General features: G+C 44.5%; 1 protein-coding gene and 1 long non-coding RNA gene across 2 annotated transcripts; one reads left to right on the top strand and one right to left on the bottom strand.

The window, feature by feature from the left end:
- The first annotated feature begins 22,088 nt into the window (after positions 1-22,088).
- Positions 22,089-49,508, top strand: LOC141257945 (uncharacterized). Its single transcript, XR_012318137.1, has 3 exons — positions 22,089-22,299; positions 46,545-46,586; positions 47,101-49,508. It is a non-coding gene; the product is annotated as an uncharacterized lncRNA (long non-coding RNA).
- A 4,208-nt stretch (positions 49,509-53,716) lies between these two features.
- LOC141257944 (interleukin-17F-like) lies at positions 53,717-58,398 on the bottom strand. The gene is made up of 3 exons (XM_073672949.1): positions 58,117-58,398; positions 55,417-55,619; positions 53,717-54,215 (listed from the first exon to the last, which is right to left on the bottom strand). The coding sequence occupies exons 1-3, from the start codon at positions 58,141-58,143 to the stop codon at positions 53,978-53,980; spliced, it is 468 nt and encodes a 155-aa protein (XP_073529050.1). The 5' UTR covers positions 58,144-58,398; the 3' UTR covers positions 53,717-53,977.
- Positions 58,399-72,089: the final 13,691 nt, after the last annotated feature.

Genomic DNA, 72,089 nt, shown 5'->3' with positions numbered 1-72,089 from the left:
CGCTGCTCTTTCAACCTGACGTAATTGCCTGTAGGAAAGAGTCCTCAATTTGCCCTTATCAGCACGCACACGTGTGTACTGTGAATCAGCTACATACTTCTTGATTGCCAAGACACTTCATCCTGATCATCGCACAATGTTGATTGTAGTCATGCCTTGACCTAAACACTCCACAATTTGTTGCTTCTCAGCAGCCGACACATCCTTTTTCTTTCCCATTTTGGCAGAAAATGTAGGCTGCTGAATAATGTGAGAGAGCCTTCTTAAGTAGTCTTGCCTTTCATTGGACACACCTGCCAAACTAATTAGCACTGGTGTCTGCAATTGCTTACAGTGATATAAAGAGCCCTGACACACATCACCATCAATGAGTTTAACTGACAAACAAACAAATTCTTCCCTTATCACTCCTAAACACTTTTTGCATAATAATTTGGAACACAGTGTACATGTGCTTTTCCACAAAACACCAGTGGTTCACGTAGTGAATCTTACAGTTCTAACTTGCCAACCGTGGTCTGTATGGAGTTGTTCAATAAAGGGCCCAAAATTAAGATAACATAGATGGGAGAGGTCTCTATGAATAGGAATTCCTAAGTATTTGATACCCTGTGAGGGCCAGGCAAAGGGAAAGTTGGACTGGATGGAATCCTGTATGGATTTGGGGAGGGAGACATCGAGGGCCTCAGACTTCGCTGCATTGATTTTAAAATTTGACCATGTAACAAAGTGATCTATTTCAGCCATAACAGCAGGGATGGATATATGTGATTGAGTGATATATACTAGGACATCATCAGCAAATAGAGAGCACTTGTACTCGGTGCCTCCCACCTCAATCCACCTAATATTGGGGTTATGGCGAATTGATGAGAGCAGGTGCTCCGTCACTAGGATGTATAAGAGAGGGGACAGAGGACATCCCTGCCTTGTCCCATTGGTGATTGTGAAAGGTGATGAAAATGTTCTGACGCGCCCCCTGGGCCTTGGGACACCCGGAGCCGGACCCTTTTTGGTGGATGCTGGTGGTTGTAGTCTTCGTGGCGGCGACCCGGTTCCGTGGCTCAGGGCGGTCAAACCAGTGGCGGAACTATTTATGTGGTTTTGATGTTTAAATGTCCGACTACGCCACCCGTGGATTGCGGTCAGAGTGAACCCCCGCTGCAGGGCAGACCGCTGAGGCTGGTGTTGTGGGTGCAGCAAAGCGTAGCATAACTCCCCACGGGAGGAGTATAGCCTCAGGGCAGTGTATGCGGAGGATGGGGGTGATGGTGCAGGGCAGCAACAGTAATGACACGGAGTCAGTGATGCAGTCCAGGGCCTTTACTCACAGTTCTTATTATCCAGACCACGTCTGCAGGTAACAGCTGCCCACGTCGTACTGTGCTCACCAGGTGAGGGGCTCAGACAACTCCCAGATAACTTTGGAGCGCTTCACAGGACCCCCTTTGTGTGTCCTTTGTCTGGCCTTTCTTACCAACCCTTCTGTCCGGCTGCCTCGGGCCTCCTCTTGGTAAACTTGGCGCCAGTTTCCCTGACCCTATGTGGTGCCTTCCTAGCGGGTGTAGCGAGGGGCTGCGCCACATAAAATGTCACAGCTTCCGTTTTCTAGCTGAGGGTCGTTTCCTGCCTCCACTAGCTTCGGGGACCGGTCTCCCCCTTTGGCCTGACCCCTCCACGCAGGTGGATTCGGGCGTGCGGTGGCGACTCGCCCGTCCGCACCCCTGGGATCCCTTCATTCCTCGTTCCTGGAGCCTTCTCCGCTCCTCTTCCTTCCTTCTCCCTCTTCCAGGCCTGGGCCTCTGTTACTAGGCCCGCCTCCGGAGCAGAGCTCATGCAGAGCCCCTGCTCCCTGCCACTTCTGCTCAGACTTCTCTGCACTGAACTAAGATGGTGCCCACCTTTTATACTCCCTTCTCAATGCACCCAGGAACTGCTTCCTCCCTGCTCCTGCACTACAGGGTTCCCCTTCCTCAGTGTTCCCTCTCCCCACTCCAGCCACGGACAGGGAATGTCGTGCCCATCTCAGAGGCATATTGGTCGCCCTGCCCCACGGCAATGTGGTGTAATGCATGCAGGTGTCGGGTCCTGATCCACACTCCATCCTTACCTGAGAGTGAGATATCACACCTCTGGGTGAGGTGCAATACCTCTGTAGCAACCGAACCCTGAGGGTGCTACAGTTCCATTTATCTTCAGCCTAGGTGACGTATTGTGATACAGTGCCGTGATTTTGGCTATAAAAGGGTCCCCTAGACCCCTACCCCAAGCTTTTTAAGAGAATCATATATGGCGTGCCAGGAGACTCTATGGAATGCTTTCTCAGCATCCAACGAGAGTATCTAATTACAAATTTTTAACTGCATCTAGCCTAGGAAATACTTTGTGCCTAGTAGCAGTGTCTGCTAGTCAGCGGATTATCCCGGCTGTTAAGCAAGCTACACCACCTGTAGTTCGGACACTTAATTTTTTCAAAGGAAATGCTTCGGGACCACGGGATACTCAGTGAAGAGCATCAGGAGGCACCCCAAGGCATAGGGGCTGGGACTGGCAGTAGGATGCCTTGCGGTGGACAGCCGAGCTCGATCCTTATAAAAGCTCTTTAACTGCAGCAGCTTTAGTGGACGCTACTGGAGCTGGAATTACGCGGCTGCTGGCATGAGACTTGCCCTCCAATAGATCCTTGTAAATGGATTTAAAGTGTATTCATTCAAATTAGAGAGACAATTTAAATTAAAAAGCTTAGAGCTGCCTCCACCACAGGGGGGCTCGCTCGACCCACCAGCGGACAGGCACCAGTATTGGGAGAGGGGGGCTGGCCGTCAGGGTTTACCGCGTCTCTGGCACAAACCCGGCGACACGGAGGTGGCACGGGCAGGAGCGGAGTGAACGTGTCGGCTTCTCACTTTTTGGACTTTAGAAGGGCATGACATGCCTATATCTGTGTCTCCCCCTCCTTTTACTCCTCCACCTCTTTTCTTTTCGCATGACTATATGTACTTGTCACTTTTCCATGTGTTAGTTGTGTCTTCTGAGCAGTTTGTCAGCTTTTGGACACCTTTGAAGGTGTTTTCTATGTGTTTCTATGTGTTTTTGTTTGCCTGCCATTGGTTTTAACGGTGTTCGAAGGTGTTCGACGAACAGTTCGACGAACAGTTCGGCGAACACACGGGTGTTCGACGAACCGAACCGAACTCGAACACTACGGGGGTGGCTCAACACTATTTAAGACCCTCCTAGGCTGCAGGTCCCAGATGTGACTGCAACCTGTTTACCTAAAGTGGTTATTCCCCAGCCTACCACCATTGGTGAGGGTGGTCCTGTTGACCTCAACCTTCAAATCCTGCTATTTGCAAAGCCATTGAAGAATGGACCATAGGGAACCGATCTTCATTTTACTTGTCCTGGTTATCCATCCATTTTTATGTGGCAGCTGCAAAAATTAATCAGTTTTACTCAAGAATTTTGGAGATATCAATAAATATATTACCTATAATCCCAAGGAGACAGAGAGCGGGTGTGAAAGTCCTCCATCTGCACCAAATTCTCCACATAGCTGCTGTCAATGAGACTGGTGTCGACTGTCACCCTGGCCGGCAGACGCCGGTTCTTTCTTCCAGGACATTTCTTTTTGGCTTCCAGAGGGAGCTCTTCATCCCTAGATCCCAACTGAGAACTGATGTCGGATAGGTAGCCTTCCGGTAAAACAGCAGAAGAGATGAGGGCCATCAGGTTGAAAACCTAAGAAATAAATGATAACATGAAGGACATAATTTGTTCAGTTACAAAGTTACATTGTACAGTTGAAAAGAAAGACATGTCCATAAATTTCAACCAAGGGATGGGAAAGGATAAAGAAAATGGGGAAAGTTCGACCATGGGATGGGAAAGGATAAAGAAAATGGGGAAAGTTCGACCATGGGATGGGAAAGGATAAAGAAAATGGGGAAAGTTCGACCATGGGATGGGAAAGGATAAAGAAAATGGGGAAAGTTCGACCATGGGATGGGAAAGGATAAAGAAAATGGGGAAAGTTCAACCGAGTGATGGGAAATGATAAAAAGAATGGGGATAGTTCATTTTAGGAGAAAGTATATAAAGTCCTTACTAGACTGGAGTTACAATAGTACTGATGGTATGGCTTTAAATTTTTTTGACTTGTGCTTGACCTTTGGGGTCCAATATCGTGTCGAAGCCTAGACCCACCATCAGATCATCTTATACTTTGGTGGGCCAGTCGTGTTTCACAATGACAGATTATTGTGCCCTTTAGTGATGAATATTCTGGTTAGCACTATAAATATCTAACTGAGGCTAACTTTACTAACTTACCATTTCCGTTCTCTGGCCACAACCTTCTACCTTTCTCTGTCAAAAACTGTCGACCCACTCAGGGAACCACCATTACTGCACATGCAGAAATCTATGTGCCATCAATACCCAGTAGCTTATGAACACTCTACAGCCATCTTTAGCTGCGATCTCCTCCCTATCCTATGCAGACTTCACATTGTAAAAATAGAACAAGACATTGGAAAGTGCCCTGGATGATGCAACACCTGCTGCATGCAGAACGGCCCGGGACAGATGACAACAACCCGGGCACATGCTGCAAACACATTTTCTTCAGCGTTGCTCCAGGTGTGCCAAGCGTCAGTGGAGACAATCATTTTCAGCAGGAGACTTCACTATAAGTTAATGCTCAAAACTTATATCTCTGCTCTCCATCTAGCCAAACAAGTTTACTTCACCATCCTCATCACATCACTAGCCGACAATGCAAAACGACTCTTCAAAGCTCTTCGAACTCTCCACTCCCTCTGGAGTCCTAAAGCACAGGCCCCCATCACCAACCGCAGCGCTGACGATCTGGTCTCTTTTTTCCTAGAAAAAAATCACCTATAAACATCAGGACATGTCCACTCATTCCCCCCAGAGCTTGGATCCCCTTCCCTCCCGGACCTCAAGTTCCCATTACACCTTTGAACCTGTTACGGAAGAAGTGACCAGGCTCATCGCTTCTTCTCACACTACAACCTGCACCAAAGACCCTATTCCTCCACATCTCCTTCAGTTTCTCTCTCTGGTTGTCACAGCCCACCTTCCTAAAATATTTAATATTTAACCTCACTTTTTTAGGGTATCTTTCCTTCTTTTTTTAAATACGCCGTTTTAACCCCTTTACTAAAAAAAAAGTCCCTTGACCAGAACTGGCATGCTAACTATAGACCCGTCTTTAATCTTTCCTTCATCTCTAAACTCCTGGAACCCTTGGTCCACTCCCATTTAATCGGCTACATCACAGATAGCGCTCTTCTTGATCCTTTACAATCCGGTTCACGCTCTCAACAATCTTCCGAAACTCTCCTTACTAAAGTCTCTAATGATCTACTAAATCTAATGGTCACTGTTCCTTGATAATTCTCCTGGATCTCTCTGCTGCATTTGCACTGTGGATTACCCGCTCCTCCTCACTATCAACCTTAAGGACACGGCCTCTTCTGGTTCTCCACAACTCATCTGACCACTCCTTCATTGTATCATTTGCCAGCTTTTATTTCTCTTACCTTTCCCTTACTATCAGGTTTCCTCAAGGCTCAGTCCTAGGCCCCCTCCGATTACCATGTAGGTTCTTTAGGGTTTAGTCTTAGGCTCGCTCCTCTTCTCTCTATTCACCGCCCCTTTTGGACAAACCATCAGTACATTTGATTTTCAGTACCATCAGTACCAGGGATTGTCTGTTTATTGTCTCTAACATCATGTCCTTTCTCTATCTGAAACTGAATGTCTCCAAAACTGAACTTCTCGTGTTTCCTCCCCCCGATATTGCAATTGCCTTGGATGGTTTAACCATAACTCCCAAGCGGCAAGCTCGCTGTCTTGGTGTTAAATGTGACACAGATCTTTCCTTCACTTCCTAGATCCGATCACCTACTCATGTCACCTGCATCCTTATAAACATCTCCAGAATCTCACCTTTGAAACTGCAAAAAGGCTTATTCGCATTCATTTTCGTCTGGACTATTACAACTCTCTACTGATCGGCCTCCCTCTTACTAAACTTTCTCCTCTCCAATCTGTCCTGAATGCAGCAGCCAGGGTCGTATTCCTTTCCAACCGCTACACTGATGACTCCACCCTGTGCCAGTCATTGCAGTGGTTACCCATCCTCTACCGAGTACAATACAAACAAAAATGTCTCTCACCCACAAAGCTCTTCACAGTTCTGAACCACCCTACATCTTCTCCCTCATCTATAGTAATTGATTTAAGACTAACACCCTCCATAATCTGAACCTCGCACCTCCAACTCCAAGACCTCTCTTGTGCTGCACCAGTTTTCTGGAATGCACTACCCCGAACGATCCGACTAATACTTAGCCCCAACATTTTTAAGCATGCATTAAAAATACATCTCTTTAGGCAAGCCTATTACCTCACGTCACAAATCTAAATCTTCCCTGTTTCCTCTTTCTAAATTTTGATCAGAATTTGGTTCCTCCTTTTCATCTTTGTCCACATCCTCCATGCACCCAATAGCACTTGGTAACTGTACTAAGATAGACACTGGCTGGCGACCGGATCATGTAGCTTTATATGAAAATCCTTATTTATTATAATGATGGATGGACCGTACATAACAAGAACTTTCCATCTACTATGTGCCCCCTATTTCCTTAAATATTGTAAGCATCAGGACCCTCACTCCTCCTGTAACTGGTAAACTAAGTGTTAATTTGTAATGTCGTTATTGTCTGTACATGTCACTACTTAATTGAAAAATGCTGCGGAATATGTTGGCACTTAATAAATAAAAATTATTATTATTATTAACATTAAAATAAGGATCAAATGAGGTACTCACAAGTATGAGAGATGTCCTTGTAAGGACCATCCTGCTTCTTCTTCTGGTCGCTCTATATTCCGGTGGATCTCCTGTCTGATCCTTCCATCCCCGTCCCTCTCGCTATTTATACCACTTTTTGCTCCAGGTGGAGTCTCCATCCCAGGAATCAGAGTTTTCCTAAAAGTTTCTGTAAGTTCCCGCAGAGTCTGTGATCGGTGAGGAATGGAGGCCGTCACTGTGGACTGTCCGACTCTGCCCTATAATGTCCGATTATAAAAGAGAGAAACCAGCGTAAGATCCCAGCACTTCCCTAAATCACGGCCATCGTTTATCTGAACTCTCCGCTTATCTGGGGCCTCAGAGATAACAGTACCTGGAGGTGTTTCTTTTTTATAGTTTCACTTTGGAATTGAAAGAAAAACCTGCACTAATTATTGCTAAAAACTTTATAATGAAAAACTGCAATAAAATAAAGATTAAATATATCCTATAGATAGACATATGATTTCTATGGGGCCCTTGGAGTGAGGGATCTCAGCGCTTGGCAGCAACATTCTGATAGTACTGAATGGCAGAAACCTAAGCTCTTATGGTCAGGGTTCTCTCTCTCTCTTTCCTGTTGAGTGCAAGCTCTTATGGTCAGAGGGCTCCTCTCTTTGTCTCCCTTAGAGTGTAAGCTCTTATGGTCAGCAGGGTCCTCTCTCTCCTGTAGAGTGTAAGCTCTTATGGTCAGAGAGCTCCTCTCTTTGTCTCCCTTAGAGTGTAAACTCTTATGGTCGGAAGGGTTCTCTCTCTCCTGTAGAGTGTAAGCTCCTATGGTCAGCAGGGTCTTCTCTTTCCTGTAGAGTGTAAGCTCTTATGGTCAGTGGGGTCCTCTCTCTCTCCTGTAGAGTGTAAGCGTTTATGGTCAGCGAGGTTCTTTCTCTCTCCTGTAGAGTATAAGCTCTTATGGCCACCAGTGTTCTCTTTCTCTCTCCTGTAGAGAATAAGCCCTTATGGTCAGTGGGGTCCTCTGTTTCTCCTGTAGAGTGTAAGCTCTTATGGTCATCAGGTTCCTCTCTCTCTCCTGTGGATTGTAAGCACCTATTGTCCACAGTGTTCTCACTCTCTCTCTCCTGTAGAATGTAAGCTCTTATGGTCAGCAGTGTTTTCTCTGTCTCTTGTAGAGTGTAAGCTTTTATAGTCAGCGGGGTTCTCTCTCTCTCTCCTGTAGAGTGTAAGTGTGGTGCCCCTGCAGGTTCAGTCGCCACAGAGGTACTGCATCTCACCCTTCCCCTTTTGATTGACCGCCCTGGGTCACGGACCGGGTCACTGCCACTGTGACATCTCCCCTAGCAATGACCGGCCCGGCACCGAGTACCCCACGGCCCAGGGGGCGCGTCATCTTTGGCGCTGTGAACAGGATATGAACCCACCCGTTATCACCGGGTATTGTGCGCCTAGAGACTGTGCTCTATACTGAATGTGGCGCCCGCCCCAGAAAAACGGGCGCCATTATGTGCGAGACCAAAGAATGGTGCCAAAAGCAGGGCCCGCCCCGAGCATCTTTGACCATGTATGTGGATGTGTCCATCAAGCTGTGGGGGCCGCCCTAATGTGTGTCCGACAGCAGGTTGCCATGGAACCGCCCCTGAAAGCGGAGAGGAGAGAAGAAGCCTGGGAGACAGGGAGGAGTCTCCAGCAGTCTAGACAGACCTCACTCGGCAGGCAGCATGGACGGGAGTCAGGACCGATCTCCCGCCCGTAGCCTGCAGCAGCCAGTGACACCCCTCACCTTGGAGGGGGTGGTCTCCAAGTTATCCCTGAAGGATGTGGAGTTCCTCCACATCGAAATGCAAGAACTGGGTCGGCGGATGGAGAAGGCCCAGCAGGCTGCCATCGCCAGCTGGAAGGAGGAGATGCTGGAGAAGATGGTGACCAGGCAGCAGCCAGTGTTGCATGCTACCGGCAGTGCCCCAGCCCCGGCGGAGCCTGATCAGAACCAGGAGGCAGCATGCAGCACAGGAGCAGCCATGGGAGCAGGTAAGAGGAGTCTCCCAGTCCCGGGCGCTGAAAGCGCTGACCTGCTCCTGGGCCCCCTTCCGGAAGCTCCATCCCCGGAGCCATCGACCCCGGGCATTGCTGATGCAGACCTGCTCCTGGGTCCCCTGCAAGAGCCACCTACCCCTACACCCGAATGGGTGTACGGGCGCCTGCCCTGGGACTGGTCGCGGAGGTGGAAGACCAGAGCCTCCCACTGCTACCTGCTCCTGAGCCCTCAGCTCTCTACGGGAGTGAAGAGGACCAGTTCCTGTGGGATAACCAGGGGGAGGACCTCATGGGTTTTCCCTGGGAGACCCGAAGGGAAGCTGCCCGACGGGAGGAGCATTGTCGGAGGGAGCTCCGACAGCTGGAAAAAGAGCGGCGCAACCGGCGGATGCGCTGGGAGAAGATGGAGGCGAAAAATATGGAGGAGAAGGCCCGGGCCCGCAAGACAAAGTCAACCACGCCTGAGCCACGTGCAGAGGGGACCGTTGTAAAGTTTGATTTAGAGGCTGGGTGGGGCTTCATCAGAGAACCACAGGCCGCAGAGGATCTCTTCGTCAATAGGAGGGACGTGGAGTCCCACCTCCAGCAAGGACATCCCGACAGAGATCTGTACCCTGGTGACCATGTCATCTATACCTGGTATAAGGGAAAGCGTGGGTGGTATGCCCTCCATGTGCACAGGGTAGTGGAGGAGGAAGAGGACATGCCCCTGCAGGTTGAGGCTGATGACCTGGCTGGGCCAGCCTACAGCAAACAGGTGTCTCCCATGAGGGAGCACCACTACTGAACTCCAGTTGTGAAAGCTGAACTGTAAATAAGTTACCCGGAAGGGTATTGAATCAGTTAGTGTGTTTGAAGAACTTATGTGTACTTATTGTGTGTTCATTTATTTACCCGGTAAGGGTACAAGAACTGACAGGCTGAGGACTGTAAGCAGCCAAAAACTTTTAAACTGTACATAGTTTCCACTTATTAAAGTGCCTCTTATTGGTTTTATATTAAAAAAGACCACTGAACAAAAACCCGTTTGGTGTGGCCGAAGACGTGGTCCAACACATGGATCACCTATGCTCTGCAGCCATGCCAAGGGCCTACGTTGAGGGTTTTCGGACGGGTCCCTCATGCTCATCAGATTGCACCTTGTTCAGTGAAATGGACACCCTGCTATATATTTCACTGTAGTCTATTGAAAATATATGGAAAATGTTTTATTGGAAGAAGGTTTTATAATGTTTGGAGGCTAATAAGAAACCTGTAACATTCAAGAAAATGTGCCTCCCATAAAGGGAAGAAAAAGTTGTGTGGTATTCTTCTATGTGAATGCATTCTAAAAATTTGCATGTCTTTAAAATACTTTGTTTTTACTTTGTTCCAGCCCGCGGACGTGCTGTGTTTTACCAGGGGGGTATGTGGCGCCCCTGTGGGTTCAGTCGCCACAGAGGTACTGCATCTCACCCAGAGGTGTGGTATCCCACTCTCAGGTAAGAATGGAGTACTGCCCAGGACCCAAACACCTGCATCCAACACTACACTACTCCCGACCGGAAGTAGGGGCAAGATTCACTGCTGCGCTGCTGAGCCCTGTCCCTGGCAGGAGTGGGGGGAACGAAGAGAGGGGGAACCATGTAGTGGGTGTGGATGGAGGAAGAACAGGGGAGCACTTGAGAAGGAGGATAGAAAAAGGGGAAGCCATCTTGGGAGTGGTCAGAACAGTCTGAGAACAGAACAGTGAGGAGAGAGTGTGTGGAGCAGGAGCTCTGCAGGAGCTCTGCTCAGGAGGTGAGACAGATTGAAGAGAAGAGAGGAGCAGGAAAAAAGGCTCCAGAAGGAAAGAGGGAATCCTAGGGGTACGGGAAGTGCTGGAGGCCACCCGTACGCCCGAATCTACCAGGAGTGGAAGAATCAGACCGCAAAGCGGACCGGCCCCTAACTAGTGAGAATTGCAATATTCAACTAGAAACCGGAGGCTTCTACATTTCCAGGGTGTAGTTGCCACAGCTGCAATTAGTCGCCAAAAAGGTAGCCAAACAGGATCCAGGGAACTCCAGGTTGCCCGCCAAGATCTGAGGTTACCGGCTTGGGACACTGTTTGCGAGGCACAGGGCAGGAGGATGAGAGCCAGCGCAGGAAGACGACCAGGAGGGACACACAGAGAAGGGTCCCGCTAAGTGCTCTTGAATTACCTGAGGGTTTGCTGAACCCCTACTTGAGTAAACACCGGACGACGTGGGTGGTTATGAACTGCAGTTGTAACCAGGTGCAACGTGATAATTGTGAGTAAACCCTGAAGACTGCACCCCACTGTCTCTGTGAAGTATTGCTGCACCATCATCCCCTGCACAACACTGCATAACCACAGTTACTTCATCAGTAACCATCACCGCACCGCCCTGGAGCTTAGCTTTACCTGTGGAGAGCTGAACCAACTCTGCTGCATTACCAACAGCTTCAGAGGACCTGCTCCGCAGCATCGGCTCCATATAGCCGCATACCACAGGTGGCGTCACGAACACTAAACATAAAGACTACATATCCCCGGTAAATAATCCCCTCATCTGCTCGGCCAGGGCCACGGAGCTGAGCCACTGCCACCGTGACCTCCCTGGAAGACTGTCGACCCGGCTACCGAGTACCCTAGGCCCACACGGCCGCTGCGTAGGCTCTTATGGTCAACGGGGTTCTCTCCCTCTCCTGTAGAGTGTAAGCTCTTATGGTCAGCGGGGTTCTCTCCCTCTCCTGCAGAGTGTAAGCTCTTATGGTCAGCAGTGTTTTCTCTGTCTCCTGTAGAGTGTAAGCTCTTATAGTCAGCGGTGTTCTTTTTCTCTCCTGTAGAATGTAAGCTCTTATAGTCAGCGGGGTTCTAGCTCTCTCATGTGTATTTACCAAGTAATTACAATCTTTCCCGGTATTTGAAATTTGTGTGAATTTATTCGCCTGAATTCGAATTTTTGGTGAAAATTCAGCAAAGTCAGCAAATTCAATTTTCAAAATATCTACTCATCTCTACTAAGAACCTCATGATTATTTTCTAGTTTTTTTTTATTACTAACAGTAAATGACTGTAAAAATTTTATATCCAAACCTTATATTTTCCTTTTTTTAATCATGTTTGTCCCAGCCATGATATTGGGGGCCGTTACCCAATATAAGGGTGATGGGAAGAGTGAAAGATTCCTATATTTATCTATCTTCAGAAGATTTTTAATTATAGTTGCTTATAGCAATGCTCACTAATCATATCTAAGCTTCCTAAATCCCAGTGGATGTTAGTATAGTTCACTTCAGTCATCCCTGAGTTATAAAGTATAGAGTAGAGTTAGGCTTTCATAAAACACGCATATGACGCTTCAGCTTTAATATTTTGGGTGAATCTGATTTCGAGGAGATTTTTGTACAATTTTGCGCTGTAAGTTCTAAAAAAAAAATCAAAATTTACACATCCGTAGAAAGTCTTACGAATGACGCATACGGAAGACAAACAATTTTAAGACTGGACTTGCGGTGTCACTGACCTGATTTCTACGAATGCATCACTTATAAACACTATATGGAAATTTTGTGGCTCTTATTCAGAGGATCACGTCATATCTGGTAAATGAGAGTAGCAAATCTTCCACTGATGTCATATGTGTACAGTGTTCTAACTTCATAAGAATGAACATTTTAACCTTTTCCATTTATATTTATATAGTGATATGGAGCATGCTGGTATAACCTGGGCACATCCTGTATATAATTATATATGTACAGCTAGTATAATCTGGGTATTATCTGTATATAATAATATATGTACAGCTGTATTACCTGGGCATCTCCTGTGTATAATTATATATATACAACTGGTATAACCTGGGCATCCTCTGTATATAATTATATATGAACAGCTGGTATAACCTGGGCATCTTCTGTGTATAATTATATATGTACAGCTGGTATAACCTGCATATATCCTGTATATAATTATATATGTACAACTGGTATAACCTGGGCATCTCCTGTATATAATTATATATGTACAGCTGGTATAACCTGGGCATCTTCTGTGTATAATTATATATGTACAGCTGGTATAACCTGCATATATCCTGTATATAATTATATATGTACAACTGGTATAACCTGGGCATCTCCTGTATATAATTATATATGTACAGCTAGTATAATCTGGGTATTATCTGTATATAATAATATATGTACAGCTGTATTACCTGGGCATCTTCTGTGTATAATTATATATGTACAGCTGGTATAACCTGGGCACATCCTGTATATAATTATATATATATACAGCTAGTATAATCTGGGTATTATCTGTATATAATAATATATGTACAGCTGTATTACCTGGGCATCTTCTGTGTATAATTATATATGTACAGCTGGTATAACCTGGGTATCTCCTGTATATAATTATATATGTACTACTAGTATAACCTGGGCATTGCCTGTATATAATTATATATGTACAGCTGGTATAACCTGGACATCTCCTGTATATAATTATATATGTACAGCTGGTATAACCTGGGCATCTCCTGTATATAATAATATATGTACAGCTGGTATAACCTGGGCATCTCCTGTATATAATTATATATTATATATATATACAGCTGGTATAACCTGGGCATCTCCTGTGTATAATTATATATGTACAGCTGGTATAACCTGGATATCTGCTTTAATATTGTAATATATGTACAGCTGGTATAACCTGGGTATCTTTTGTATATAATTATATATGTACAGCTGGTATAACCTGAGCATCTTCTGTATATAATTATATATGTACAGCTGGTATAACCTGGGCATCTCCTGTATATAATTATATATGTACAGCTGGTATAACCTGGGCACATCCTGTATATAATTATATATGTACAGCTAGTATAATCTGGGTATTATCTGTATATAATAATATATGTACAGCTGTATTACCTGGGCATCTTCTGTGTATAATTATATATGTACAGCTGGTATAACCTGGGCATCTCCTGTGTATAATTATATATATACAACTGGTATAACCTGGGCATCCTCTGTATATAATTATATATGAATAGCTGGTATAACCTGGGCATCTTCTGTGTATAATTATATATGTACAGCTGGTATAACCTGCATATATCCTGTATATAATTATATATGTACAACTGTAGGCCATATATTGAGAACTAGGAGTCTGTGTCCTTCAGCTGAAGTGTCCATGAGCTGAAGTGTCTGAAATTTGAATTAATCCTGAATAATATGATGCATGCAGACTGTACCTTACCGGCCACCACCGCACTCTAATCAGCATCTCTGTTTATCCATTCCTCTTACAGGTACGTGACCCAACTTTTCCATCCTGATTTCCATGCAGCCTTCCCTATATCTCTCTGCTCCTACTATATACTAATGGTACGTGACCCAACTTTTCCATCCTGATTTCCATGCAGCCTTCCCTATATCTCTCTGCTCCTACTATATACTAATGGTACGTGACCCAACTTTTCCATCCTGATTTCCATGCAGCCTTCCCTATATCTCTCTGCTCCTACTATATACTAATGGTACGTGACCCAACTTTTCCATCCTGATTTCCATGCAGCCTTCCCTATATCTCTCTGCTCCTACTATATACTAATGGTACGTGACCCAACTTTTCCATCCTGATTTCCATGCAGCCTTCCCTATATCTCTCTGCTCCTACTATATACTAATGGTACGTGACCCAACTTTTCCATCCTGATTTCCATGCAGCCTTCCCTATATCTCTCTGCTCCTACTATATACTAATGGTACGTGACCCAACTTTTCCATCCTGATTTCCATGCAGCCTTCCCTATATCTCTCTGCTCCTACTATATACTAATGGTACGTGACCCAACTTTTCCATCCTGATTTCCATGCAGCCTTCCCTATATCTCTCTGCTCCTACTATATACTAATGGTACGTGACCCAACTTTTCCATCCTGATTTCCATGCAGCCTTCCCTATATCTCTCTGCTCCTACTATATACTAATGGTACGTGACCCAACTTTTCCATCCTGATTTCCATGCAGCCTTCCCTATATCTCTCTGCTCCTACTATATACTAATGGTACGTGACCCAACTTTTCCATCCTGATTTCCATGCAGCCTTCCCTATATCTCTCTGCTCCTACTATATACTAATGGTACGTGACCCAACTTTTCCATCCTGATTTCCATGCAGCCTTCCCTATATCTCTCTGCTCCTACTATATACTAATGGTACGTGACCCAACTTTTCCATCCTGATTTCCATGCAGCCTTCCCTATATCTCTCTGCTCCTACTATATACTAATGGTACGTGACCCAACTTTTCCATCCTGATTTCCATGCAGCCTTCCCTATATCTCTCTGCTCCTACTATATACTAATGGTACGTGACCCAACTTTTCCATCCTGATTTCCATGCAGCCTTCCCTATATCTCTCTGCTCCTACTATATACTAATGGTACGTGACCCAACTTTTCCATCCTGATTTCCATGCAGCCTTCCCTATATCTCTCTGCTCCTACTATATACTAATGGTACGTGACCCAACTTTTCCATCCTGATTTCCATGCAGCCTTCCCTATATCTCTCTGCTCCTACTATATACTAATGGTACGTGACCCAACTTTTCCATCCTGATTTCCATGCAGCCTTCCCTATATCTCTCTGCTCCTACTATATACTAATGGTACGTGACCCAACTTTTCCATCCTGATTTCCATGCAGCCTTCCCTATATCTCTCTGCTCCTACTATATACTAATGGTACGTGACCCAACTTTTCCATCCTGATTTCCATGCAGCCTTCCCTATATCTCTCTGCTCCTACTATATACTAATGGTACGTGACCCAACTTTTCCATCCTGATTTCCATGCAGCCTTCCCTATATCTCTCTGCTCCTACTATATACTAATGGTACGTGACCCAACTTTTCCATCCTGATTTCCATGCAGCCTTCCCTATATCTCTCTGCTCCTACTATATACTAATGGTACGTGACCCAACTTTTCCATCCTGATTTCCATGCAGCCTTCCCTATATCTCTCTGCTCCTACTATATACTAATGGTACGTGACCCAACTTTTCCATCCTGATTTCCATGCAGCCTTCCCTATATCTCTCTGCTCCTACTATATACTAATGGTACGTGACCCAACTTTTCCATCCTGATTTCCATGCAGCCTTCCCTATATCTCTCTGCTCCTACTATATACTAATGGTACGTGACCCAACTTTTCCATCCTGATTTCCATGCAGCCTTCCCTATATCTCTCTGCTCCTACTATATACTAATGGTACGTGACCCAACTTTTCCATCCTGATTTCCATGCAGCCTTCCCTATATCTCTCTGCTCCTACTATATACTAATGGTACGTGACCCAACTTTTCCATCCTGATTTCCATGCAGCCTTCCCTATATCTCTCTGCTCCTACTATATACTAATGGTACGTGACCCAACTTTTCCATCCTGATTTCCATGCAGCCTTCCCTATATCTCTCTGCTCCTACTATATACTAATGGTACGTGACCCAAGTTACACTACCCACCCCCCACTTTCATTTATGACCTTGTTTACTGAACCTTTGAGTATCCTACATCTGGTTCAGCCTTAATCAGCTGATCAAGATGAGCACAGACCACTCCCCTCTGGTTCACAGCTGAATGCATTCTGTAGGCCATATATTGAGAACTAGGAGTCTGTGTCCTTCAGCTGAAGTGTCCATGAGCTGAAGTGTCTGAAATTTGAATTAATCCTGAATTGAACCTGAAGTGAACTGAAGGTACCTGGATACTAAGTCACAGTAAACAATGTTTGTTTTTGTTTTCACTCTCACCCCCTTAATCCTTCACTTCTTTCAACCACCCCTAATCCCTACACCTGGAAAGGAACTCTTCATCTCTCCCTCCATTCTCCCCACCCATCTCACCTCTTCCTCAGAGCTATTCCACAACATACAATCCTTTGTCTCCAAACACAGACAGCCACCTCATGCCCTCTCCTGCTCCCACCTAATAACGCTTTCTCTGCTCCTCCTTACTGCCGGCGACATCTCTCCAAATCCTGGCCCTCCTCACCACATCCCTACATTCACTTCCACCTCCTACCCCCGATCTATCCCAAACTCTCGTAACCCTTCTAACCTTACACCCATCCGCCCAGCCCCCGCTTCCCCAGTTCCCCTAACAGGAGCTCTATGGAACGCTCGCTCTGTCTGCAATAAACTTTCCTACATTCACGATCTCTTCATCACTAACAAGCTTTCCTTCCTCGGAATCACTGAAACCTGGCTCACCCCCTCCGACACAACCTCTCCTGCTGCACTTTCGTATGGCGGATTCCACCTCTCCCATACCCCCCGCCCCAACGGCAAGCACGGTGGAGGAATAGGTTTCCTCCTCTCAGAAAACCACTCCTTCACCCAGATCCCACTGCCGCCCGCAATTACTCTCCCGTCTTTTGAAGTGCACTGTGTGCGCATCTACTCCCCCTCCAACCTCCAACTGGCTGTCATCTACCGCCCCCCAGGATCATCCACCACTTTCTTTGACCACTTCACCACCTGGCTACTTCATTTCCTCTCTGTTGACATCCCCACTATCCTCATGGGCGACTTTAACATCCCCATTGATACTTCCCTCTCAGCTGCCTCTAAGCTTCTATCCCTCACTTCCTCCTTTGGTCTTACCCAGTGGTCTTCCACACCCACCCACAAAGACGGCCACACGCTGGACCTCATCTTCACCCGCCTCTGTTCCCTATCTAACCTCTCTAACTCACCTCTCCCTCTCTCTGACTACAACCTACTCACATTCTCTTCTCTCTCCTCCCCGGGGCAACAATCCCCACTCCACAAACTTGAATACCCTCGTAGAAATCTCAAACACCTTGACCTACACTCTCTCTCTGAATCCCTCCTCCCTCTTACAGACATTAGTTCCTTACATGATGCAGATGCTGCTGCCACTTTATACAACACCACAACAGCTGCAGCTCTCGATTCGGTCGCCCCCCTCATGCATACCAAGACTCGCACAATCAACAGACAACCCTGGCACACCAGCCTAACTAAAGAACTGCGACGGGCCTCCAGGGCTGCTGAACGTAGATGGAAAAGGTCCCACTCCCATGAGCACTTCATCGCATTCAAACAGTCTCTCACTACCTTCAAGTCCACACTCACTGCAGCAAAACAAACATACTTCACATCTCTCATATCCTCCCTGTCCCACAACCCCAAACAACTATTCAACACCTTCAATTCTCTCCTCCGTCCCCCAGTGCCTCCTCCCTCTCCTCTTATTTCAGCCGAAGACTTTGCCTCATTCTTCAAGCAGAAGATTGACACCATCAGACAAAGCTTTTGCCTAAAGCCCCCACAGCCCCTCCCCACACCTACCCAACCCTCCTCCTCCAAAACTACATTCTCCACCATTTCTGAAGATCAACTTTCCTCCTTACTCTCCAAATCACACCTCACCACCTGTAAACTTGACCCAATCCCATCCCACCTCATCCCAAACCTTACCACTATCTTCATCCCAGCCCTAGCCCACCTCTTCAACTTGTCACTAACAACTGGTGTCTTCCCCTCATGTTTCAAACATGCCTCAATCACACCCATCCTCAAAAAGCCCTCCCTTGACCCATCCTCTGTGTCTAGCTATCACCCCATATCACTTCTCCCCTATGCCTCAAAACTACTGGAACAACATGTCCATTCTGAACTGTCCTCCCACCTCTCCTCCTGCTCCCTCTTTGACCGCCTACAATCTGGTTTCCGACCGCACCATTCTACTGAAACTGCACTGACTAAAGTCACAAACGACCTACTAACTGCCAAATCTAAGCGACACTACTCTGTCCTCCTCCTCCTAGACCTGTCATCTGCCTTTGACACAGTGGACCATTCCCTCTTACTACAGACTCTCTCATCTCTCGGCATCACAGACTTGGCCCTATCCTGCATCTCCTCATACCTAACAGACCGGACATTCAGTGTCTCCCACTCACACACCACCTCTTCATCTCGCCCCCTATCTGTCGGTGTCCCCTAAGGTTCAGTTCTAGGACCCCTGCTCTTCTCCATCTACACCTTAGGCCTGGGACAGCTCATAGAGTCTCATGGCTTTCATTATCACCTCTATGCTGATGACACACAGATCTACCTCTCTGGACCCGATATCACCTCTGTATTAACCAAAATCCCACAATGTCTGTCTGCTATTTCATCCTTCTTCTCTGCTAGATTTCTAAAACTTAACATGGACAAAACAGAATTCATCATCTTTCCACCATCTCATTCAACCCTCCCAACTGACCTATCCATCATAGTCAATGGCTGCCCACTCTCCCCAGTCCCTCAAGCTCGCTGCCTCGGGGTAACCCTGGACTCGGAACTCTCCTTCAAACCACATATCCAAGCCCTTTCCACTTCCTGCCGACTCCAACTTAAAAATTTCTCCCGGATCCGCACATTCCTAAACCATGAATCTGCAAAAACACTAGTGCACGCCCTCATCATCTCCCGCCTTGACTACTGCAACCTCCTGCTCTGTGGCCTCCCCTCTAACACTCTCGCACCCCTCCAATCTATCATAAACTCTGCTGCTCGACTAATCAACCTGTCCCCCCGCTATTCCTCAGCCTCTCCTCTCTGTCAATCTCTTCACTGGCTCCCCATTGCCCAGAGACTCCAGTTCAAAACCCTAACCATGACATACAAAGCCATTCACAACCTGTCTCCTCCATATATCTCCGACCTAGTCTCCCGTTACATACCTGCACGCAACCTCCGATCCTCACAAGATCTCCTGCTCTACTCCCCTCTTATCTCCTCCTCCCACAACCGTATACAAGATTTCTCCCGTGCTTCCGCCCTACTCTGGAACTCTCTACCCCAACGTATCAGACTCTCGCCTACCGTGGAAACCTTCAAAAGGAACCTGAAGACCCACCTCTTCCGACAAGCCTACAACCTGCAGTAACCACCGCTCCACCATACCGCTGCACGACCAGCTCTACCCTCACCTACTGTATCCTCACCCATCCCTCGTAGATTGTGAGCCCTCGCGGGCAGGGTCCTCGCTCCGCCTGTACCAGTCGCTGTCACATTGTGTTCAAGATTATTGAAATTGTTCTTGTATTATACCCCCTTTTTCACATGTAAAGCGCCATGGAATAAATGGCGCTATAATAATAAATAATAATAATAATAATAACCTGGGCATCTCCTGTATATAATTATATATGTACAGCTGGTATAACCTGAGCATCTCCTGTATATAATTATATATGTACAGCTGTATTACCTGGGCATCTTCTGTATATAATTATATATGCACAGCTGGTATAACCTGGGCATCCTCTGTATACAATTATATATGTGCAGCTGGTATAACCTGGGTATCTTCTGTATATAATTAAATATGTATAGCTGGTATAACCTGGGTATATTCTGTATATAATTCTATATGTACAGTTGGTTTAACATGGGCATCTTCTGTATATAATTCTATGTGTACAGCTGGTATAACCTTGCCATCTCCTGTATATAATTATATATGTACAGCTGGTATAACCTGGGCATCTCCTGTATATAATTATATATTATATATATATATATATATACAGCTAGTATATTCTGGGTATTATCTGTATATAATAATATATGTACAGCTGTATTACCTGGGCATCTTCTGTATATAATAATATATGTACTACTGGTATAACCTGGGCATTGCCTGGTTATAATTATATATGTACAGCTGGTATAACCTGGACATCTCCTGTATATAATTATATATGTACAGCTGGTATAACCTGGGCATCTCCTGTATATAATTATATATGTACAGCTGGTATAACCTGGGCATCTCAGGTATACAATTATATATGTACAGCTGGTATAACCTGGATATCTGCTTTAATATTGTAATATATATACAGCTGGTATAACCTGGGTATCTTTTGTATATAATTATATATGTTCAGCTGGTATAACCTGGGCATCTTCTGTATATAATTATATATGTACAGCTGGTATAACCTGGGCATCTTCTGTATATAATTATATATGTACAGCTGGTATAACCTGGGCATCTCCTGTATATAATTATATATGTACAACTGGTATAACCTGGGCATCTCCTGTATATAATTATATACGTACAGCTGGTATAACCTGGGCATCTCCTGTATATAATTATATATGTACAGCTAGTATAATCTGGGCATTATCTGTATATAATTATATATGTACAGTTTGTATAACCTGGGTATCTTCTGTATATAATTAAATATGTACAGCTGGTATAACCTGGGTATATTCTGTATATAATTCTATATGTACAGTTGGTATAACATGGGCATCTTCTGTATATAATTCTATGTGTACAGCTGGTATAACCTTGCCATCTCCTGTATATAATTATATATGTACAGCTGGTATAACCTGGGCATCTCCTGTATATAATTATATATGTACAGTTTGTATAACCTGGGTATCTTCTGTCTATAATTATATATGTACAGCTGGTATAACGTGGGCATCTTCTGTATATAATTATATATGTACAGCTGGTATAACCTGGGTATCTTCTGTGTATAATTATATATATATACAGCTGGTATAACATGGATATGTTCTATATCTAATTATACTGTATATGTACAGCTGTTATAACCTGGGCATTATCTGTGTATAATTATATATGTTCAGCTGGTATAAACTAGGCATACTCTGTATATAATTATATATGTACAGCTGGTATAACCTGGATATGTTCTGTATCTAATTATATTGTACAACTGGGCATCTAATTATACTGTATAACCTGGGCATTATCTGTATATAGTTATATATGTACACCTGGTATAACCTGGGCATTATCTGTATATAATTATATATGTACACCTGGTATAACCTGGCCTTCCTCTGTATATAATTACTGTATATATGTACAGCTTTTATAAACTGGTCATTATCTTTATATAATTATATATGTACAGCTGGTATAACCTGGGAAATCCTCTATATACAGTCTGCATATATATAGTCTCAGTAGCCGTGAGTCTGGACTGCATGATCCTCACCCTGATCCTCCTTTCCCCCACCATGCCGAGTGCCCGGAGACAACTGATCCCACACTCGAACACTCAGAAGAGCTGTTCACATTTCCATTTATAGACTATGGCCTCTCTTTCGGTCCGCTTCAAGCGGGACATGAGGAGATCGCATGTAGCGATGCCCAAATATTTGAGCAGCCACGGTCACAAGAAGGCGACGGAGAGAAACTGCAATTACTGTCGCAAGAGGTGGATGATGATGAAACACAATTGCCAGCAAGTCAGGAAGAGGACCAGAATTTGAACATGGAAGACGAGGTGGTGGACGATGAAGCCACGGACCCAACCTGGTAAGGTGACATGCAGAGCAAGGATAGCAACGCAGAGAAGGAGGGATCTGTAGCACCATAACAGGCAGAAAGAGGCAGTGGGGTGGCCAGAGACACAAGGTGGGCAACTGTTTCCCAGAACACCAACACGAGGAAAGTTGCCAGCCCAAGGTTTAGGTGTTCACAAGTTTCGGCGCTTTTTTAAAGACTGTCCAGATAACCCAAAAAAGGCCATTTTAAACATCTGCCATGCGAGCATCAGCAGGGGAAGCACAACTACCAGCCTGACCACCACCAGCATGCTCAGGCACATGACAGCAAAGCACCCATCTAGTTGGGCCAAAAGGCAGGGTCCAGAAACTGTGTCTGCGGGTGACACCACTGTCTCTTCCCCTGTTGTATGTGTACCCCAATCACTTGTCCATGACGCAGGCAAAGATGCCTCCCACCCTGCATCTGTCATTGCACACTGGCAACCGCCATCAGCAACCACGTACATGTCCTTGCCCCAGCGCAGCGTTTAGTTGTCCCCACCCCAGTCCTTGGAACTCAATTGGAAATACGCAGCCACCCGCCCACAGGCCACAATACTAAACAGCCACATTTCTCGACTGCTTGGGTGGCGCCCCTGCGGGTTCAGTCACCACAGAGGTACTGCATCTCACCCAGAGGTGTGGTATCTCACTCTCAGATATGGATGGAGTACTGCCCGGGACCCTAGCACCTGCATTCATTACACCACACTTCAGAGGGCAGGGCGAGATTGCTCCTACAGGAGAGCACAGTCCCTGGTCCCTGGCTGGAGTGGAGGGGGGGAACCAAGTGAGGGGGAACCATGTAGTGGGTGTGGGTGGAGGACATAGATCAGGGGAGCACTTCAGTAGCTGTATAAAAAGGGAGCCATCTTAGAAAGATAGTTCAGTCAGAAAAGGAGAAGTGAAAAGAGCAGGGGCTCTGCAGTAGCTCTGCTCCAGAGGCCGGCCTAGCCAGTGAGGCCCAAGTCTGAAGAGAGAGAGGAGCGGGAGGAAGGCTCCAGAAGGAAAGAGGGGATCCTAGGGGTACGGGCAGTGCTGGAGGCCACCCGTACGCCAGAATCTGCCAGGCGGTGGAGGGATCAAGCCACAGAGGCGCAGGGCAGGAGGGTGAGAGCCAGCGCAGGAAGACGACTGAGAAAGGCACACAGAAAGGGGTCCTGTTAAGTGCTCCTGAATTATCTGGGGGATGGCTGAGCCCCTGCTTGGTGAACACCTTTGAGGACTTGACCAAGATGGTGAGTGGCAATTACGCCATAATCAGCATCACCATCCCGCTTCTCTGTCTAGTGAAACGCTCGCTGCTCACAATTAAAGAGTAGGCTCTGCAGGTGGAGCAAGTTGAGAAGGAGCAAGAAACTATACAAGGTGATGCTACACAGTCCAGCCTCATCTCATCGTCTCAATGCGTATTGGTTGATACTGAGGAGGAGGAGAAAGAACAGAAGCTGGTTGCCTGCACTACAGAGGGAACCACCTAAACCACCTCCATCCTGTCTGTTCAGCATGGATGGCCTGAATAGAAGGAGGAGAGGGAGGAGGAGGGGAGTGAGGACGAGAAGGAGGAAGAGGAGGAGATGATGGACATTCGTCCTCTTGGAGGGGACAGGGAAATCTTGGCTGTTGGCAGTCTGGCACACATGAATGAGTTTATGTCCCACTGCCTTTCCCGTGACCCTTGCATTGTATGCATTTTGGGCAACAGTAATTACTGGTTGATCACCCTTATAGACCCATGCTACAAGGAGAACTTTATATCTCTACTTTCTATGTCGGAGAGGTCTAATAAAATGTTGCAGTACCAGAAGGCCCTAGTTGAAAAATGATTTAAAAAATTCCCATCTGACAATGCTGGCAGCAGAGTTCACAGTTCCTTGGACAACCAAGAAGAACCGGCGAGGTACCCACATACTAGATTTTTTTTCTGGTCTATTCCCATGCACCCCTTCACATCCAGTATACCCTTCAGGATTTTTTCTTTTTTATGTTGTGCTTCTCCTTCTCCTCATCCTCCACCACCACATCAACAGGGTGATCATCATGCAATGCCCCCATTAATGTTTTTAAGGGTATTTATGATGCCGGCATGAAAAATTCTTAGAGGCCCACCTTCTTTAAAATATATATGTATACCCCCCAGGGGGAAATGTTTTTCAGCCCATGTACTTACTAGGAGACCCACATTTTAATAATGGGAAAAAAAATCCTAAGGACCTCCACTATGTCTCTTCTAAGGGGTATTGGAGTGCCTCATAAATTTTGGCAGCCCTTGCACTTAGTGCATACGCATTAACAGTAAAGGAGACCCACTCCTTAATAATTTTTACAGAAAAATTTCTGAGGTCCTTCACTATGTCTCTTCAAAAGGGTATTGGAGTGCCTCCAAATTTTTGGCAGCCCTTGCACTTAGTGCATACGCATTAACAGTCTTGGAGACCCACTCCTTAAAGAGAACCTGTCAGCAGGATTTTCCTAAGTAAACTACAGGCAGTGTCATGTTGGGGTTGGTGCACTGATTAATATGATGCCTGAGGTGAAGAAATCCGTCTTGTGGTTCTTGTGTAATCAGTGTTTGTAGTTTTGAGTTAATGATATGCCCGTGCTCCATGGCAGGACTGTAGGCAGGTATGAGGTTAGATCAGATCAATAACATTTAAAAATAGATGTAATTTGCTTTATAAGACACCCTCAACCCTCCCAGGACCCTCCTCTATAAGCGAACATGGAGCTGCTCCCAATCTGCCGAAATCAAGTCATCCACGTAGGTAAGATTAACTAAATCCGCAGTGATCATCCGGTCGTTACAGCTGCTTCAGTATAAAAAGGGTTGTCTCAGATTGGGCAATTTAAAAAGATATTATGTTGGGCAGTCTTAAAGGGAGTCGGTCAGTAAGATAAATCCTCCCATCATCCCACAATATGGGCACGTAGGTCTTAAAATGTAAATCCTCTGACACATTTACTAGTGTTGAGCGAGCATGCTTGTCACTGCTTGTTACTAGCTCGAGCTTCAGGGTGCTCGAGATGCTCGTTACTCGGCAAGTATTTCTGAATGCTCACGCGCAAGCTCGAGTCCCCTCTCTGCATGTTTGGCGCTTGGTAGACAGCCAATAAACATGGGGGGTTCTTTGGTTAACTCTTTCCATCTGAGCAAGAACAAGACATCCCTGATTGTCCTCTTTTATTTTTGTTGGTTCCAACTGTGCTTGTACTAGGTCTGTTATCAATTGTCTTAACCATAGAACTTCTTGACTCGCATGTGCTGCTGCAACATATTCTGCTTCTGTTGACGACAGCGTTACTATTGATTGTTTTTTACTAGTCCAACTAATTGGTCCACCTGAGAGAAAGAAAAGATAGCCACTATTAGATTTTCTGTCAGTTGGATCTCCTGCCCAATCTGCATCAACGTATTCAGTAGAGATGAGCGTTGTTCTACTCGAACTGTTCGCCAATCTCAAATTCGAGCTGTTTTGGGAGGTGTTCGAGCCGTTCGGCGAACACGAACAATTTGAGAAAAATTCGGCTGTTCGAGGTTATGTTCGATAACTGTTCGTGCACCAAAATCATAACTGGATTTTTTCTCAGTAATGATGAAAATTAATGTTAATACGCAGTTTGAGTGTACAGCGGGGTGGGGGGAGGGGCAGGGGATGGATCTCTGCAGGAACAATGAAGATCTCCATTTTTTTTTCTCTTTCCCGCATTTACAGTGGGGAGGTGCAATCTGTCAGCCTATCAGCAGCGCACACACGGAGCGAAGTGCTTTTTTTCACACAAGCAAGGGCATGTGTCATTGGCAGTGTATGTCACATGTCCTTGCCCTATAAGACCAACCATTTTCCCCGTCGCCACCATTTTCTCACTGCTGCAGCTGCGTGTTAGACGGCACCGCTGTTGCTGTGTGCGCTATACCTTGTTAATTTCAAGCCAATTTTCGCACAAATCTACAGATAGCTTGGGAGTAGGGAATAGTTGTGATTGCAGTCCTTTTAAGGACTAGGTTACAGCATTTCCTACGACTTTTATCAGGCAGGTCTGTGCTCTTAAATAGATAGATTGTGGGAGTAAAGACTAATTGTAATTGGAGTCCTTTTCAGGACTAGGTTACATCAGTTCCTATCAGTTTTTGCCAGGCAGGTCTGTGCCAGTGCTGTGCAAGTTTTTTTCACAGCATTTGGCTGAATCTAGCAAAGCTAATCCTTTTTGGCCTATTGCAGAGTGTGTTAGTCAGTGGAGTAGCCTATCTGTGTTGCAAGATATACCACCTGTGTATAGAATACCAATTTTTTTACTGCACCTAGTGAAGTAAAATCTTTTGGGCATAGCATCATTCTATTAGTCCATCTATACTGACCTCCATCAGGTTGCAAATTGAATATAATTTTTTTCTGCATCTAGCTCTGAAAAAATATTGGGCTTCTAGCTGTGTGTGGGACTTGTTGTATTAGTCCATCTATACAGACCTCCATCAGGTTGCAAACTGAATATATTTTTTTCTGCATCTACCTCTGAAAAAATATTGGGCTTCTAGCTGTGTGTGGGACTTGTTCTATTAATCCATCTATACTGACCTCCATCAGGTTGCAAACTGAATATATTTTTTTCTGCATCTACCTCTGAAAAAATATTGGGCTTCTAGCTGTGTGTGGGACTTGTTGTATTAATCCATCTATACAGACCTCCATCAGGTTGCAAACTGAATATAATTTTTTTCTGCATCTAGCTCTGAAAAAATATTTGGCCTTCTAGCAGTGTGTGGGACTTTCTCTATTAGTCCATCTATACTGACCTCCATCAGGTTGCAAATTAAAAATAATTTTTATCTGCATCTACAGTACCTCTGAAAAAATATTTGGGCTTCTAGCTGTGTGTGGGACTTGTTCTATTAATCCATCTATACTGACCTCCATCAGGTTGCAAATTGAATATAATTTTTATCCGCATCTAGCTCTGAAAAAATATTTGACCTTCTAGCAGTGTGTGGGACTTTCTCTATTAGTCCATCTATACTGACCTCCATCAGGTTGCAAATTGAATATAATTTTTTTCTGCATCTAGCTCTGAAAAAATATTTTGCCTTCTAGCAGTGTGTGGGACTTTCTCTATTAGTCCATCTATACTGACCTCCATCAGGTTGCAAATTAAAAATAATTTTTATCTGCATCTACCTCTGAAAAAATATTTGGGCTTCTAGCTGTGTGTGGGACTTGTTCTATTACTCCATCTATACTGACCTCCATCAGGTTGCAAATTAAAAATAATTTTTTTCTGCATCTACAGTACCTCTGAAAAAATATTTGGGCTTCTAGCTGTGTGTGGGACTTGTTCTATTAGTCCATCTATATTGACCTCCATCAGGTTGCAAATTGAATATAATTTTTATCTGCATCTAGCTCTGAAAAAATATTTGGCCTTCTAGCAGTGTGTGGAACTTGTTCTATTAGTCCACCTATACTGACCTCCATCAGGTTGCAAATTCAAAATAATTTTTTGTCTGCATCTAGCTCTGAAAAAATATTTGGCCTTCTAGCAGTGTGTGGGACTTTCTCTATTAGTACATCTATACTGACCTCCATCAGGTTGCAAACTGAATATATTTTTTTTCTGCATCTACCTCTGAAAAAATATTGGGCTTGTAGCTGTGTGTGGGACTTGTTCTATTAATCCATCTATACAGACCTCCATCAGGTTGCAAACTGAATAAAAAATTTTTCTGCATCTACCTCTGAAAAAATATTTGGGCTTCTAGCTGTGTGTGGGACTTGTTCTATTAGTCCATCTATACTGACCTCCATCAGGTTGCAAATTGAATATAATTTTTTTCTGCATCTAACCCAGCCAATAGTTTTGGCCTAATACCACAGTTTGGCCACTCAGCTCTGCTCGGTTCCCATCCATTGTTTTTTTGTGCAAACAACTCCAGAGTTGTGAATTAGTTAACCACCAAAATGAGTGGAAAAAGGCCTGCTGCTGGTGGAAAGGGGAATAGGCGTGTTGGGAAGGGAAAAAAGGTTGTGTCCGTGGGGTAGGTGTTAAAGCAACAGTAACATCTGCAGAAGAAAGACCATCTTCCAGCCAAACTAAAATGTCTACTTCTTTTAGCGGACAATGTGATAAGATCCCTTTCTTATGGCCACGCCAATCGCTACAAATTCCAGATGAGGCACAAAAACAGCAGGTGCTTCAACGGATATCAAGTGCTCCTTTAAGTGGGCTCTCCTCCACATCAACTTCAACATCACAAATACTCCAGTCCTCAAAGGTGTCACCCCAATCGCACTTGCTTCCTCACAGCTCCCAAATCTCCAGCTGCCCATCTGAGTATGAGGTAGAACAGATGGTTGAGTCTGCAGAGCTGTTTACTCATACTATAGCCTGGGAATCAGAGGTCGACTCCAGCGCTTCTGTGAATCCAGACAAGGAAATGATCTGCACTGATGCCCAGAATCTTTATGAGTCGGATCCAGGACCAGACGCAGAAGGTTCTGACCATAATGTAGACCCTCATTCCCAAACTGTAACTCCTGTTGGTGGAGACAATGAGGAAGACAATGATAAGACTCAAATACCTGATTGGAGCGACAACTTTAGTTTTTTGTCAGGGCAGGAACAGGTTGGCTCTGAGGACGATGGGTGTGATAACGCACAGGGTGATGATGATGAGGTTGGAGATCCCACTTACTGTCAACCCACAGTCAGCCAAGAGATGAGGTCAGCAGAGGAGGTGGAGGAAGATGCTAGTGACGACGAGGTCAGGTTGCGCCTTCCTGGACAGAGACGTAGTACTGGAAGCACGTCAACAACTGCATCCTCAAACACAACTCTGCCTCTCACCACAAGTCGTGGTGGCTCTTCAGGTCGCATGGGTGCTAAGCCTTGCATAGCCTGGGCATTTTTTCAGATCGATAAAGATGACCCAACTAGTGTTATCTGTAACATTTGTCAGCAAAAGCTAAGTAGAGGCCAAAAAAATACATAGTTTGAGTACTTCATGCATGAACCGGCACATGGACATGAAGCATAAGTTGCAGTGGGAAGCTCAGTGTGCTACAATGCGGCCTAGCCGGCCGGGCCAACCACCGTCTGCCATATCTTGTGCATCCGCGGCCTCTTCATCCTCTGTGACTGGGGGAACAGCAGTCACACCTGTTTTGGGGCGCAGACCTGCCACCTCTTTACCCGCAACAGCCAGTGTGATTGGCAGGTCATCATTTTCTTTGGAGGTGGTAACACCAGCTGGTGTTGAGCGCTGTCCGACATCGATAGCACCACCTTTGGATCAAGTCAACCTAACATGTCCGCCTGCATCTTCCTCACAGACCGGCAGTTTGCCGGGGACACCCTTATCAACCCCGTCTAAGCACAATAGCCAGCCCTCGGTCCCTCAGATGTGGACAAGTAAAAGACCATTTCCTCCTAGCCATGAGAAAGCTAAGAGGTTGAATTTCACCATCTGCAAGCTCTTGGCTACAGAAATGCTGCCTTTCCGACTGGTGGACACAGAGGATTTTCGAGACCTTATGTCCGTCGCAGTGCCCCAGTACCAGATGCCCAGTCGGCACTACTTCTCAAAGAAAGGTGTGCCTGCGCTCCACCAGCATGTCGCACACAACATCACCGCTTCTTTGAGAAACTCTGTTTGTGACAGGGTGCATTTCACCACAGACACTTGGATGAGTAGGCATGGACAGGGGCGTTACATGTCGCTGACTGGGCACTGGGTAACTATGGTGACAGCAGGACAAGGGGCTGCTGTCCAAGTCTTGCCGTCCCCACGAGTTGTGCGTCAATTCTCTTTATGTCAAAGTTCCTCCACTGCTTCTGCCTCCTCAACCTCCTCTCGGTCTTCCACCTGCACCCAAAGCCTGTCTGGTCATGCCACAAGCTTTCTAACTGCGCAGAAGGGATCCTGCACACCTCCTTACTATGCTGGCAGTAGGGCTCAACGTCATCAGGCGGTTTTTACATTGAAATGTCTGGGAAATGTGAGTCACACAGCTGAGGAGTTGTGGTCAGCTCTGGAGAACCAATTTCATGAATGGTTGTCTCCACTGGACCTGAAACCAGGGAAGGCCGTGTGCGACAATGCTGCAAACCTGGGTGCGGCCCTTCGCCGGGGCAAGATCACACACGTGCCTTGTATGGCTCACGTGTTGAACCTGGTTGTCCAGCAATTTTTAGCCCACTATCCCAGACTAGATGGCCTTCTGCAGAGGGCACGGTCGCTGTGTGCTCACTTCCACCGTTCGCATCCCGCAGCTCAGCGACTTACATCTCTACAGAAGTCGTTGGGCCTGCCACTTCACCGGCTAAAATGCGATGTGCCTACCCGGTGGAATTCAACTCTGCACATGTTGCAGCGACTGTGGCAGCACCGACAAGCCCTGGTGCAATACGTTCTGACGTATAGCCTGGGCCAACGAGATCCAGAGGTGGGGCAAATCACGCTGGAGGAGTGGTCTCAGATCAGGGACCTATGCACCCTTCTGCACAGTTTTGAAATGGCGACGAAGATGTTTAGTGCTGACGATGCCATTATCAGCATGACTATTCTGGTGATTTACATGCTGGAGCACATGTTAAACAGAATTCGGAGTCAGGTGGTGGCACAAGAGGAGGTGGAGGAAGTAGAGGAGGAGGAGTTGTATGCGGAAGGGCTAACATCTGCAAGGTCCAGACGGTCGGCAGCACCAAGGCGGCAGGCATGTGAGGGTGGGGGAGATGGTTTTACCAGGGCGCATGGTAGCAGCCAAACTAGTGAGGAAGGTGCAGGAAGAAGTGGAGGACGAACTGATGGAAGACTCATCAGATGAGGGAGACCTTGATCACATTTCTGTTGTGCGAGGTTGGGGGGAGAGGACAGAGGAAGGAAGCATGATTGTTACCTCGCCACCAACACAACAGGGACTTGGTGCTCCTGGATGCGCAACACACATGCGTGCCTTCTTGCTGCACTACCTGCAACATGACCCTCGAATTGTGAGAATTAGAAATAATCCTGACTACTGGGTTGCCACACTGTTAGATCCCCGGTACAAAAGTAAATTTGCAGAAATTATTCCTGCCATAGAAAGGGATGCACGCATGCAGGAGTATCAGCAGAGACTGTTGCAGAATCTTACATGTGCTTTTCCACAAAATACCAGTGGTGCACGTAGTGAATCTCACAGTTCCAACTTGCCAACCGTGGGACCGTCAAGTGTTCAGCACTCAAACCGTAACAGAACCACAGTATCTGCTGGTAACATCAATTTTGCGGAATCATTTCACCACTTTTTTAGCCCATCCTTTGCAAGGCCACAGGAGACAAGAAGTCTGACACATAGTCAACGCCTAGAGACGATGGTACAGGAGTATCTCCAAGTAAACATTGAAGCCATGACTGTGTCACTGGACCCTTGCTCTTTTTGGGCTTCCAATCTGAATAAATGGCCGGAGCTAGCCACTTACGCCTTGGAGATCTTGTCATGCCCCGCAGCCAGCGTTCTGTCTGAACGTGTGTTCAGCGCTGCTGGTGGTGTGCTGACAGATAAGCGCACGCGGCTCTCCACTCATAATGTAGACAGACTCACGTTCATAAAGATGAACAAATCATGGATCCGAAACGACTTTTCTACCCCTGTGTCATCCTGGGGAGAGTAAAAGCTTGATGATTGGTTAAAATCACCCTACCAACCGTTTTAAGCTTTCAAATTACTAATCATGTTTATCTGTATCTTGGCTGGAAAATAATTTGGGCTTTGTAGCAGTTTGCAGCACTGATTCTATTAGGCCATCTATAATAAGCTCCGCCAGATTTAAAATTACTAATCATGTTTATCTGTATCTTGACTGGAAAATAATTTGGGCTTTGTAGCAGTGTGCAGCACTGATTCTATTAGGCCATCTATACTAAAGCTTCACCAGATTTAAAATTAATAATAATTTTTAGCTGCATCTAGCCCGGAAAATAATTTTGGGGCTCCGAGATGCGCAAGACACATAAGTGCCTTCTTGCTGCACTACCTGCAGCATGACCCTCATATTGTCAGAATTCGAAGTAATCATGACTACTGGGTTGCCACACTCTTAGATCCCCCAAACTTTTCGATCAACCTTTTCATTTTAATAAAGACCAAAAAAATGGTCATTTTTGAAATTATAAGCATTAGCAGGTTGTTAGAAACTGAAATCAAACAGTTTTCAACTCAAAACTTTATTCTAGGTGATGTTACATTTTCACATAGGACCCCTTGTTCGAAAGGAGCTTCTGAACTCTCTCGTCCATTGAATTTGTCAGGTTTTGGATGGTTTCTGCTTCAATTGTTTTGCATGAGGACAGAATACCCTCCCAGAGCTGTTGCTTAGATGTGAACTGCCTCCCGCCATCATAGACACTCCTTTTAATGATGCTCCAAAGGTTCTGAATGGGGTAGAGGTCAGGAGAGCATGGGGGTCACACCATAAGTTTGTCCCCTTTTATGCCCATATCAGCCAGAGATGCAGATGTTTTATGTGCAGCATGAGATGATGCATTATCATGCAAAAAAATGATCTTGCTGTGAAATACACGGTTCTTCTTCTTGAACCATGGCAGGAAGTGCTGTTTGAGAAAATCCACATACATTATGGAGTTCATCTTTAGCGCCTTCAGGGATCCTAAAGGGGCCGACAATCTCTCTCCCCATGATTCCAGCCCAAAACATTACTCCACCTCCTCCTTGTTGGCGCTGTAGCCGTGTTTGCGTGGGGTGTCCATCAACCAGCCATCCTCCACTCCATCCATCTGGACCATCGAGCGCTGCACGGCACTCATCCGTGAACAAAACAGTTTTGAAATCAGTCTTCATGTAATGTTTGGCCCACTGGAGCCGTTTCTGCTTGTGTGAAGTGGATAGAGGAGATCGACAGGATGGCGCATGCACAGCTGCAAACCTCTGAAGGACCCTGCATCTTGTTGTTCGGGGGACGTTGGAGGCACCAGCAGCTTCAAAAACTTGTCTGCTGCTATGACAAGGCTTTTTTGCCGCTGCTCTTTCAACCTGACGTAATTGCCTGTAGGAAAGAGTCCTCAATTTGCCCTTATCTGCACGCACACGTGTGTACTGTGAATCAGCTACATACTTCTTGATTGCCAAGACACTTCATCCTGATCATCGCACAATGTTGATTGTAGTCATGCCTTGACCTAAACACTCCACAATTTGTTGCTTCTCAGCAGCCGACACATCCTTTTTCTTTCCCATTTTGGCAGAAAATGTAGGCTGCTTAATAATGTGAGACAGCCTTCTTAAGTAGTCTTGCCTTTCATTGGACACACCTGCCAAACTAATTAGCACAGGTGTCTGCAATTGCTTACAGTGATATAAAGAGCCCTGACACACATCACCATCAATGAGTTTAACTGACAAACAAACAAATTCTTCCCTTATCACTCCTAAACACTTTTTGCATAATAATGTGGAACACAGTGTACATGTGCTTTTCCACAAAACACCAGTGGTTCACGTAGTGAATCTTACAGTTCTAACTTGCCAACCGTGGTCTGTATGGAGTTGTTCAATAAAGGGCCCAAAATTAAGATAACATAGATGGGAGAGGTCTCTATGAATAGGAATTCCTAAGTATTTGATACCCAGTGAGGGCCAGGCAAAGGGAAAGTTGGACTGGATGGAATCCTATATGGATTTGGGGAGGGAGACATCGAGGGCCTCAGACTTCGCTGCATTGATTTTAAAATTTGACCATGTAACAAAGTGATCTATTTCAGCCATAACAGCATGGATGGATATATGTGATTGAGTGATATATACTAGGACATCATCAGCAAATAGAGAGCACTTTTACTCGGTGCCTCCCACCTCAATCCACCTAATATTGGGGTTATGGCGAATTGATGAGAGCAGGTGCTCCGTCACTAGGATGTATAAGAGAGGGGACAGAGAACATCCCTGCCTTGTCCCATTGGTGATTGTGAAAGGTGATGAAAATGTTCTGACGCGCCCCCTGGGCCTTGGGACACCCGGAGCCGGACCCTTTTTGGTGGATGCTGGTGGTTGTAGTCTCCGTGGCGGCGACCCGGTTCCGTGGCTCAGGGCGGTCAAACCAGTGGCGGAACTATTTATGTGGTTTTGATGTTTAAATGTCCGACTACGCCACCCGTGTATTGCGGTCAGAGTGAACCGCCGCTCCAGGGCAGACCGCTGAGGCTGGTGTTGTGGGTGCAGCAGAGCGTAGCATAACTCCCCACGGGAGGAGTATAGCCTCAGGGCAGTGTATGCGGAGGATGGGGGTGATGGTGCAGGGCAGCAGCAGTAACGACACGGAGTCAGTGATGCAGTCCAGGGCCTTTACTCACAGTTCTTATTATCCAGACCACGTCTGCAGGTAACGGCTGCCCACGTCGTACTGTGCTCACCAGGTGAGGGGCTCAGACAACTCCCAGATAACTTTGGAGCGCTTCACAGGACCCCCTTTGTGTGTCCCTTGTCTGGCCTTTCTTACCAACCCTTCTGTCCGGCTGCCTCGGGCCTCCTCTTGGTAAACTTGGCGCCAGTTTCCCTGACCCTATGTGGTGCCTTCCTAGCTTGTGTAGCGAGGGGCTGCGCCACATAAAATGTCACAGCCTCCTGTTTCTAGCTGAGGGTCGTTTCCTGCCTCCACTAGTTTCGGGGAACGGTCTCTCCCTTTGGCCTGACCCCTCCACGCAGGTGGATTCGGGCGTGCAGTGGCGACTCGCCTGTCCGCACCCCTGGGATCCCTTCGTTCCTCGTTCCTGGAGCCTTCTCCGCTCCTCTTCCTTCCTTCTCCCTCTTCCAGGCCTGGACCTCTGTTACTAGGCCAGCCTCCGGAGCAGAGCTCATGCAGAGCCCCTGCTCCCTGCCACTTCTGCTCAGACTTCTCTGCACTGAACTAAGATGGTGCCCACCTTTTATACTCCCTTCTCAATGCACCCAGGAACTGCTTCCTCCCTGCTCCTGCACTACAGGGTTCCCCTTCCTCAGTGTTCCCTCCCCCCACTCCAGCCAGGGACAGGGACTGTCGTGCCCATCTCAGGGGCATATTGGTCGCCCTGCCCCACGGCAATGTGGTGTAATGCATGTGACGCGCCCCCTGGGCCATATTCTTTAGGGGTATACCCGGAGCCGGATCAGATGGGAGTTGTAGTCTTCCGAGTGGCTGTGACCCGGTCCGTGCCCAGGGTGTCAAACTCAGTTGTATGTGGCAGTCCTACAGATGTTATTAAGTTCTTTATTGTCGACTACGCCACCCGTTGTATTGCGGTCACTATGGCCGCCGCTGCAGCAGGGTCCGCTGAGGCTGATGGTGTAGGTGCAGCTTTTGATGGTATAACCCCCAACGGGTGGGGTATAGCCTCAGGGGGTCAGGTGCAGAGGATGGGGGTTGTGGTGGTGCAGCGTAGATGTAAAATGAAGACAGAGTCGGGTTGTGCAGTTTAGGGTATTTACTCACTGCTGATGTTCCGGTCACTCCAGCTTCAAGTGACCACCCGAGCCGTGCTGCGTCCACCAGGTCCTGGATCCAGCCAACCCCCAAGCAAGTCCGGAGCGTGACCCTGAGCTCTCCTTCTGTCCTTTCCTCTGGCCGTCCCCACTAGTGATCCACCCAGGTCCAGCTCCCTCGGGCCTTCTGTTGGGAGACCCTTGGCCTTGGGTTCCCTGACCCTCCACGTGGTATGCCTTCGGGGTGGATGTGGTGGGTGGCCGTGGCAGACGCTGCCCACGGCCTCCGGTCTCTGGCTAGGGTGTGCTTTTGCCCCCACCAGCTTGGGTTCCGGTACCCTTTTGCCAACTCTTCACCCGCTGATGGACTTTGGGTTCTCAGAGTTCCTTTTCTGTTTCCCCCTCTGGGTCTTTCTTGCTTTCTCCTCTCTCTCTCTCTGGGTCTGCTCTGCTCCTCTTACTCTGACTTCTCTGCAAAGACTCACAGACTGACTGACTGTGGCTGACTGACTGACCCTGTTCTCTGATGGTGCCCACCTTATATACACCCTCTATGTGTGAGCTCAGGTGACCAGCACCCAATGAGCTCCTATCTTTACCCAGGCTGCTCCCCCTATCTGCCCCTACACTACTTGGGATGTACCACCCCCCTCCCACTCCAGCCAGGAACAGACTCGGTCGTACCTGCACATTTCTAAGTGGGAGTACCGTTGGTCTGTTCCCCGGAAATGGGATGTGTGTAGTGCATGCAGCCTACCGAGCTCAGTTCCACACTCCATCCTTACCCGGGAGTGGAATATCACACCTCTGGGTTGAGGTGCAATACCCCTGTAGCAGCCGAATCCTCAGGGTGCTACACATGCAGGTGTCGGGTCCTGATCCACACTACATCCTTACCTGAGAGTGAGATATCACACCTCTGGGTGAGGTGCAATACCTCTGTAGCAACCGAGCCCTCAGGGTGCTACAGTTCCATTTATCTTCAGCCTAGGTGACGTATTGCGATACCCGGCCGTGATTTTGGCTATAAAAGGGTCCCCTAGACCCCTACCCCAAGCTTTTTAAGAGAATCATATATGGCGTGCCAGGAGACTCTATGGAATGCTTTCTCAGCATCCAACGAGAGTATCTAATTACAAATTTTTAACTGCATCTAGCCCAGGAAATACTTTGTGCCTAGTAGCAGTGTCTGCTAGTCAGAGCAAGCTACACCACCTGTAGTTTGGACACTTAATTTTTTCAAAGGAAATGCTTCGGGACCACGGGATACTCAGTGAAGAGCATCAGGAGGCACCCCAAGGCATAGGGGCAGGGACTGGCAGTAGGATGCCTTGCGGTGGACAGCCGAGCTCGATCCTTATAAAAGCTTTTTAACTGCAGCAGCTTTAGTGGACGCTACTGGAGCTGGAATTACGCGGCTGCTGGCATGAGACTTGCCCTCCAATAGATCCTTGTAAATAGATTTAAAGTGTATTCATTCAAATTAGAGAGACAATTTAAATTAAAAAGCTTAGAGCTGCCTCCACCACAGGGGGGCTCGCTCGACCCACCAGCGGACAGGCACCAGTATTGGGAGAGGGGGGCTGGCCGTCAGGGTTCACCGCGGCTCTGGCACAAACCCGGCGACGCGGAGGTGGCACGGGCAGGAGCGGACTGAACGTGTCGACTTCTCACTTTTTGGATTTTAGAAGGGCATGACATGCCTATATCTGTGTCTCCCCCTCCTTTTACTCCTCCACCTCTTTTCTTTTCGCATGACTATATGTACTTGTCACTTTTCCATGTGTTAGTTGTGTCTTCTGAGCAGTTTGTCAGCTTTTGGACACCTTTGAAGGTGTTTTCTATGTGTTTCTATGTGTTTTTGTTTGCCTGCCATTGGTTTTAACGGTGTTCGAAGGTGTTCGACGAACAGTTCGACAAACAGTTCGGCGAACACACGGGTGTTCGACGAACCGAACCGAACTCGAACACTACGGGGGTGGCTCAACACTAGTATTCAGTTAAAATGCATCACTTGTAGGCAGTTTCAGTTTAACATTGCTGGCTCCTTTCAAATAACGTATTACTCTATTCACAGCATTCCAATCCGCTTTATTTGGCTTGGACACTTTTCTACTCAGAATTCCTACTGCTGCTGCAATGTCTGGCCTTGTAACAGTCGCTAGATACAGTAATTTTCCTAACGCCATTTTGTACTCTTCATTATTTGGTAACACATTTTTCTCACTACTCATCTCTTTAGTTTCCATTGGAGACTTTGCTGGTTTTGCATTCTTCAATCCAAATGTTTCGGGTATGTCTTGAATCATGTGATTTTGATTAAGTAGGAAACTTCCATCTTCTTCTCTTTCTATCTGTATTCCTAAGTACTGTTTCACATTTCCCAAGTCTTTGATCTCGAAATGTTGATTCAGGATTTTTAGTATGTCCTCTTCATTCCTTTCTTTTTAAAATAAAACTAAAATGTCATCAACATATATGAGTACATAGATCCATTTGTCCATTAGTCTTTTTGTGTACAGGCAAGGATCAGCTTTGCTTCTTTTAAATTTTTCATTTGCGAGCACCTCCATGATTTTTTCATTCCACGCTGTAGCAGCTTGTTTTAAACCGTATATACTTTTCTGTAATTTGCAAACCATGTTTGGGTTACTTTCATCTTTGAATCCTGGAGGTTGTTCCATGTAAATATCTTCTGTTAAACTTCCATTCAAAAATGCTGTCTTTACATCCAGATGTTTCTGTTCCATTTGTTTCATTGCTGCAACTGCAAACAAAGTTCTATCAGAAGCATATTTGACAACTGGAGCAAATGTTTCATCATAGTCTTCTCCATATTTTTGAGAATAGTCTTTAGCTACGAGTCTTGCTCTGTAACGTTCAGCTGTGCCATCTGTTCGGTACTTTACTTTAAAAACCCATTTACATCCTATAGCTTTTCTTCCTTCTGGTAATTCTGTTAGTGTCCATGTATTGAGTCATGCATGGATTTTATTTCTGTTGCCTCTATCCATTTATTGGCTTCTTCTTCAGGAAGTCGAGATATGTCTTCCCAAGAGGTAGCCTCATAAATTTTACTTGTACTTGCCTTGTATGAAAGGTGTATTGGTGGTTTTCCTTTGTTTTCTCTTATTGAATGTCTTGGTTCTGTGTCTGTTTGTAGTTGTGATTCTTCACATTCAGTATTCTGCTTTTTATTAATTTCAACTTCTTTTTCATCAGATATTCCTTCAGCTATATCATTGCTGTTTTTCTCATTTTTTGTTTCCAGTGAAATCATAGTGTCTTCAATTAGATCCTCAATGAATGTCACACTGTTACTCACCATAACTCTGTCTGTTTTGGGATCTAGGATTCTATATTCTTCGCAATTTTCACTATATCCAACAAATATTCCTTCCATGGACCTATTTTAAAGTTTGGAACGTTTTTCTGTTGGAATGAATACAAAAACTTTACAACCAAACACTCTTAAATGATTTACACTTGGTTTCCTACCTTGCCAGAGTTCATGTTTTTTTTTTTCAGTTTTCTAGAAAAAAGTCGGTTCTGTAGATATGTAGCTGTCATTGTTGCTTCACCCCAATATTTCTCTGATAGTTTGGAATCTGTCAGCAATCACCTTATCATTTCAGTCAGAGTTCTGTTTTTCCTTTCTGCTACTCCATTTTGTTCAGGTGTGTTAGGGACAGTCTTTTGATGTGACGCGCCACCTGGGCCGTGGGGTACTCGATAGCCGGGCGGGTCGATGCTGGGGGATGTCACAGTGGCGGTGACCCGGTCCGTGACCCAGGGCAGTCAATAAAAGGGGATTGTTGAAAGAGGATTATAGTTTTTATAGTTTAATGTTCGTGACCCCACCTGTGGTAGGCGGCTATATGGGGCCGCCTCTGCGATGCAGTTCCTCTGGAGCTGATGATGATGCAGCAGAGTTGGTTCATTTCTCCACAGGTAGAGCTTAGCTCCAGGGCAGTAAGTGATGGTTAAAGAGGTAGATGTTGCTGTGCAGTGTAGTACAGGTGATGGTGCAGATAATAATTCTAGGACACAGTGGGGTGCAGTCTTCAAGGTTTACTCACAGTTGTTGAACTCCAGGTTACCAGGACAAGGGTAACCTCCCACACCGTCCTCTGTTTACCAAGGCAGGGGTTCAGCAAACTCCCAGGTGTTTCAGGAGTACATAACGGGACCCCAGTCTGTGTGCCTTCCTCGGTCATCTTCCTGCGCTGGCTCTCACCCTTCTGCCCTGCGCCTTGCAACCAGTGTCCCAAGCCAGTAGCCTCGAATCTTGGCGGGTAACGTGCAGTCCCCAGGACTTTATGCGGCTACCTTTTTGGCAATTTAGTTGCGGTTGTGAGCAGCTGCACCCTGAAAGTACAGAAGCCTCCTGTTTCTAGCTGAGCCTTGTAGTTCTCCACTAGTTAGGGGCTATTCCCCTTTGTGGCCTGATCCATCCACGCTCAGGTAGATTCGGGTGCACGGGTGGCTTCCGCACTCGCCGTGCCCCTGGGATCCCCTCACTCCTGGAGCCTTCCCTCTGCTCCCGTCCTCTTCCAGCCTGTCCGCCTGGGCCTCTCAATCTAGACCCTCTCCTCTGAGCAGAGCTCCTACAGAGCTCCTACTCCCACTCCTTCTCCTCAGACTGTCCTCTCTGACTGCACTCTGTCTCCCAACATGGTTCCCTTTTGTACTCCTACTGAAGTGCTCCCCTGTTCTTCCTCCTCCGACACCCACTACTTGGTTTCCCCTCACTCGGTAGCCCCTATCCTTGTGGTTTTTGATTTTATACAACATTCACATCTTATGGTAATTGAGCAATCAGATATCAATAGATCGTTTGTCAATTCTTTGTAGCTCCATTATACTTTCAGGATGTCTGTGTCCTAGACATCTATGCCACATGTGAATACAATTCTTGTGATCATGTGTACAAAACTTCATCTGTTCCTTTAATGTGTCTAGATGATATAATTGTTCATCTGCCTTGACATTGGTTATTACCTTGTTTCCTGCTAGGATTGTACACTCATCATCTTTGAATTTTACAGTAAGTCCTTGTAAGGCAGCTCTAGTCATCATACTGGGGTTACTCGCTTCGCTGTGTCAATCAATGCACACGTGCAATGTCTTTACGTATTTTCTCACAATGCTGCAGTTTATTACTTCATAAGCCACAGTTCGCCAGGTCCAACTCCGTGGCACGCCGACACACATTAACACAATGTTCATGAGCCAAGTGGCACACAGGCCCACTTGCTCCAGGTTACAGCTTACGGCAACGTAAAAATAGCAATGTTCATATCACAATGTCCATATAGCACAGGGTATTACCTTTGCCGGGTTTAGCTGCTGCAGTCCATTATGCTTGCCACCACTGTGGCTTTGTGGCTTCCCAGGTAGGGGTCTCTAGCCGTCGTCCCCTCGTAGGCTACTGGTATGTCTTCCACACTTGACATCCAGCCTGCGCCTTTCAGGGTTCCTCAACAAGCTGGCTCTCCCTCAAAGGCCACTGGCATCCACGCACAGGATCCGGGCTCGGCCTTTCAGGCTGCCAGGCTTCACTCTCAGCCTCACTAGGCCTCTCACAAACGGTGTCCCACACACACGGAGCACAGGCCTCACACCGAACACACCTGTCTCAAATCACCAGGGTTTATATATCCTGTGCACAGACACCCACATACTGACAGGACCATGCTGATGTCACAGTCATGTGATCAGTCAGCTGTGTGTATAGGTCCTGTGTGCTGTCCCAGTCATGTGTACAGAGCTTTACTGTGCATACAGGACCTGTGTGATGTCACAGTCATGTGACCAGTCAGTTAAAGGGGAAGGTACATGGTCAGGTAAAACACATCCTGGACCTTTTACAGTAATGCTAGCAAGCTGCTGCATTACATATCCCCCCTCTGTTCAAACTTGTGGGGTTGAACACATAATATACACAATAACATTATAACCCCCAGCTCACATAGAGTTCATGTACTTTACAATTGTGCTACTCAGCCCCTGGAACCTTAGTCAACAACATTAGCCCATTCCTTAGGGACCTACCATTTGTCACTGTCTTCGTCAGATCACCTTTCCGGGTCGTAACCTTGCCAGGTCTCCCCCGCTCCCAGCGGTCAGTCATAATCTTGTCAGACCTCCCCCGCTCCCAGCGGTCAGTCATACAGCGGTGTGACTCACATGCCCTGGTATCTAAGGTCCGGTTTGACTCCGTACTGTCCCGTCCTCTATGGGGTCGTTTGTATGGGCTGCTCAAACCTGAGTTACTGGAGGTCTCACTACCTCTAAACCCACGCCCACTACTCTCAGGACATCTTGAAAGGTCCCTAACTCCAGCTGTAGCAGTTCTGTTATTTAGGGGGCCCTTTCTCTGTCGGGTCTCACTATTTCTAGACGGCTTCCATCTTCTGCTGCTCAGATGATGCTGTCTATCTACTCGCAGTCTAGCGAGATTCAATTGTTCTACCTCCTGCAGGTAGGTCACTCGGTACTCAATCAGCATGCGTATATATTCTAAGCTTTCTTCTGTTCCTACAGCGGAGAAGGACACCATGCCGTCTTCGTCTGGTATCCAGTCCTGATGATCACGGGGACTGCTTACTTTCACCACACCAGACTTCTTGACCATCATCTGCATGGCTCGACCGCTTCTCCCAATGAGCTTTCTCACCAGAACATGAGGCACCCGGATGACCTCTTCACGCATACTGTGAGCTTTCCTCATCAGTTCCAGTTGTCTAACGGCTTGTTCCGTCTTCAACCGGAGAAACCGATTCGTGCGAATACATCGCCAATGCATATCACTTAGGATCGCCACCCTCTTCACTGTGACTTCGGTCATGGACAGAACCACCAGCTGTTTAGCTTTGGAGGTAAAGTACACCTTACAGGCTCCCTCAGCCTTCTTAAACTCTTCATGCACGGACTCACGGGTGCATTCTTCCCTCAAATCCTCGGGTACATCTACGAGGCATTTGTACCAAGACGTTTCGGTCTCACCAGTGGTTTCCAGACGACCAACCAGCTCAGGGTTCAGGGACAACTGACTTTCAGCTTCTTCCCCCTGTATGCTTACCCTGAGCTGACTCACAGCTACAACTTCAAGAATTTTCGTCTTGACCACTTCCACTTCATATTTATCTTCTGTTACTCTGCTCTTAGCTCTCTTCAGGTCCACCTTCTCATGGTACAAGGGAATGAGTACAACGTGTTTGCCCTTTTCCTTCTCCAAGGAGGCCTCGCTCACCGAGTGATACTTTGTCAGGCGACATTTGAGCCCGGAAACCTCTTCCTCTAGTTCCGTCACTCGCCTCTCAGCGGCCCGTCTCTGAAGCTCTTCCTGCTTCAACTGCTCTTTTAACAGTAGAGTTCTCTTAGACCTCTCTTGCTTCAAATGGGCCTGAAGCAATTCCCTGATCTCGGCTCTTCCACCGAATCATCCAAGCTCGCATCACTCGAGGAGGTATCTGCTTCACACCTCCCCTCACCAGCAGCCAACTCCTGGCCCTGGTCTGTGGCTTCTCCGATGGACTCCTCCATCTTTTCCCGCTCAGCTTCCATCTTGCTGACTGTTTCTTTAAGGCACGTCTCCCCCCTCTGGAGAGTTTCAGAGGACATCTGTAGCTCCTTCACCTGAGCTTCCAGACCTAGGGTCTTTCCACGGAGATCATCATTCTCCTCACGGGTCTCTTGCAGAGTGGTCTCACCCACTTGGCGCACTTGCTCTGCACCCACCTTATCTTCCTCTAGTTTTTCTTTTACCTTGAGGAGATCCTCATAATCTCTCTTAAGTTGTTGCAGTTCCATACCGAACTTTCCATCACACTCCTTCTTGGAGTCACACAGCTCCTGGTTGAACTGTTCGCGCAATCGCTCTAGGTTTTGTTCACGCCCAGCAACTTCATGCTGCAGTGCCTCTTTGAGGGCAGACAGCTCTAACTGTACCAGGGAGAAGCGATCTTTCACCTCGCATAACTCATCATCACACACCGCTTTGTCAATCTGTAATTGAAAAACCTCCTCCTTGATTTTGCGGCGGTCCTCCTTAATTCCGTAGATCATTTCCTTCCAATGGTTAATTTCCGCGTTGCTTCCCTCCATGTCTCGCTGCCAGTTCCTCATAACCTGGTATATTTTCTGCTGCTCAGACTCCAGGTTCAGCTGGTCTGCGGACACGTTCCCCAGGTTTCCACATAACTGCTGCACGTCAATCTGACACTGCGGCCTGATAGGCTACAGCTCTTAATCATGAGTGGCCGCCTCCTCTTTCAGGGCTGTCGGATCCTGACCCGTCAGTCTCGGTACCGTACCGGAGGTTGCTACTGGCAACGTCATCTCCTCTTCTACCTCTAAAGGAGGATCCACACTTGAAGCATAGGCACACAGTACTACATTCTCTTTATTTTCATTTTCAGGGAGTACTACCGGAGCAACCTTTTTGTGGCCCTTGCGCCGTCGACGACGAGAGGGGGACTCTCTCCCCTCGTCTAGCCCCTCCTGACTGAACTCACTTTTTACTTTCATAGTGTCACAGTCAGCTACGGGGTCTGTGTCACTCCCCATGGTGTTGTGGACTAACAGGTTACCTCCCACTTTGATGTCACCCCCTTCTACTGAAGTTATCCCGTTATCAACGGTCACATTGTCATTTTTAGGAGGTACCAACCCACAACCAGTAACAATTTTCAGTTTTCTACACTCCACACTCTTGTGAAAATCCACCCCTTTTAGACTCCGCCCCCTTTTTAACAACCACACCGGCAGGGTAATTTTTACACAAAAAATCAGCAGTAGTCTTAGGACTCAGTTCACAACATCTCTTACCACCTCCCCGGGCACTCTGGGACAACACTGGCGCCCCCGGAGAGTCCATAGAATGGTCCACTGCCGCCATTCCATATGGGGCCCACAGCTTCTGCGGTTCCTGCACCATGTCCAGTAAAAGTTTCCCAAATACCTGCTCCGGGCCCAACCGGCCCTTCAACCGCTCAACAGCTCCAGACAGATCTGCTGCTTTGCTCACAGCCATCGCGGTACACTGTTCACACTAGCACTTCACCGCTCTCCCGGAAAAAATATTTGTGGCCCCGCCGAGCCACCGCAAACCAGGTTTGAGTGCGACGATAATCTTCGCAACCCCGCCGAGTTGCCGTAAGATGCTTTAAACTTCATGAGCCCCGCCGAGCCACAGCAAACCAGGTTTGAGTGAGACGTCAATCTCCGCAACCCCGCCGAGTTGCCACAAGATGCTTTATCCACACTCGTCGTCCTGTGCCGTTGACGCTAGCAACCGGGTTGTCGTTGCCGCTAGCAACCGGGCTGCCGTTGCCCGCACTCTCGAACCATATGTAAGGCAGCGCTAGTCATCATACTGGGGTTACTCGCTTCGCTGCGTCAATCAATGCACACGTGCAATGTCTTTACGTATTTTCTCACAATGCTGCAGTTTATTACTTCATAAGCCAAAGTTCGCCGGGTCCAACTCCGTGGCACGCCGACACACATTAACACAATGTTCATGAGCCAAGTGGCACACAGGCCCACTTGCTCCAGGTTACAGCTTACGGCAAGGTAAAAATAGCAATGTTCATATCACAATGTCCATATAGCACAGTGTATTACCTTTGCCGGGTTTAGTTGTTGCAGTCCATTACGCTTGCCACCACTGTGGCTTTGTGGCTTCCCAGGTAGGGGTCTCTAGCCGTCGTCCCCTCGTAGGATAATGGTATGTCTTCCACACTTGACATCCAGCCTGCGCCTTTCAGGGTTCCTCAACAAGCCGGCTCTCCCTCAAAGGCCACTGGCATCCACGCACAGGGTCCGGGCTCGGCCTTTCAGGCTGCTAGGCTTCACTCTCGGCCTCACTCGGCCTCTCACAAACGGTGTCCCACACACACGGAGCACAGGCCTCACACCGAACACCGAACACACCTGTCTCAAATCACCAGGGTTTATATATCCTGTGCACAGACACCCACATACTCACAGGACCTTGCTGATGTCACAGTCATGTGATCAGTCAGCTGTGTGTACAGGTCCTGTGTGCTGTCCCAGTCATGTGTACAGAGCTTTACTGTGCATACAGGACCTGTGTGATGTCACAGTCATGTGACCAGTCAGTTAAAGGGGAAGGTACATGGTCAGGTAAAACACATCCTGGACCTTTTACAGTAATGCTAGCAAGCTGCTGCATTACAGTCCTTTAGCTGTTAGACATTTTACAGATAACAATCCTCCTTCTAATCCTGGAACATATAACACATCCTGTACAAGTATTTTTGAATCATGCCCAAACTTGTTAGAACATTTTAGCATTCCTTGTCCAACACCTTCTGCAATTATTTTGCTTCCATCTGCAAGATAAGTGTCTTCCTTCTTATTTAAATTAAGTTCGAGTAAAGAAATTTTTATTACTTGTCATGTGACTTGTTGCGCCTGAGTTAATAAACCAACCCAATGATGATTTCAGTCACTTTAAATGTGCCATTCCAATTATTTTCACATGAATCAGAAATTGTGTTTTTCACCTTCTGTGTATTCTCTTCATGATGTAATTTCTGTTGTTCTGCTTTCCATATAGTACAGTCTTTCTTTAAATATCCTTTTTTATTACATCTGAAACATTCTCTTGTCTCTTTATTATAGGGTCTTTTTGATTCTGTAGCTTTAAGAGCATTTCCATTATCTTTTTCAGTAGAAGAATCATTTGTTTGTTCTTTCCTTCTTTGATATTCATCTATGAGTCTGGTCTTCACAAACTCTAATGTAATGTCTGTTTCAGGTCTTGTCTCTAGTGGATTTATCAAAGCAGTATATGAATCCGGTAAACTGCACAATAATATTGCTGCTGCATGGCTTTCCTTAATATCTTCACCAATTGATCTCAGCTGTGATATCACTTCCATAATAGAGAATATATGCTTCTGCATGTCATTGTCTGCACTTAGTCTCATACTGTAAAACTTTCTTAGCAGAAATAACTTGTGATTTAAGCTGGGTCTTTCATGTAGCTTTCTAAGTGCTTCCCACATTCCCTTTGCTGTATCCTCATTCCTTATGTGGATTAATTGAGCATCATCCACTAATAGGCTGATGGTAGCTCTTGCTAGTCTATTTTTCTTATCCCATGTCTGATTATCCTCATCAGGTCTATCTGTAGTGATTACTTCCCATAAATCATCTTTAGACAATAACATTTCTCCTTTGAGCTCCATAACTGATAATTCTCATTATTCATCTTAGCTACTGTGAGTTTTAGCTCTGTGCTACTTGTCATCTTTAACTTGTCTTAGTTGTTTAGAGAGAATTGTACTGAAGAATTCTTCTGCATTCACCAGGGTCTTGCTGAGAGTTCCGGTGTCCTGGGTGTCTGGGGACCTCGGTGCCTGGGCCTATAACCTGTTGCACAGCTTCTGGATACCCACAGTTGCAGTAGAAACTTCACAGAGCAGATTACATGGGATAACAAGCTTTTACTTCTCAGAACATGAGGTAAAGGAAAAAACGCACAGTCACACAGTACTGCACCAGGAAGTAAGAGCAAAACAGAAAATACAAGAGAGACTTTTTTTTCTTTTAGAATACAGTAAACAAGGAAACTTTACACAACATCGCCATCTACTGTCAGACCAGCATAAAGTCCTTCTTCACACAAACAAAGAAGTCCACAACTGTTGCATATACCAACAGCATTACTGTGATTGGCTGGCCACATAGCGTCATCGGATCTATGTATGACACAAGATGCTATGCTCGGCACAGTGTACCAATGGAAACAGGCAGAGCAGGGAGAGGTGCTGCCAAACTAGAGACAGAGTTTTAACTGCGTATTTCTTTCAACTGCAACAACAGCCCTTATTAGGGCTAATTATAATCTATATTAATGCCGCTGATAGAAGCACTTAGGGAGAGATTGTGTAGAACAAGATAGGGTTAATTGTACGTCCTTTCTGCTGCAATTCATACCAAAAGCCCTTCTCAGGGATAATAATATTCTTTTTACTCTTAATTCTGCAAATTGTTTTGAGCAGGGAAATATTATACGCCATTTATACTGCACCAGTTGTGCGTCAGAATCACACAGCCAGACTTGGTTGGTTGTAAGAGCATCGCTATATAAACCAAGCAGTGAAACAAGTCTATCTGAGGTGGACACAATTTCCTGCAATAGTAATCCTGCAAAGTTTTCTCAGCTGGGAAATATTATGCGCCATTTATACTGTGCCAGTTGTGCGTCAAACGATCCTTTGTTGGGTGAAGAGAATGGGGCGTCACACTGCGCTGCTCCCCTGTCAGAATAATGTACCAGAGGAATCCAAGTCGATGTAATGATGAAATAGACTTTATTTCTACGCGTTTCCTGATGATCACACCACTTCCTCAGGACAGTCTATACACATACACATACAGGGTCTGTTATTTATAGCGAAAGAATGCACATGGATACGCCTCCCTTCAAAAAAACCACCACACCTAGTGGGCGGGGAATTAGACTAAATGCATGTATACACCGTAAAGCACACACAAAACAATCATTGTGATTCCCCCACAGACATATCTCATATTTCCCCCACAGACCCCCACAGACATATCTCATATTTAGGTATTAAGATTGGCAAGTCCCCCAGAGATCTTTTTAACCTCAACTATAATCCCCTTCTACCTGCAGTGGCAGAACACATCAAATTATGGGGCCCCTTACCTCTCTTGGATTGGTAGGAAAAACTTAATAAAAAGTATACTTCTACCCACGTTCATTTACTTATGCTCCCCATCCCAAAACCAAAAACATACCCATCCAAGGTCAACTTCTTTTTTAATTACATGTGAAATAAACACAAATTGAGGCTTAACTCACATACCCTCTCACTCTCCAGGGGGGAACGGGAGCCCCCAATAAACACACATATTATCAGGCCGCGCTACTTACTAGAACTGTCGACTGGGCTCAAAGGCCAGAAGTGAAGTCTTGGCTCTCCCTAGAAGAACATATGTCTCCCATCACATACAGTAGTGTTCAAATTAATAGCAGAAAATAGGAGTGAATTAGGTGGCCCTTATTAAAGGTTGAAGCCAGCACATGTTGTACATGCATTTCTCCTTGAAAGCCTGAGAAATATGGGTCATTCGAGACATTGTTCAGAAGAATAGCGTACTTTTATTAAAAAGTTGATTGGAGAGAGTAAAACTGATAAGGAAGTGCAGACAATGATAGGCTGTTCAGCTAAAATGACCTCCAATGATTTAAAATGGGAAGCAAAACCAGAGAGATGTAGAAGAAAACGGAAGACTACCATTCGAATTGATGAAAGAATAGCCAGAATGGCAAAGGCTCAGCCAATGATCAGCCAATGATCAGCTCCAGGATGATCATAGATGGTCTCAAGTTACCTGTGAGTACTGTGACAGTTAGAAGGCGCCTGTGTGAAGCAAATCTCTTAGCAAGAAGTCCAAACACACCAGTTAACGAGCAAAATCTTGGTTCTAGTCCAACAAAATTGAGGTTATGAAGTGGCCAGCCCAATCACTGGACTTTAATCCAATAGAACACTTGTGGGTTTCCATAAAAAAATGCAGTTTCTGAGGCAAAACCAACAAATGCCAAAAAATTGTGGGATGTAGTCAAAGCATGCTGGGCTTGAACAACAATTGACAGGTGCAAGAAGTTGGTGGACTCTATGCAACATAGATGTGAAGCAGTTCTAAAAAACTGTGGGTATACAATTAAGTATTAGGTTAGTGATTCACAGGAATGCTAAATCCTCAGAAAAAAAGTACATATTGTGAGTTTGTAAAGACAAATGTAGACACTGTTATTTTCTGTAAACTAGTTAAAAATTATATACATTTCTCTTCATGTTTTGAATTAGAAAACAGTGTGCAATGTTCCTAATGCATGGAAATAAAAACTAGTAGAAAGATTTTGTGTTTAACTCATGTTTTTGAACACACTGTGCAACAATCATGGTGGGCTGGACCCCTCCCCTCTAATAGACCACCTATTAAAAGATGGCACCTTTATAACCAACCAGGAAATTAAGGCATTTTCCACACTGTCCAAACTCACCGTTCTCCACTACGAATCTCTAAGAGATGATGCGTCATGCTGTGTGACCCATGGCGCCCATTCAAGTCGCTCACTGCATACGAATCTCTCTGTTCACAAACACAACTCCCCCAAAAAATCCTCTCATTTCTTTATACTTTCTGCTGACATGGGATACACCTCTGAAAAGAGCCTTCATATTAAAATGGGAGAAAGACTTAGAAATATCGTTCAAGGAAATCCATACCATACACATTTACAACTTTTGTCATGGACCCTCACATTGTGTTAGAGTTCCAGAAAACTCGTAGAAAATAGTCACACAATGGTACAGAACCCCTCTTCAGACTCATGAGTTGTTCCCAACCACCCCCAATCGATGTTGGAGATGCGGTAGAGACAAAGGATCCTATCTACACATATGGTGGTCCTCCTGAACATTCAGGACTTCTGGAGAGATGTCTCTCAGATCAAAACAGAGCTACTCCATTCTCGCACAACCCTGACTCCAGAGAAAGGCTTCCTAAACTTCCCAGTTAGGACCAACAATAAATTCTTATCTAAGTTAGCCTCATTTATACTAGTGGCCAGCAAACTTCTAATTCCCCCATTGTGGTGCACAACCAACACTCCTCTTAAGAAACATCTGCTCATCAAAATAGACCAGCTCTATCACATTGAAGAATTAACTGCCCTCACCCACCACAATTTAACCCCTTTCCACAGGAATTGGTCGCCATGGCAGAAAAAAAGAATTTTATCCCCCAGCTTGTCTCCGTTACCACCTCACGCATATAGTATATGGTGACTGGTGTAGATCTCATTAACTGACCAGTCCCATTGTAGTAGCAACATCTCACTCCAGAGCAGTTTGGAAGGAATTTCACCCATGTCAAAACACAAGATAGGTGACACCTAAACCCACTCCTCTCTCCCTCCTGTACCCTTCGTTTTACCTACCCACCTTTTTTACTCCCACTTTATTCTGTTTTTGTCTGTTGATTACATTTATCTAAAAAAAGGAACATTTTTCGGCATGCACTAAAATGGCCAACATAGTTAATAAGACCGCCAGGATATGAACGCAGAAGATCTCCTGAACAATCATCATTTCTTCTGTAATCATAATATTTCCTATTTCCAAAATAAGTTCATTGCACTGGCTTTGTTTTTTATTCATTGTACTTGATTTCCCTTAAAAATAAAACATTGAAAAGAAAACTGAAAGTTTGAAAATTGTGAATTTTTTCGAAATTTTTGACAAAATCCCAATTTATAGACAAATAAACGCAAAAGATATTGGCCTAAGTTTACCACTAACATAAAGTACAATGTGTCATGAAAAATCATTCTCAAAATCACTGGGATACTTTGAAGCATTCCTGAGTTATTACCATATGAAGTGACACTAGTCAGATTTAAAAAAATTGATGGTCTCTACAAACCCCCACACAGATGATAGTCCAACAGTTGATGGGTTCCCCACACAGTATTATGGTCCCTCCACAATCTCCCACACAGTATGATCATCCCCCACAGCCCCAATACAGTATGCTGGTTCCCTCACACAGTATGATGTCCCCCACAGCCCATATACAGAAATATGCCCCCCCACACAGTATGATGATCCCCCACAGCCCCAATACAGTATAATGATCCCCCACAGCCCCCTATATAATATGATAGTCCCCTTCACAGCCCCAATACAATATAAAAGTCACCCCCACACCCACCATATGGCATGGTGGTCACTCCACCACCCTAATACAGTGTGATGGTTCCTCTCACAGCCACAATACAGTAAGATGGTCTCCCAGAACCCCCATGTAGTATGATGGTCCACTCACAGCCCCAAAACAGTATGATGGTCCCATCACATGGTATGATGATCCCACCACAGACCTTTATATAGTATAATAGTTCCTCCACAGCCCCAATACAGTATGATGGTCCCCCACAGCCACATTACAGTATGATGATTTACCCACAGCCCTCTACATAGTATGATGGTCCCTCTCACAGCCCCAAAAAAGTATGATGATCCTCCATTGCCTCCCATGTTGTATGATGGTTCTCCCACAGCCCCAATACAGTATGATGGTCCCCCCACAACCCCAATACAATATGATGGTCCCCCTACAGCCTCCCATATAGTATTATAGTTCCCCCACAGCCCTCCATATTGTATGATTGTCCCTCTCACAGCCCCAATACAGTATGATGGTTCCCCGTCAACCCTCCATATAGCATGATGGTCAATCCAACAGCCCCAATACAGTATAATGGTCCCCACAGCCCCCAGTATAGTATGATGGTCGTCCCTACAACCTCTTATAGTGTGGTGGCCCCCTCACAGCCCCAGTATAGTATCATGGTAGCCCCAGTGCCCCATATAATATGATGTTCCCCTATAGCCCCAATACAGTATGATAGTCCCCCCTCAGTCCCTTATATAATATGATAGCACCCCTCACATTCCCAATTCAGTATGATTGTCCTCCCACACAGTCTTATGGTCACCACAGCCTTCAAAAACAGCAAGTCTCATGCTCACCTAATCCAGCCTCTGGATCCTCCACAGCTGCTGTCTCCTCTTCTATTTTGTCTTGCAGTGGATGCTGGCAACGCGATGCAGTGACATCATTGAGCCCATCAACGTCCCGTGCATAGAGCTGGTCTTTAGCAGACAGCAGGCCAGAAGTATCTTGTGGCCAGCCAGAGAAAGTTACACCGTGGTCCACCACAGCTGATAACAGTACCAGCATCCTGAGGAAGCCAATGTTGTTAACAGTGTCTCATTCTATGCTGTCCACAGCCGGACTGGCCCATCTGGCATTTGCCAGATTTGCCAATTGGCCAGTCCAGCCCTGGTGGGGAGTATGGTGTTGTATCCAAAAGTGTGGCAACTGACCACTATCTGAAGAACTGACGAGCTAAGAGGGCTGGCAAACAGAGTAGAGACCCAGGGTATAATACCTGCGAGTGAAGAGTAAGACAATACAGGGACAAAAACCTGAGGTGTAAGTGAAGTGTGATCGCACGAAGAACAAGGACCACCCAAGGTTTGAAGTAAGTTTCTGCCAAGTGTAAGTGATTGTATCTTGAGTATAAGTAATGTTTGCCACTTGTTAGGAGACTGTGTTGTGCCATACTTTCATGCAGCCCCAAAAAATTATTCCCCACTACTTAGGCCGAATTGCATAACTTTTTAAAGAGGAATTAATGCATTTCCGGAGCAGCGTTCCTTCCTGTATTGTCATATGATATATGTACTGCTTGTGCAAATATTATCATGGGCTGTGACTTTTAAACTGCAGTGCACGTCCCATGTGTCTCCTTCCTGATGCTGTTGATTTCTCACCAACCTAGACTGATTGACAGCTCCTCAATGTCCCTCCTCCCTGCCGCTGCTGAACTCCCACACTGCTCAGTACAAGCTGCAGCTGTCAGGCAGGCTGGGTGGACATAGACTAAATACACTTGGACTCATGAGCTCTCTCACTCTTTATCTTGGCTCATAAAATGCCAATATTAAAATTAGGAATATACAGTAATTACGAAATGGATTTTCAAAGCAAGTACACCAGCCTTATCAGGTCTATTTTATAAAGTATCTAGTTTGCAAATCTGGTAACAAATCAGCCTAAAGGCTTCTCTATGACATTAGAAGATATCATTATCACAAACTCTACTTCATCAGCGGGGGGCGCTGTTTCATATTTTATTGATTGCCCAGAAGCTTCATGTTATGTCTCTGCTCACATCCCAAGCAGCTGCCTCTTTTACTTATCCTATGATCTAGGGAATACGAAGAATCGCATGTATATATTTATTTATTTTTTTTTACAAACCCTCGAAGCCATGGGGCTATTCAGGTACCAGTCCACACTTTCTCTTTACTTTATCTTACGTTTTATTATTGTTCCTTCGCATATAAGAATAAATACATTGTATCACTTGTCACTTTCATATAAAAGTATAAATATATAAATACAAAAAAATGTAAAAAGTAAATATCGGTTGACAATTTGCATCCAGAATACCTGCACTTAACCAGTGCAGCGTTCATTTTTTGGCAACATTTTGTATAAAACTTGCTACATATGATAAACACGATAGTTCTATGTCTTCGAGGATTTCTCTAGTGTCGGAACTGGAGCCTCTCCTCTTTATAGCTGCTCTTCGATGATGGGTCGGACGCAGGTGCAGCCTACGGTCACCATCTTTTTCTCCAGCTTGAAGACGGGGGCGCATCCCTTTATCTCACGGTGAAGAACCAAGATCTCTTGTCTGATGGGAACGGAATTTAGGTTGTTGACCACATTTCCGTTGGCATCGATGCATCCGGCCATCTCACACTTGGCTTCAGCAATGACAATAGGGTGACGGTTCATATTTCTGTCATAGCTAAGGACAAAAAGAAATAAAAATGATAAATGAAGATATTGATCTAACTTTGACTAAACTACAATACATGTAAAGGAGCAATAAATGGGCAGTTAGACTGAAGCCATTGGCCCTTGGACCATGCAGCTGACATGGGATCCCTGGGGGAAGGGGCAGGATAGGTTGGCTCTGTTACGGGACCTGGAGTGGGGATCCCCTCTCTATAAGTCCTTCTAAATAGGATGCAAAGGAAAAACCAAAGGGGTAAACAAGCACCATATCCCCCTTACCTATATTACCGAGCACCATGGCCCTCTCAGCACTATTTTCATTCCTGATTGAAGTTTCACCTCCGACGCTACTTTGTGAAACTAGTAATAAGGTGAAGCTTCCCAAAAACCTACAACTCTCACAGGACACGGGTTTTTATTGAAGAGTGGCACAAAATATAAACTGGGAATACTGTGCAAAAGATTATGGTTTATAGCTTTCTATGCTGCGATTTTGCTGCATTTTTGCTGAGTTTTTGATTCATTTTTTGCTGCGTTTTTGCAGTGAGGATTTGTCACAAAAATCTGAAAATTTTCCCGATGCCAGCGAAGTGAATGAGAATCCTATAAAGTCTCATGCACACATTGCTTATTTATCACTTTGGTGCAGATTTTTATCTGCAGAATGTCAATTCTTTCAGCATTTTGTGCTGCAGATTTCACCCATAGTAATGAATGGGGAAAAATTTGCACCAAAAAGGCAAATAAAAAATACAGTAAAAACGCGGAAAAAATGCAGGATTTTGCAGCTGCTACGCTTTTCCCGCCAAGAGATTCAGAAACAGTGCAGAAATCTCTGCACCAAATACTCAACGTGTGCACATACCCTTACAGTTATAGACCAAGAGACGGATCCTAATCATGTGCAGGAGCCTTGTTCTGGTATGTGGTTTCCCTTTATATAGAATATCAGGTCTATGGCACTACTATCCTATTTTTTTATGAAGTATTTGCTGTCAGCTGCTGTTTATATTACTACTTCTCAGTCACCTGTCAGTGAGCGGGGGCCGGGCTCCTGACACTCCTCTAGGGCTGGAGCAATGATAGTTACACCCCTGCTTAGTGCAATATTTATCTATTCTTGCTGCCTGTGCTCATGTATCATGATATGTAACATAACATTACGTCTTACATATAAAGCCTGTCTGATGATATGGGTGAATGCACATTACCTGTACTCCCAAGGAGAGGTGGAGCGCTTATTCACATCCCCGCTCAGGAGGAGCGAGTCCTGTCCTGTCAAGTTCAGGCTGATTTTCACTGTAGCCGGGAGCTTAGTGATGGGAGGACATCCTCCTTTCTTGAGATGATGAAGATCCAGACACTGGACGGACATCAAGGTGGAGACTCCGAGGAGGAGCAAAAGGACTGAGAACTGAATGTGAGAAGGATATTAGGTTACAAATGTGTATAGAAAATATTTATATGAATTTATTTCAATGTACTGATTATGAAAAGTGAAACCGCATGACAGATACAGAATGACTAAGAGAGATAGATATGAGATAGAGAGATAGATGATAGATAGATAGATGATAGATAGATAATAGATGATAGATAGATAATAGATAGATAATAGATAGAGAGATAGATTGATAGATAGGTGATAGATAGATAATAGATAGATAGATAGATAGATAATAAATAGATAATAGATAGTAATAAAATAACCTGGTGAAATCTACATAAAAATAAGTATTCAATTCTATTGTAAATTATATTTGAATACATTGTATAGTATTGTATAGTAATCAAAAATAAGAAAAAAATAAATATATAATAATAGATAATATTAAAAATATCTGTTTGAATCCCACTTCAGCTATAATTGTATTATATTTTATGCAATATTGGTAAAAAAAAATACTCGTTTAATATAATAACTTGGTGAAACTTATATAAAAAGTTCTATAGAAATAAATATCCATTGAATAATAATCTAAAATAAAAAAGAACAATAAATGTATTAATAACATCAATGGCATGCCTCCTGACGAAGGGAAACCGAAACGCGCGTCGGAGCGGTAGCTCCACGTGTGCAGCCTCCATTACATGCCCTTGTACCTGCCCTTTCTATATTTTATTCCCTGGTATGTATACACAGGGCTATGGTGACCCCTTTTACTATTGGATACAAATGTGTGTGTATTACACTATATAATTAATTATTTAGGGACAGCCTTGAATCAGATTATATCTCTTCAGCCATTCAGGCATATGTACAGGGCTCTGTGGGTATTACAGCTTGGTACATCTAGCTAGACAATATACATTGTTTGATATACACTGTTTGATTACGTTTTTCTACCTACTACTTGTACCTGCCTACCTGGTATTCTTGAAAATTGGGTATAATTTTATATATATAACTTATGGCAGCTGCTGCATGGGGCGATTCTTGTGGTTTTTACCGTCTGCACTCTGCACTTTACCCCCTTTGTGCTTGTTATAATTCTGTAATAAAATTTTGATTGCTTTGCATATTACTAGTGGCCTTTGTTTCGTATGTTTTCTGGTTTGCTCTTTTGTTGTTACTGACGATTTGGCCCTGACATGGTCCGCATTATGGTAGTTGAGAGACATATATGTATAGACTGGATATAATATAATATATGTTCCACATAGGGTACATACACTACCACTTTTCTCCATGAATTTTATTTACTACGTTACAAATGTGTATAGCAAATATTTATATGAATTTATTTCAATGGACTGATTACGAAAAGTGAAACCGCATGACAGATACAGAATGACTAAGAGAGATAGATATGAGATAGAGAGATAGATGATAGATAGATGATAGATAGATAATAGATGATAGATAGATAGATGATAGATAGATAATAGATAGATAGATGATAGATAGATAGATAATAGATAGATAGATGATAGATAGAGGATAGATAGATAGATGATAGATAGATAGATGATAGATAATAGATAGATGATAGATAGATAGATAGATAGATAATAGATAGATGATAGATAGATAGATAGATGATAGATAGATAATAGATGATAGATAGATAGATGATAGATAATAGATAGATGATAGATAGATGATAGATAGATAAATATGTGATAGATAGATAGATAATAGATAGATAGATAGATAGAAAGATAATAGATAATAGAAGAAAGATAGTTAATAGATAGATGATAGATAGATAGATAGATAGATAATAGATAGATAAATTATAGATAGATAGATAGATAGATAGGTGATAGATGATAGATAGATAGATAGATAGATAGATAGATAGATAGATAGATAGATAGATAGATAGATATGAGATAGATAGATAATAAATAGTAATAAAATAACCTGGTGAAATCTACATAAAAATAAGTATTCAATTCTATTGTAAATTATATTTGAATACATTGTATAGTATTGTATAGTAATCAAAAATAAGAAAAAAATAAATATATAATAATAGATAATATTAAAAATATCTGTTTGCATCCCAGTTCAGTTATAATTGTATTATATTTTATGCAATATTGGTAAAAAAAATACTCGTTTAATATAATAACTTGGTGAAACTTATATAAAAAGTTCTATAAAAATAAATATCCATTGAATTAATTGAATAATAACCCATAATAAAAAAAATAATAAATGTATTAATAACATCAATGGCATGTAATAAATTATAAGACATAAAATAGTAATAAACAATAATAGTATGAATAGTATAATAAGAATAAGAATATAAATTATAGAAAATAATATGAATAATATTAAAATAAAAAAAACTAATAAAATAAAATTTGGCACCACATTTTTACAAACAGAATTCCTGGTGAGTATATAGCGGTACGGCACTTGGTGGCGGCACGTTGGAAGCAGCGGGTGGCATTGTTACCTTGCAGGGTGCAGTGGGGATGTCCATGGTGCTGCTGTCTTCTACTCTCTGGCTGTTGCTGGGTTGGAGCAGGTGAGGGCTGTGAGGGGCTCAGGTCTACCCCTCTGCATTATATACAGAACCTGCCATTGAGATCTGGTTCAGTCTGTGGTTTCAGTGTGGAGCGGTTTCCCTTGTGACATTTTTGCACTAAACCAGGTTGGTGTCAAGTAGGAAAGTGTTAGCAGAAATCATAGATGGTGATAGGCTTCCTGAGCTGGAATCTGCTGATAATTAACCATCGCAGGGAGTCCAGGGTGAGGAATTCAGTAACAGATTTGCATATTGACAATACGTCACAGGGGAAGCAGGTTGTGGTTTTCTGTAATGAGGCTTTCTAGTTATTGATGTTCTTCGTGTCTAGCCTCACGTCAAGTGTTTCTATGTATCTCTATTTATGATGCTACTAGACATTTCATTCTCTCTGCATTTTATTATCCAATTTCCAAAAATGTCAGTTATAAAAATTCTTACAAATATTAAATTACAGTGAATAAAGAGAATAAATCATGTTAATATTACAATGGCTGGTAATAATATGAAGAACCAGGTCGATATAAAAATATATTCACATGTGGCAGATTTCTTGCAAGAATTTTTGCTCCTTAATCCTCTGAAATGGACATGAAAAAATTGATGCACATGATGCTGAAGGATATATATGAGATAGATAATAGTTATTGTAGATAGATAGAGACATATGAGAGATAGATAGATAGATAGAGCCTCGAAATGTATTGTAATCTGGAGACTTGCAAATATAGAATTCTCCTATCATTATAAATTTAATTAATGGTGCTGAGTTATGTCACCCAAATTCTTCTCCATTTGACTTTAGATGTAATATCTCTGTATTCCTACATTTCCCATCAATAATGAGTGGAATTCAACATCCTACTAGTTACACAAAATAGCACTGAAAACAGTTTTTACTTGTTTGTAATAGATTTGCTGTAGGTCATAATGCGATCAGCAGATAAGGGGGACTGCTATGGGGGTGTGTTTCACCCCTAACTAATGCTCACCTGTTCTTGAGGCATTTTGAGTCCCTCAACATAACAACAAATAACCCACAATTGAATTATATCATATGCTGTAAGAAATATGTACATTATTTATTTTTTCTGGTAGGCACAGTAAGTATATGAATTTTCTATTATTTTAAGACCTATCAGGGGCCCATTTTTTAAATAATAAAAGTTAGGGGACAACCACTTTCATTTTGTTGAAAGATTCAACCACAAGAAATAGGGTCTGGAGTTCATGTTAAATTATTCACAAGGTTTAATAGTTTTTCTGGATATAAAATTTACTTTGAGCTTAAATCATTCCAATAAAAAGGCCTTTCCCAAACTTTTCTCACAAAGCTGGGAGCTACAATTCCCCAAAATGTCTTCTCATGCTAAAGTATTAAGATTTCCCTTCACTTGAACTAAGGGGCAGAGGCTGACCCCTGAAAAACAAGGCCATAACATTAACTCTCTACCACCAAACTGTACAGCAGGCACAATGCAGTGAGGGGGTACCGTTCTGCTGGCATTCACCAAACCCAGACTAATTCATCAGACACCAGATAGATAAGTGTGATCCGCCTCTATACAGAACACGTCTCCTCCAGAGTCCAGTGGTGGCAGCTTTACACCACTCCATCCAATGCTCGGCATTGTGCTTGGCTATGTAAGACTGCATGCAGATGCTCGGCCATTAAGCTCTCGGCAGAGGGACAGTGACTGTGCTGATGTCACACCGGAGGAGATCTGGACTCTGCCATTATGGGGTCAGCAGAGCGTTGGTGACTTTTCTGCCCTCTGCTCCTCAGCACTCGGCACCCCCGCTCTGTAGCATTATGGGGTCTCCACTTCCTGGTTGAGTTGCTGTGGTTCCTTCCACTTCTCAGTAATATCATTCACAGGTGATGGGGGAAGATTTAGAATGAAGAAATGTCACAAAAGGACTTGTTACACCGGTGGCTCCTATTACAGGACCCCTCTGGTATCAGTGAGTTCTTTACGACGAGCCATTCTGTCACATGTTAGTAATGGCAATGGCGGATGGCATGGCGAGTGACTGGATGTTATACATTGGGAGCATTGGGGCCGCATACATCAGGGGCAATGAGGCCAAATGTTATACACCGGGGGCAATATAGCCAGTTGTTATACAGCAGGAACTGTAATCGGAGTTGGAAAGTCTAGTCTGCGTGGCAGCTTGCCACGCCTGAGAGAGTGCTGCCAGGAGGACCCTGGCATTGTAGTGCAGTACTTTTTGCTGCTGTTGTGACTGTCTCGGTACCCCTGAAGCAAGGAATCTAGTAAGAGTGTTGCTGAGATCCCTGAGAAGCCACCAGTGTTATTGGCCAGGTGGTCTTTTCAGTCTTGCAACCAAGTGGGGACAGAGAGACAGAACCCTTCTACCATTTATCCAGTAACTTAGACTGGAATACCCATTTAAAAATGTATAAATATGTTTTTTGCTTTTTTTTAATTACTGTTAATTATAGATTTGGGGTTCCTTAAATGTATCTACTGTATGTTCATGGCCCTATCATGTTCTCACACATATCGGTAAAGTGGTGAATCAAGACATCCAAAGACCCCTTCACTTTCATATGACCTCATAGATCCCACCATAGTGGCTTTCCATAAACTGTGCCAAATTATGGGGCTTTCGATCAGGCATTGTAGTCAGTGTAGAGCATAGAGAGAGTATAAAAGTCTTAATTTCTGGTGGGTCATAAGTTATGGACTTGTGGTCAATCTTCTCAGTCTTCTCGTAGTTAAAGGACCAATTATGTCCAATATTTGGGACCATGCAAAAATGAAATGAATTCTAACAGTGGGACCTCACAGTAGATAAAATAAGGCCACTGATTTTTACATATTTGAGGTTTTTTTTTACTATGTTCTGAATTTTCTTTATTTTTTCCATTAACGCACATCAGAAGACTAGACAAAGATATAAATTATGTCATGATTTCAGTAAAGTTACCGGAAAGTTCAGTTAAGGAAGCCTCAGTGGTTAAAAGCACAAGTGTGAGACCTGAATTTGAGATAAATGGCAGCATACCACTGAAGCCACCTCAACTTTCTAAAAATAGAGACATAGAGTCAAGATGAATAACTATTATTAGATGGTCGTATATGGATTCGCTAGTTATGTGCATAAATCTCAGCACTTCAGCACATCTTATTTGCTAATAATGCAAAGATCCTGCTTACAAAATGTATTCACTGTAGTTTCAGTCTGCAGAGCTTGCAATCTAATACTTCTAAAGCCACATATAATTGCAATCCAAAAATCCTTGTATATTCCCTGCTTGGTAGAAGTGTCCCTTCACAATAAAATGACTACAAGGTATTAACCACAACCAACAAGGCCCAAATTCAGGGGCTGCAGCCTTACGTTACTGTATACTGAGCAAAACAAAACTCTACGGTGTCATAAACTGCCCGCCACCAGGAAAGTTGATGACTAGACTAGGACACACTAAAACAAAAGACCCCCAGAGAAGAGCGGCCCTACGTTTGCCCTGTCTCTCATACTCCAAATAACGCACCTTCACCTGGTCACCAAGTATGGTCCTAATCACATAGATCACTGGGAGGATTTTACGCATGGATACTAAGTACCATACGTGTCACGTGTGGTACCTAACTACTAAGCAAACTTGAAATGAGGTGCAGCGGTCCCAACTCACCCAGGTCTCCGAGTGCTCCAAATGCCCATTCCAGATAAAAATGATGGACCAGCCAACCAATGAGGCACTCACCCTGTTATTCACCTTTCTGTTAAAGGGACAATAAAGCAGGAAGTGATCCATGCTTTCCAGCACATTGCCACACTCCTCTCGAAGACAGTTCTTTGAAAATGGGTTACAGAACCCTTTTGTCAAGGAGCTTCCTTGACAAGTCCTGATCTCGCACATTCTAAGACCCCTCCAGGGAATTACCTTCAGAACCAGGGTAGCTTAATCCGGAAGATGTCCATGTGGTGTACAAAGATCCTTCACTTGTCCTTCTGTCTCCCATTCTTGGAAGAAAGGCTGAAACTGTGGCGTCCCTGAGGGTTCGGTCGCAACAGAGGTATTGCATCTCACGCAGAGGTGTGGTATCTCACTCTCAGGTAAGGAAGGGGTATGGCTCAGGACCCTAACACTACATCCACTACACCACATTTCAGGGGGACAGGGCGAGATTGCTCCTACGGGAGAGCACAGTCCCTGATCCCTGGCTGGAGTGGGGAGGAACCACTTAGAGAAGGGGAACTAAGTAGTGGATGGGTGGAGGACGTAGATCCTGGGAGCACTGAGTAGGAGGTATAAAAGGAAGGAACCATCTTGGTTCAGGGAGTGGAGAGGGGAGTTGGAGTTGTGGGGAGAAGTGACAGGAGCAGAGGCTCTGCACGAGCTCTGCTCCAAAGGCGGACCAAGTCAGGAGGCCTGAGCCTGAAGGAGAAGGGAGAGACAAGGGGAGCAGGAGAGGCTCCAGGACGAGAAGAGAAGGGACCCCAGGGGTACGGGCCGTGCAGCAAGCCACCCGTACGCCCACCGCTGCCAGGAGGTACGGGGGTCAGGCCGTAAAAAGGGAACCGGTCCCTTAACTAGCAAAGAGCTACAAAGCCTAACTAGAGAACCGGAGGCTGCAGCATTTCAAATACCGCAGACCATAAGTCCATACCAGTGTACTAGGAAGGTGGCCGCATAGGACCCAGGGGACGGAACACACATCGCCCACCAAGGCTCGAGGACACCGGACAGGAGTGTTACTAGGTGTGAGGTGCAGGGAGAAGGCCAGAAAGGACACACAGAAGGGGGTCCTGATAAATACTCTGGAGATATCTGAGGGTCATCCGAGCCCCTCACTGCGGAACACAGGACGCCGTGGGCTCTTACACTGGCCCTGTAACTGGAACTGCTTTAACCGTGAGTAAAGGATCTGGGACTGCATCGGTTGTGATTATTCTTGCACCACGACACCTTGCACCATCACCACCATCATCCATACGCGCTGCCCTGAAGCTACACTCTTCCTGTGGGGAGTTGCATCACCTTGCTGCACATACCACCAGCTTCAGCGGACTGCTCCGCAGCGGCGGTTCTCAATAACCGCTTTCCACAGGTGGCGTAGTCGGATTATACATAACAGACACACATAGACTACCCTGGTTTGACCGCCCTGGGTCACGGACCGGGTCGCCGCCACGGTGACTACAACCCCCAGCATCTACAAGGCCCGGCTCCGGGTATCCCCACGGCCCAGGGGGCGCATCAACTTTGGCGTAGTCGGCAGGATATGTAACCCACCCGTTACCATCGGGTATTGTGTGCCTAAAAGACTGTGTTTTCTACTGATTGTGGCGCCCACCCCTGAAGAACGGGCGCCATTATGTGCCAGCCAAACAACAACCAAAGGTCACCTCCCATCGTGGGCCAGGTCCCAGAATGGCGCCAAAAGCGGGGCCCACCCCAAGCAGCAGTTATTATGTGTGCGGATGTGTCCATCGACGTGGGGGGGCTGCCCTTGGAAGTGACCGACAGCAGACTGCCCTGGGACCGCCCCCGAAAGGGGAGGGGAGGCAGGAAAACTGAGAAACAGGGTGTGGTCTGGACCAGTACAGACAGGCCGCACCCGGGAAAGGACATGGACCGCAGCAGCACCGGAGACCCTGCCAGCGACATGCTGCAGGCCGAAGAGCCTTATACCCTGGAGGAGCTGGTGGCCAAGCTCCCCCGAGAGGACACCGAATTCCTCCACGCCGGCATGGAAGACCTGGGCCGGAGGATGGCCAGGGCCCAGCGGGACGCCATTGAGGAGTGGAAGCGGGAGATGGAGCAGCGGATGGCGGCACGACAGCCAGCAACGTTGCCAGGCATCGGCAGCGCCCCAGCCTCCGAGGACCGAGAGCAGAGTCGGGAGGTCGTGAGTGACGCAGGAGCAACCGCGGGAGCAGGTATGGGAAGTCTCCCCATCCCGAGCGCTGCAAGCGTCGACCTGTTCCTGGGTCCCATGGTGGAACCGCTAATCCTGGGCGGCACTGAAACCACCCCGCTCCCAATGCCCGAGCCAGGCCCTTTAACCCTGGGTGACGCCGCTGCGTGCTCGCTGCACTCTCACCAAAGCGCGCCCGTCCTAAGCACTCTCCAGGCCCCGGAACCACCTTCGTATGCCAGCGACGCAGGCCCGCTCCTGGGCCCCCTCCAGGAACCGCCCCCTCCGACACCCGCATGGATGTACGGGCATCACCAGTGGGACTGGTCCGCGGAGGTAGAGGACCAGCAGCCTTCGCTCCTGCTTGCTTCGCAGCCCACCGCCGCCGTCTCCCAGTTGCCGGAAGACGAGGCCCAATTCGAGTGGGATTGCTCTAGGGAGGACCTAATGGAGTTCTCCCAGGAGACAAGGGCAGCTGCCGCCCGCCGCAAAAAGTTCTGCCACCAGCAACTGATCCAGTTCGAGAGGGAGCGCAGCTTACGGCATGTGCGGTGGGAGCAGCTCGAGGCCAAAAATATGGAGGAGAAGACCAGGACCCGCAGAAGTCAGCAGACCACCAGCGGTCCCCGAATCACCGGGGCCATAGTAAAATTTAACCTTAACAAAGGATGTCGGTTCATCCAGGACTCGCTGTCAGGCACGGATCTGTTTGTAAACAGAAGAGACGTGGAGTTCCACCTGCCAGAGGGACACCCAGATGGGGACCTGTATCCCGGGGACACCGTGTCCTACACCCGTCACCGAGGAGTAAGGGGCTGCTATGCCCTCAATGTCCACCAGGAGGAGACAACACCCTACCATGCTGAAGACCCGGCTGGGTCAGCATGCGGTGGACCAGATCCTCCCTGGAGGGAGCACCCTTACTAAGTATAGTAGGTGGAGCAAAAACTTTGGAAACTGTATATAAGTTACCCATCAGGGAATGCAGAATGGACACTGCAAGTTCAAAGTTTGTATGTTGTTGCCCGTTTACTTAGTTATTCGTAACAGGTCCAAAGACTAACCGGCTGAGGACTGGGAGCAGCCACTTTTTGTAAATAGTTGCACCTCTTAAGGTGCCCCTTATTGGTTTTATAAGAACTACAAGTGACCTCAGAACAAAAACCCGTTGGAGGTGGCCGAAGACGAGGTCCAGCATCTGGATCGTCTAAGCCCTGTTGCCACCCCAAGGCCTCCGTTGAGGGTTTGGGACGGGTCCCTCTTATTCGTGTTCTCAAGTTGCACCTTATTGAAAAAGTTTACTTGAAGATTTTATGTGAAAATTGTTTTTGATATGACCAAAATGCCAAAGTATGAAGAATGTTTATATGAGAAAATGTTTTATATGCAAAAGAAATGTTTTATAAATGTGAAGAAAGTGTTTATAATGGTTGTATAGTGTAACCAGTAACGTTGAAAGAAGTATGCCTCCCATAAAGGGAAGAAGTGTTGTCTATTTATGCGGGGGCATTTATGCATATAGCATTTATGCATACTTTATCGAAGTGCCATAATTTAGCAAAGTGCCCTGGCAGTTAGAAAATGGCATTGCTAATATTCATCTTTCTTCTCTTCTTACAGGTATATATTTTTCACTGCTTGTGTGATCTGTCCTGAAAACTGCATTATATCTCCATGCAATGCTCTGCAGCCTATCAATTTCTGGTATATATTTTTCACTGCTTGTGTGATCTGTCCTGAAAACTGCATTATATCTCCATGCAATGCTCTGCAGCCTATCAATTTCTGGTATATATTTTTCACTGCTTGTGTGATCTGTCCTGAAAACTGCATTATATCTCCATGCAATGCTCTGCAGCCTATCAATTTCTGGTATATATTTTTCACTGCTTGTGTGATCTGTCCTGAAAACTGCATTATATCTCCATGCAATGCTCTGCAGCCTATCAATTTCTGGTATATATTTTTCACTGCTTGTGTGATCTGTCCTGAAAACTGCATTATATCTCCATGCAATGCTCTGCAGCCTATCAATTTCTGGTATATATTTTTCACTGCTTGTGTGATCTGTCCTGAAAACTGCATTATATCTCCATGCAATGCTCTGCAGCCTATCAATTTCTGGTATATATTTTTCACTGCTTGTGTGATCTGTCCTGAAAACTGCATTATATCTCCATGCAATGCTCTGCAGCCTATCAATTTCTGGTATATATTTTTCACTGCTTGTGTGATCTGTCCTGAAAACTGCATTATATCTCCATGCAATGCTCTGCAGCCTATCAATTTCTGGTATATATTTTTCACTGCTTGTGTGATCTGTCCTGAAAACTGCATTATATCTCCATGCAATGCTCTGCAGCCTATCAATTTCTGGTATATATTTTTCACTCCTCTAGCTTTTTTATTCCATGATACTTAAAGGTCATCACACTTACTTTAAGAGTTTATGATCCATGCCGAGTTTACTAGTCTGTTTTTTTTTTTTTTTCCCTGCACTTTATGGTCTCCTGTTGTCTTTTAAGCTAGTGATTGATTGTTAATGAGTTAAATCTGTGCAGATCTAAGCAGATACGTCCCTATATATTGAGACTTAGTTAAGGGGAGGCATTTATGCATATAGCATTTATGCATATAGCATTTATGCATACTTTATCGAAGTGCCATAATTTAGCAAAGTGCCCTGGCAGTTAGAAAATGGCATTGCTAATATTCATCTTTCTTCTCTTCTTACAGGTATATATTTTTCACTGCTTGTGTGATCTGTCCTGAAAACTGCATTATATCTCCATGCAATGCTCTGCAGCCTATCAATTTCTGGTATATATTTTTCACTGCTTGTGTGATCTGTCCTGAAAACTGCATTATATCTCCATGCAATGCTCTGCAGCCTATCAATTTCTGGTATATATTTTTCACTGCTTGTGTGATCTGTCCTGAAAACTGCATTATATCTCCATGCAATGCTCTGCAGCCTATCAATTTCTGGTATATATTTTTCACTGCTTGTGTGATCTGTCCTGAAAACTGCATTATATCTCCATGCAATGCTCTGCAGCCTATCAATTTCTGGTATATATTTTTCACTGCTTGTGTGATCTGTCCTGAAAACTGCATTATATCTCCATGCAATGCTCTGCAGCCTATCAATTTCTGGTATATATTTTTCACTGCTTGTGTGATCTGTCCTGAAAACTGCATTATATCTCCATGCAATGCTCTGCAGCCTATCAATTTCTGGTATATATTTTTCACTCCTCTAGCTTTTTTATTCCATGATACTTAAAGGTCATCACACTTACTTTAAGAGTTTATGATCCATGCCGAGTTTACTAGTCTGTTTTTTTTTTTTTTTCCCTGCACTTTATGGTCTCCTGTTGTCTTTTAAGCTAGTGATTGATTGTTAATGAGTTAAATCTGTGCAGATCTAAGCAGATACGTCCCTATATATTGAGACTTAGTTAAGGGGAGGCATTTATGCGGGGGCATTTATGCATATAGCATTTATGCATACTTTATCGAAGTGCCATAATTTAGCAAAGTGCCCTGGCAGTTAGAAAATGGCATTGCTAATATTCATCTTTCTTCTCTTCTTACAGGTATATATTTTTCACTGCTTGTGTGATCTGTCCTGAAAACTGCATTATATCTCCATGCAATGCTCTGCAGCCTATCAATTTCTGGTATATATTTTTCACTGCTTGTGTGATCTGTCCTGAAAACTGCATTATATCTCCATGCAATGCTCTGCAGCCTATCAATTTCTGGTATATATTTTTCACTGCTTGTGTGATCTGTCCTGAAAACTGCATTATATCTCCATGCAATGCTCTGCAGCCTATCAATTTCTGGTATATATTTTTCACTCCTCTAGCTTTTTTATTCCATGATACTTAAAGGTCATCACACTTACTTTAAGAGTTTATGATCCATGCCGAGTTTACTAGTCTGTTTTTTTTTTTTTTTTTTTTTTTCCCTGCACTTTATGGTCTCCTGTTGTCTTTTAAGCTAGTGATTGATTGTTAATGAGTTAAATCTGTGCAGATCTAAGCAGATACGTCCCTATATATTGAGACTTAGTTAAGGGGAGGCATTTATGCGGGGGCATTTATGCATATAGCATTTATGCATACTTTATCGAAGTGCCATAATTTAGCAAAGTGCCCTGGCAGTTAGAAAATGGCATTGCTAATATTCATCTTTCTTCTCTTCTTACAGGTATATATTTTTCACTGCTTGTGTGATCTGTCCTGAAAACTGCATTATATCTCCATGCAATGCTCTGCAGCCTATCAATTTCTGGTATATATTTTTCACTGCTTGTGTGATCTGTCCTGAAAACTGCATTATATCTCCATGCAATGCTCTGCAGCCTATCAATTTCTGGTATATATTTTTCACTCCTCTAGCTTTTTTATTCCATGATACTTAAAGGTCATCACACTTACTTTAAGAGTTTATGATCCATGCCGAGTTTACTAGTCTGTTTTTTTTTTTTTTTTTTTTTTTTTTCCCTGCACTTTATGGTCTCCTGTTGTCTTTTAAGCTAGTGATTGATTGTTAATGAGTTAAATCTGTGCAGATCTAAGCAGATACGTCCCTATATATTGAGACTTAGTTAAGGGGAGGCATTTATGCGGGGGCATTTATGCATATAGCATTTATGCATACTTTATCGAAGTGCCATAATTTAGCAAAGTGCCCTGGCAGTTAGAAAATGGCATTGCTAATATTCATCTTTCTTCTCTTCTTACAGGTATATATTTTTCACTGCTTGTGTGATCTGTCCTGAAAACTGCATTATATCTCCATGCAATGCTCTGCAGCCTATCAATTTCTGGTATATATTTTTCACTGCTTGTGTGATCTGTCCTGAAAACTGCATTATATCTCCATGCAATGCTCTGCAGCCTATCAATTTCTGGTATATATTTTTCACTGCTTGTGTGATCTGTCCTGAAAACTGCATTATATCTCCATGCAATGTTCTGCAGCCTATCAATTTCTGGTATATATTTTTCACTGCTTGTGTGATCTGTCCTGAAAACTGCATTATATCTCCATGCAATGCTCTGCAGCCTATCAATTTCTGGTATATATTTTTCACTCCTCTAGCTTTTTTATTCCATGATACTTAAAGGTCATCACACTTACTTTAAGAGTTTATGATCCATGCCGAGTTTACTAGTCTGTTTTTTTTTTTTTTTTTTCCCTGCACTTTATGGTCTCCTGTTGTCTTTTAAGCTAGTGATTGATTGTTAATGAGTTAAATCTGTGCAGATCTAAGCAGATACATCCCTATATATTGAGACTTAGTTAAGGGGAGGCATTTATGCGGGGGCATTTATGCATATAGCATTTATGCATAATTTATCGAAGTGCCATAATTTAGCAAAGTGCCCTGGCAGTTAGAAAATGGCATTGCTAATATTCATCTTTCTTCTCTTCTTACAGGTATATATTTTTCACTGCTTGTGTGATCTGTCCTGAAAACTGCATTATATCTCCATGCAATGCTCTGCAGCCTATCAATTTCTGGTATATATTTTTCACTGCTTGTGTGATCTGTCCTGAAAACTGCATTATATCTCCATGCAATGCTCTGCAGCCTATCAATTTCTGGTATATATTTTTCACTCCTCTAGCTTTTTTATTCCATGATACTTAAAGGTCATCACACTTACTTTAAGAGTTTATGATCCATGCCGAGTTTACTAGTCTGTTTTTTTTTTTTTTTTTTCCCTGCACTTTATGGTCTGCTGTTGTCTTTTAAGCTAGTGATTGATTGTTAATGAGTTAAATCTGTGCAGATCTAAGCAGATACGTCCCTATATATTGAGACTTAGTTAAGGGGAGGCATTTATGCGGGGGCATTTATGCATATAGCATTTATGCATACTTTATCGAAGTGCCATAATTTAGCAAAGTGCCCTGGCAGTTAGAAAATGTCATTGCTAATATTCATCTTTCTTCTCTTCTTACAGGTATATATTTTTCACTGCTTGTGTGATCTGTCCTGAAAACTGCATTATATCTCCATGCAATGCTCTGCAGCCTATCAATTTCTGGTATATATTTTTCACTGCTTGTGTGATCTGTCCTGAAAACTGCATTATATCTCCATGCAATGCTCTGCAGCCTATCAATTTCTGGTATATATTTTTCACTCCTCTAGCTTTTTTATTCCATGATACTTAAAGGTCATCACACTTACTTTAAGAGTTTATGATCCATGCCGAGTTTACTAGTCTGTTTTTTTTTTTTTTTTTTTCCCTGCACTTTATGGTCTCCTGTTGTCTTTTAAGCTAGTGATTGATTGTTAATGAGTTAAATCTGTGCAGATCTAAGCAGATACGTCCCTATATATTGAGACTTAGTTAAGGGGAGGCATTTATGCGGGGGCATTTATGCATATAGCATTTATGCATAATTTATCGAAGTGACATAATTTAGCAAAGTGCCCTGGCAGTTAGAAAATGGCATTGCTAATATTCATCTTTCTTCTCTTCTTACAGGTATATATTTTTCACTGCTTGTGTGATCTGTCCTGAAAACTGCATTATATCTCCATGCAATGCTCTGCAGCCTATCAATTTCTGGTATATATTTTTCACTGCTTGTGTGATCTGTCCTGAAAACTGCATTATATCTCCATGCAATGCTCTGCAGCCTATCAATTTCTGGTATATATTTTTCACTGCTTGTGTGATCTGTCCTGAAAACTGCATTATATCTCCATGCAATGCTCTGCAGCCTATCAATTTCTGGTATATATTTTTCACTCCTCTAGCTTTTTTATTCCATGATACTTAAAGGTCATCACACTTACTTTAAGAGTTTATGATCCATGCCGAGTTTACTAGTCTGTTTTTTTTTTTTTTTTTTTTTCCCTGCACTTTATGGTCTCCTGTTGTCTTTTAAGCTAGTGATTGATTGTTAATGAGTTAAATCTGTGCAGATCTAAGCAGATACGTCCCTATATATTGAGACTTAGTTAAGGGGAGGCATTTATGCGGGGGCATTTATGCATATAGCATTTATGCATACTTTATCGAAGTGCCATAATTTAGCAAAGTGCCCTGGCAGTTAGAAAATGGCATTGCTAATATTCATCTTTCTTCTCTTCTTACAGGTATATATTTTTCACTGCTTGTGTGATCTGTCCTGAAAACTGCATTATATCTCCATGCAATGCTCTGCAGCCTATCAATTTCTGGTATATATTTTTCACTGCTTGTGTGATCTGTCCTGAAAACTGCATTATATCTCCATGCAATGCTCTGCAGCCTATCAATTTCTGGTATATATTTTTCACTGCTTGTGTGATCTGTCCTGAAAACTGCATTATATCTCCATGCAATGCTCTGCAGCCTATCAATTTCTGGTATATATTTTTCACTCCTCTAGCTTTTTTATTCCATGATACTTAAAGGTCATCACACTTACTTTAAGAGTTTATGATCCATGCCGAGTTTACTAGTCTGTTTTTTTTTTTTTTTTTTTTCCCTGCACTTTATGGTCTCCTGTTGTCTTTTAAGCTAGTGATTGATTGTTAATGAGTTAAATCTGTGCAGATCTAAGCAGATACGTCCCTATATATTGAGACTTAGTTAAGGGGAGGCATTTATGCGGGGGCATTTATGCATATAGCATTTATGCATACTTTATCGAAGTGCCATAATTTAGCAAAGTGCCCTGGCAGTTAGAAAATGGCATTGCTAATATTCATCTTTCTTCTCTTCTTACAGGTATATATTTTTCACTGCTTGTGTGATCTGTCCTGAAAACTGCATTATATCTCCATGCAATGCTCTGCAGCCTATCAATTTCTGGTATATATTTTTCACTGCTTGTGTGATCTGTCCTGAAAACTGCATTATATCTCCATGCAATGCTCTGCAGCCTATCAATTTCTGGTATATATTTTTCACTGCTTGTGTGATCTGTCCTGAAAACTGCATTATATCTCCATGCAATGCTCTGCAGCCTATCAATTTCTGGTATATA

Source organism: Phyllobates terribilis, unplaced genomic scaffold, assembly GCF_046119375.1.
Source record: "Phyllobates terribilis strain yellow unplaced genomic scaffold, ASM4611937v1 Scaffold_3__8_contigs__length_932513732, whole genome shotgun sequence".
NCBI lineage: Eukaryota > Metazoa > Chordata > Amphibia > Anura > Dendrobatidae > Phyllobates > Phyllobates terribilis.
This window is presented reverse-complemented; position numbering and strand designations above follow the sequence as displayed.

What these genes read in the sequence shown, in the direction of transcription:
- LOC141257944 (XM_073672949.1), bottom strand. Translation starts at nt 58,143, where the DNA reads ATGGACATCCCCACTGCACCCTGCAAG. An exon ending in TCCCCACTGCACCCTGCAAG is followed by an intron (nt 55,620 to 58,116) that starts GTAACAATGCCA and finishes TCTCACATTCAG; the next exon opens with TTCTCAGTCCTTTTGCTCCT. An exon ending in ACCTCTCCTTGGGAGTACAG is followed by an intron (nt 54,216 to 55,416) that starts GTAATGTGCATT and finishes TTTTGTCCTTAG; the next exon opens with CTATGACAGAAATATGAACC.